The sequence below is a fragment of the Silene latifolia genome, chromosome 6 (genome assembly GCF_048544455.1).
Source record: "Silene latifolia isolate original U9 population chromosome 6, ASM4854445v1, whole genome shotgun sequence".
Taxonomy (NCBI): Eukaryota; Viridiplantae; Streptophyta; class Magnoliopsida; order Caryophyllales; family Caryophyllaceae; genus Silene; species Silene latifolia.
In genome coordinates, this window is record NC_133531.1 from 6,529,687 (window position 1) to 6,590,634 (window position 60,948).

Here is a 60,948-nt window from a genome sequence, read left to right on the forward strand (position 1 = left end):
TAAAATATGGTGAGTTGGCGACTGGTTTAATCAGTATCCAAAGTTACATACCTCAAGTCTTCATGATCATGTAATGGTGACGTAACGGGTACATGACAGAAGTATGCTCCGCAGTAGTTATTGTGTGAGACAATCTTACATTGTGAGACGGCTCTATTACATAAAAAGACAGCTCATTTATTAGCTTTAAATGAATAGTTTTCTTACAAAAGTCGACTAACTCATAATGTGATACCGTCTTGCTCTATAATTTCGACAATATTGGAGTCTACTATACTAACAGCGTTAGATGGAATTATCAAATAAGCACTATAAACAGGCAATCCATGAGTATTTGTCAACTCCCCATCAAGGTGGTTTATGGTCTAGATGTAAATCAACAGTTAATTACTTTATACTCTAATTGGTTATCGCTAGCTAGTATAGATCCCGCGCTAATGCACGGTTTTTAGATAAAAATATTAAAGAAAATAACAATTATACGACTGATATTTAACTCAATTTGAAATTTAATTGTAAAATTTCTTATTATTAATATTTTGTACTAATCGGTTGAAAAGGAAAAGTTGAGTATATTGTATAATCAGCTGTAGATATAATATAATGAAAGCCCAATTACAGATATGATATAATAAAAGCTCAATTATAGATATGATATAATAAAAGTCTAATAATCGTGATATAATATAATTATGATATAATATAATTTGCTCTCCTTTTCTAACAGGCAAGCATTTATGGGACATTCAAGCATGTAATACCAAGGAGACGTCGAAATGAAAAGAAAAATGCCTTGTAAAGCGATCTATGTGCTTCGTTCAATAATCGTGTCTTAATCACTTGTTAGTTCCCTCTGTAGTCATAAAACGCGAATATTCATCGCTGTAACGTAAAGATTTCTGTCAGTAGTGTGTGATTTTGTACAATAGACGGTTCTTTAAGTTTTCACAGTTAGAAATTCAGAATGCAGAGTAAAATTAGTTCAGACATCTCTATCTATTTTTCTCTCTGAGCCGACGATCTGCAGTCGTAATTTACTCTCTTCACCTTGTATGGTTCGTTCTCAACTCTACCGACATCAAACGTTCACACATTACAATTTCATTAACACATTCGATAATCTAACATTAATCATCGGAAATCATCCATTTACGTATTGATTATTTAGTGTGTCTAAGCTCGGATTAACAAATATGCTTTGGCGTCAGCATCATACATTTACAATTTCACGTATTACAATTACAATTCCTGTTGTGCGGAAGCGAGCCAAGCCCTCACGGATTTACTCTTGGACTCCTTCCCAAAAGGCCAATCCAGCCGACACACCATGCTACCACGAGCCATGTCTTGCACCACATGTCACCGCCTGGTCGAGTGAGTACCCTCCACATGCTCCTGAGCCTGCATGTCCATGTGCCCTTTCTTGGGAATTTGCTACACATGCATATCGAACATTCTCTGCATCCAATATGCCCTGGACCGGCATCCAACCTGATAAGGGTCCACCTGATCAACAGTTCTGGAACGGTACCCAACCTGATAAGGGTCCACCTGATCAACAGTTCTAGTACAGAAATGGTCTTTGTCCCACAAGACCTATGACGCCTTTCATCCATTTAACCCTGGACCGGGCTTGCTCAAGGACTCACCCCGAGCTAGGAGTTCCATGCCTTACAGTGTACAACTTCAAGTTTTGGGCCTACTGATGAATCTCTGTGTCTAGCCCAAGTCGAACCTTGGGCTTTGATACCACTTGTTGTGCGGAAGCGTGAATATTCCGTGTTGGGCCTCTGCTGCATCTGTGTCCACAACCCATAATAGTACGATATTGTCCGCTTTGAGCTAAGCCCTCACGGATTTACTCTTGGGCTCCTTCCCAAAAGGCCTGGTACTATTATATTTTGTAGACCTTATAAAGATGAGTTTTCATCTTTATTCTACCGATGTAGAACATGGGTTTGCACCCTAACAATTCCATAAACAAATTCGAGCATCTAGACTTATTCATTGAATTTGAAATACTTATCTTTTCCTCAAAATTCGGTCATCAATTCAGCTAATTAAAATCAATCAATGTACCCTGCCAGGCCCAATGAATCTTCTAAGTCTCAACTGTCGGGGCTTGGGCAACCCCGACACGGTTAATGCCCTGCGCACCCTTGTGCGTAGGGAAGCCCCGACCATGATTTTTCTTTGCGAGACGAAACTTTGTGGTCGTGATATGAGGAGGGTGAGGGAAAAGCTTGATGGGTACCATGGTATTGATGTGGATAGTGCAGGAAGGTCCGGTGGTCTCGCGTTCATGTGGAAAAAAGATATCGACTGCTCCTTTGTGTCGGCATCTATGCACCATATGGATTTTCATGTTCGAGAGGGGGAGAAAGAGTGGAGAGTAACGGGTTTCTATGGGTGGCCAGCTGTGTCTGACAGACATCTTTCATGGGACTTACTCCGTCTGCTTAATGAGCAATCTTCACTTCCTTGGCTTTGTATAGGAGACTTTAATGAAATCTTGTATTCTACTGAGATGAAAGGGGGAAGCCAGGCACAATGGCAGATGAATAATTTCCAAGCCGCTGTTGATTTTTGTGGGCTGAGAGATGTGGCATGGGAAGGGTATGCTTTCACTTATGATAACGGGCAAGCAGGAGAGAACAATAGACAATGTATGCTGGACCGCGCAATGTGCAATGAGGCGTGGCAAGATTTGTTCCCGTATGCGAAGAATTTTCATCTAGATAGGGAATGGTCGGACCATGCCCCGCTAAAGCTTACCTTTGACAGACGGGAAATAGGAGGGAAAACGAGAAGCAGATTCCGTTTTGAGCAAGTGTGGGTGGGGGAAGAAGGTTGTGAGGAAGCCGTGTCTAGAGGTGTGATGAAGGGGCAGGGAGATTTGGTTTTGACTATCAAAGCTTGTGCTAAAGAACTTCAAGCGTGGAAGAAAATTAGTATTGGCAAAATCAATCGAGGCTTAGAAATGAAACGCAACCAGTTGACTCGCCTTAATGAAGGGGATAGATCGGAAGCCGCGGTACAAAAACGAAGGAAGCTTATTGCGGAAATTGCTGCATTATATAAACAAGAAGAGCAATATTGGCGCCAACGATCCCGAGCATTATGGTTGAAAGATGGGGATCGAAATACTAAGTTCTTCCACTCCAAAGCAGGTGAGCGCAGGCGAAAGAATTTTATACCCCTCCTAATTGATGATGAAGGGCGGGAATGTGTAGGGGAGGAGAAGGTTGAGAAAGTGGCGGTGGATTATTTTGAGGAGCTTTTTCAGACAGCTGAGCCAACGAACTTTGACGATGTGCTAATGGGCTTGGAAGGGAGAGTCACGGATAGAATGAATGGTATGCTCAGAATGGACTATTGTGAAGCGGAGATTGTGGAAGCACTTAACCAAATGCATCCCCTAAAAGCACCGGGTCCAGACGGAATGAACGGTCTCTTCTTTCAGACCTATTGGCACGAAATTGGCCCTCAGGTTACTGCTTCGGTTCTGGAGATTCTGCGTGGGAATGCGAGCCCTGAAAGGCTCAATAAGACCAACATTGTTCTTATACCGAAGAAGAAGGCGCCAGACAAAATAAGGGACTTTCGACCGATTAGTCTATGTAATGTGGTCTATAAGCTAGTGTCGAAAGTCTTGGCTAACCGTCTGAAGATGTTCCTTGGTGATGTGGTGTCGGAGAACCAGAGCGCCTTTACCCCGGGTAGGCAGATCACGGACAATATTCTCACAGCTTTTGAAGTGTTTCACTTTATGAAAAATAACAGACAGACGGATGGGTACATGGCTTTGAAACTTGACATGGCCAAGGCTTATGATAGGGTGGAATGGGTCTTTCTTCAGAGGGTCTTGATGACGATGGGATTTGATACGGGCGGGATTCAACGTGTCATGGCTTGTGTTACAACAGTTACCTTCTCGGTACTAATTAATGGGTCCCCTTCGGCTGAGTTTCGACCTAGCAGAGGATTGAGACAAGGTGACCCTTTATCCCCATATTTGTTTCTTATTTGTGCCGAGGCCTTGTCGAATATGTTGCGGAGAGCGGTCGAAAACCAGACGCTGCATGGGATTCGGGTTTCAGCTGCGGCACCAGCCATATCCCATCTTCTCTTTGCTGACGATAGTATATTCTTTGTGAAGGCAACGCTACAGGAAGCTGATGGGGTGAACAATATCTTGAGACGATATGAAGCTGCTTCAGGACAATTGGTTAGTTTGGAGAAAACTACGGTTGTCTTTAGTAGAGGGGTCCCGAGGGGTCAAAGGAGTGCTGTGGCTACTAGATTAGGCGTGATGGAGGTGGAGGAACACGCCCGTTACCTTGGCCTTCCAACGATAGTGGGTCGATCTAAGAAGGTGCTTACTGATATTATTAGAGATAAGCTTAGCAAAAGATTACAAGGTTGGCGCGGAAAAATTTTGTCTAGGGCTGGTAAGGAGGTTCTCATAAAGGCTCTGGCCAATTCACTCCCTACCTATGTGATGAGTGTTTTTAAAATTCCGGCAAACTTTTGTGATGAGCTTAGAGCTATAGTAGCACGCTTCTGGTGGGGCCATAACGAGGATAAGCGAGGTATCCACTGGGTGTCATGGAGGAAGATGGCGCGGCCAAAGGGTGCGGGAGGATGGGGTTCCGTGATTTTCGACAGTTTAATCTTGCTCTCCTTGGGAAACAGGCGTGGCGATTATTAACCAACCCGAACAGCTTATGGACCCGTCTCATGAAAGCGAAATACTTCCCCAATGTCGATTTCATGGAGGCTGAACTAGGCCACAATCCTAGCTATACGTGGCGCGGAATTTTGGAAGCGAGATCGGTGTTAGAACAAGGAATGAGGAGACGTATAGGGGATGGGCTTTTGACGAAAGTGTGGGGGTCATCCGTGGATTACGAATACAAGCTCTGGCCGTATTATCTCGCCTTGTCCACACGGTCTTGAGAATATGACGGTTGGCGAGCTGATGATACCGAACCTAGCTGAGTGGGATGGGAACAAGTTGAATCAAATCTTTCTTCCCTTCGAAGTGCAGCGAATCCATGTGTTCCGGGTGTAATTCCAGAGCAAGTATAGTTACCACCCGTGGCTTGTTGAATGATGTCTTGAGTTGGATTCTCCCTTGGTCTTAATCGTTCCTCTCGGCCTCTCCTGCAACAATGAACGAACTGAGGGCTTGGCCTTGAGCCAAGCGTACCCACTCCGACGCCCAAGTCAGTAAACTTAGATGTATAAGTTGTATGCTAATTGGCTAGGAATATATTGTAGAGAGATAAGGAAGATTATACCAGATGAATAGTGTATTTAGGTCAAGTTGTGTATTTCTGGATTGGATGGGATCCTTTCCTCAATGAAGGTTGAGGAGTATTTATAGACTTCACCTTTTGTCACGTAGTGGCCAAGTGGCTAGCAGGTGGAAAGACTGATCTACCCCTCGGCCGAGGGACCTATGGCTGGCCGGCGGGCCCCGGTGACTCACCGCCGAGGGGTCTTGGATATGAGTACGCGGATATGTGTCCCGGTGGCAGTTGTCATTGCGGGACCAGGTTGGCAGCCGATGGGCCGACGGCTAGGGTTGTCTAAGTCGTTGACTTCTTGTGGACATCTTTGACCTTGCTCAATATGTTGACTTGGTCATCGGTGCGTAATATGCCCCATCAATTTGCCCCCAGCGTAGTCTATGCCGTGGTATGGGCTTCGATGTTCGCCTCGAGCGTATATTCTCGCGCGAGTAGTTTGTAGAAAATTTTCCCGATCGGCTTCTTCTGCGGCGGCTTCTTCCGCTCTGCCTAGTCTTTCTTAGGCCGTACCATATCCCCCCTCCACATGGGTGTGTATTGGGCATCCGATGTGGAAAAGAAAGGGACGCTGGCCGAGACCGGGGTTGAGACTGCCGGTTATTTTTGATTGCCCCTACGGCGGTGTCTAGCTTGGTTGATCATGTGGCCGGCGGAGAATAGGTGCATGGGAATTTGTTGAGGAAGGTGAATAGGCGGAGAGATTTGAATATGCGTGTTGACGACGTTTGGTCACTGTTGCATTGATTGACACAACTGTTGCAACGATTGACATCCCGTGGTTGCATGTCCGACACGTGTCCGCATCTTTGATTGGTTGACGCTTCATGGGTGTTCTCTCGATTGGTCCCTGCTTCATGGGCTTTTCCCTATAAATAGGCGATTTGCTCCGTGAAATTGGTCACCAATTTCATTCTCCAAAATTTTTCTTCTCTAAACTTTCAAGGGCTTCTGTCTTCTAACATTCGGAGTTGTTATTCCGGCGAGTGTTTTTCTTCAAGGTAAACAAACAAACTTCTTCTTTTCATTTTGTTAAATAATTGTTGCTATTATGTCTCCACATCGGCGCCGGGACTAGTACTTCGCACGGAGGATTCCCGTTGCGTCTTGATGGGGAGGAGATACTAGATGTCATTCCGATAAGGTTTGGGGGCCCTAGGTCTCCTTCTCCCGTAGTCGATCCACCACCGGAGGGACGGGAGGATGAGGTGAGGATGTCGATGAGGATGAGGGGACCCCTTCCGATGGTGGGAGGTCGTCTGTCCGGATCATGGCGAGCCCCGTACGACCGGGTCTTGAACGTGGTTGGTTCCATAAGTTCGGCGGTTGTTCCGGCGAGACACTTTTCGGAGGCCATTTCTCATTCGGTGAGGGGTATAAGATCGTTATTCCTAAAGAGGGTCGCGGTTCTGTTGCCCTCCACCGGGTCACACCGGCGTGTACATCGGCATCCGGAGTATGGGCGCGGTTTCCTCCGAATAGATACGTCGTGGCCATTATCGTAGCTATGAACGTCGCGGTGGCCCAACTACATCCGCCGCCATGAGGACGATAGTTGGCTTTGTGTGGCTTTGTCTCTTTAGGGGGAGATCCCGACGGTCAACTTATTCCGCCGACTTCACAGTCTTCGACCGTCAATTGCTGGTAAGGTGGGGTGGTACAGCGTACAGACGGAGCCAGGCTATGTCTCCGTGAACAAGCTTACTTCCTGCAAAGACTGGCAACGGCGGTGGGTTTATGTCCAAGTGCCGGAGGATTACCCATTGCCCCGGTCTTTCCAGAGCCCTGTTTACTTGCGGTGTGAGAACCGGGAAGAGTATGAGGAGTGTACCTCCCGGGGTAAGGTGAAAATGGACGCTTCGAAGGTTCCTCTTACTGAGGATGAGGAGCGGGCGATGCAAAATTGCTCGATCCGAGAAGGGATGGTCGCCCCGACTCAGATTATTCTTCAAGATGAGTCGCTTTCTGTCACGTCGGCCTCATACCGGCCCTCAGCCAGGGTGAGTGGGGTCGGTGTGAGGCCTATTTTTGCCTGTTATGCTCCTGTTTTTTAGAGCTATGTTCTATTCCTGTCGTGTAATTCTTGTTTGGTTTTCTTTTTGCAGACCGGTTTGGCCGGGGATCCGTCCGAGAGTACCTTGAAGCGGTTAGGCCTTGATAAGGACGGGAAGGTCGTTGTGCGGCATCCTACGGCTGAATTGCGCGATCGCAGACCGTCTCCCAACGAGCTCATGGATAAGCAGTTAAAAGGGGTGGATCCGGTGGCGGCTCAGGCAAGGGTTCTCGGAGGCGTACCAAAGAGAACGAAGAGGGTCGCGACAGGGCGACGGCGGCGTCGTGTGCTCCTTCTTCGACCCTGGTTCAGAGGGAACCTGTGGAGGTCGTTGATATTACCGGGGGGTCGGTGACCATTGCTAAGGAGTCGCCGCTTGCTTCTACCGTTGTTGGGGAGAAGAGGAAAGAGCCACCGTCTCCTTCCGTTGTTGCCGGGGAGAAAACCGATCCATCCGGCCCTCGAACAAAAAGGGCCCAAACTGGTACGGATCTAACTTGTGGTTTGGATTTAGCCGGTTCATTTGGACATCCCAGACGACCGCTTTTCGATGTGTCAATGCAAGGTGACATGGATGCTTTGTGCAAATTTTTGCAGATCCTTCCTCGGCGACCGCCGTTCTTATTGAGCGGCAATCGGGAAGCGCCTTGAGAGGGCTATCGAGACGGCGGGTGACGGAAATGTCATTGTTGACTCCTCCGCTCGAAGATCTCTCGCCTCCGAGCTTGTGGCGGAGGGTGTGAAAATGTATAAGAGGCTGGCGAAGTGGACCCAACAAGCCGGCTCCTATATCGCGGAGCAGGAGAAAACCATGGGCCAAGCCGCGCCGCCGATGGCGAAGCTTAGACTTGACCTCTCTCGCCGCAAAGGGGAGGCCGCGAAGTTTAAACCGGATTTCTTTTTCGCCAAGAAGCGCGCGGAGGAGGTTGAGAAGTCGCGGGGGCCGAGAGGGCCAAAGTTGAGGAAGCGATGGCGCCACGCCAAGATGATGGAGGAGCGGGATAGGTACAAGGACGCTCATAACGCCGCGGTTGCCGAGGGGGAAAAGTGGAAGAATCGGTTCCACAACCAAAGTGAGGCGCTTAGGGACGCGCAAGCCGTCATTGCTCAAAAGGAGAAGGATATTGCCATGCTCCAAGATGAACTTCTCCCAAAATGTGCGCCCAATTCCGGGACCAGGCCGAGGAGGCGACCAGGGAGGCAATAAGGAAGCTCGTCCCCGAGGGCTCTTTCCCGTGGGATGAATTTGAGAAGCTTTTGGACGAGATGGCCGAGGTCGCGGACGAAGCGGGCGGGGGAAGACGGAGGCCGTCTCGTGATGCAGAGGTGAGGGAGGGTGGCGTGCTAAAGGCACTTGAAAATGTAGAGCCCTCTTCCGAGCCGGCCACCGGAGAAGCCGCGCTGCTCGATGGAGGACAAAGCAGCAGCATAGGGAGACGGGCGGTCATCACTGACTCACCCGGCGTCTCGGATAGCTTTAGTCTGTTCGGGGGCCAACTATTGAGCCTTCTCTCCCCGCCATCTTTTGGCGCTTCAAATCCTAAGTCTGTAACCTTTTGTTTTCCTTTGTTTCCTTGCTTTTTGTAAAGCTTTGGTAGGTAGAGTTTAAGCTATCCTCATGGGGACTACCGTCGCCCCGTACTCTCCTCGCAATCATTTTTAACAATTTTATCTTTTGGTCCTTGGCTTTGGCCGGGACTTTGATCATCATCCTTCATTTGTCTCTTTGCGTTATTTAATTGAGTGCCTTTGTTTTTACCGTCGGCATGGCCGAGGCAGTTAGTACGCGCATCACAACTGTGTTAACGTCTTTAGCATTTCCTCTAGCGCACGGTCATTGTGTCCCCGTCGCTCTCGGCCAGGGCCGAGGTAATCGGGGTTATGGCTCGATAGCATTCGAATCGTAGGCATATTGACCGCGGACTCGCGTCTCAACTGCACTGAGTATACGTTTCTTCTAGCATATCGGTCGTTGTGTCCCCGTCGCTCTCGGCTTTGGCCGAGGTAATCGGGGTTACGGCTCGATAGCGCTTATCGGTCATTGTTTCCCCGTCGCTCTCGGCTAGGGCCGAGGTAATCGGGGTTATGACTCGATAGCGATTCTTCTAGTGTACCGGTCATTGTGTCCCCGTCGCTTTCGGCTGAGGCCGAGATAATCGGGGTTAATGGCTCGGTAGCGATTCTTCTCTTTGAGTGACAAACACTTCGACGGAAAAGTTGGGTGATTCATTCGTTTGCTATGATCATGCGTTGGGGTGTCCACAATGGGTTTGGACACCTCCGCCGCTATACAAAGTATTTCCTCAAGTTGTCGGTGTTCCAATGGCTCATCAAAGGCACACCTCCCATGTCTGTCAGCCGGTATGTGCCCGGTCTCATCTCTTCAATCACCTTGTAGGGACCCTCCCGAGTTGGGTCGATTTTACCATGAATATTTCCTTTGTTGGTGGCAGCCGACTTCCTTAGGACTAGGTCTCCCACTTTTAAATCCCTCTTGTGGACTCTTCTGTTGTAGGCTCTTTTCATCCGGCTCGATATACCGCAAGTTGAGGCGTGTCGTATCTCGGCTTTCTTCGACCAGTGTCTAAGGAAGCTTTCAGTGCCATCCTCGTTTTCAACCGGGTCAAGGTAGCCGTTCGAATGTTGGCACCGTTGCTTTAATCGGTAGGGATCGCTTCGGAACCGTAGACTAGGTGGAAAGGGGTGTACCCCGTTGCTTCTTTCTCCGTGGTTCGAAGGGACCATAGGACGCCGGGTAGTTCATCGTCCCACCTTCCCTTAAGGTCTTCGATTTGTCTTCTTCGACCGTTGAGGATCGTTTTGTTGGCCGCCTCCGCATGTCCGTTGCTCTGTGGGTGGCAGACGGAGGAGTATGCAAACTTGATACCAAGCTCTTCTAACCAATTCATTATCGGTCACTCCGTAACTCTCGGCCGTGGTCAAATACTATAACTTGGGGTAATCCGAAACGAGTTATAACATTTTCCCTGCATTACCTTTCGACGGCCGCCGTGGTCTTCGCAGATCGCTACGCCTTCAACCCATTTGGTGAAGTAATCAACAGCGACGATCAAGAACTTCCTTCCTCCGGAGGCTGTTGGGAATGGCCCTAGCATGTCCATCCCCCACTGTGCGAAGGAAGAGGGCCGAGCACCGGTTGTAGGTCCCTCGGAGGGAGCGTGTATTACGGGGCATGCATCCGCGTTCGTGCACTTCTTGGTCTTTGCTCGAATCTTGAAGCATGGTGGGCCGAAGTAGCCGGCTCGTAGAGCTTTGTGGGCTAGCGTTCTTGCCCCATGTGGTGTCCTGAGATGCCTTCGTGAATCTCTCGTCAAGATCGCCTCGCGTGGTTTACCGGACCGACACACTTCAAAAGTGGTCTTATTACGGACCTTCGTACGTTCTCCTTCGAACACTAAGTACCGGCGGCGATCCGTTTCATTTTGGCCGAGGGATTGCGGCCCTCCGGTAATTCACCTGTAAGTTTGTATTTCATTATCGGAGTCATCCACGTTGTCTCGGCTTCTACGTTGCCCACCATGCCGTCGGTCTCAGTGATGCTCTTCGCATTCCGGATATCTACCAGCACGGTTCGGCTGACGTTCTTGATGGTTGAGCTGGCAAGTTTGGAGAGAGCGTCGGCCCGGTTGTTCTCGGATCTGGGAACGCATTGGATTTGGAAAGACTTCAATTTCGCTATGTCGGCCTTTACCCTTTCTAGGTACCTTACCATTCCGTCGTCCCGAGCCTCAAACTCCCCTCTGATTTGGTTAGTAACCAACAGTGAGTCCGTCTTCAACACAATGTGCTCTGCTCTGCACCCCTAGCTAGCTCGACCCGGTTATCACCGCCTCGTATTCGGATTCGTTGTTCGAGGCCGAGAAGGTGAATTTCAAGGCGTACTCGAACTCGTCCCCGTTTGGGCTGATGATGAGGATGCCGCTCCGAGCTGTTCGTCGTGGAGGAGCCGTCGGTGTAGACCTCCCATACGCCTGGGTTTGGCTCTTCTTGATACGTGCATTCGGCCAGAAATGCAAGTGCTTGCCCCTTTATCGAAGGTCTTGGTTTGTTGTGACCGAATGCCGAAGCCGAGAGTTCCACCGCCCACTTGATGAGCCTGCCGGATTGCTCGAATTTTTCCAAAGCTTTCTCTAACCGATCGGTTAGGACCGTCACGGGGTGCGCGTCGAAGTAGGGTTTTAACTTCCTCGTGGCAACGACGACTTACGAAGGCTCCTTTTTCGATTATTGGGTAATTTCTCTCGGCGGGCAACAATGTATGGGCCGACAAAGTAGATTGGGTGTTCTTTGTTTGTCTTCTTCCCCGATGATCACCGCACCGACCGTGGCCGAGGTAACTCGCTATGTATAGGTATAGCGTCTCCCCCAAAGATCGGCCTGGACAGAGTTGGGAGAGTCTCGAAGATGAGCTTTCAACCGCTTGAAGGCCGTGCTCGCTCCTCCCCCACCTGAAGTCTTTATTCCCTTTCAAAACTTTGAAGAATGGGGTGCTCTTGTCGGCTGACCGAGAGATGAAACGGGCGAGAACCGCCATTCTTCCGGTCAGCATCATAACCTCTTTTCGATTCTTTGGCTCCGGTAGGTCTAAGATTGCTTGGACTTTGTCTGGATTTGCATCGATGCCTCCGGCACCGACAAGTACACCGAGAAATTTACCCGCCGGACACCGGTTGCATTTCATTGGGTTGAGCTTCATCTTGTACTTCCTTAGTGAACAAAATGTTTCGTGTAAATCGGCCAGTGTTTGTCGGACTTGCTTTTTACAATAGCATCGTCGACGTAGGCCTCAATGTTTCGCCCTTTTTGATTTTGGAACACTTTGTCCACTAGCCTTGTATACGTTGCGCGGCGTTTTCAAACCGAACGGCATCATTTTGTACATGTATGTGCCGTTAGCGGTGATGAATGCGCATTTGGGCATGTCTTCCTCAGCCATGAAAACCTGGTGATATCCCGAGAAGGCGTCTAGCGGGCTCGCATGGTGTAGCTCGCCGTGGCATCGATTAAGTCGTCTATCCGTGACAGAGGGTAACAATCTTTGGGGCATGCTTTATTAAGTTGGGTAAAGTCTACACACATTCTCCATGCCCCCGATGACTTCTTTACCATCACAACATTGGCTAACCACTCCGGGTAGGTGCAAGGCATAATAAAGCCCGCCGTAAGTAGTTTGTCTACCTCGGCTTTGATGGCCTCGTCTTTCTCGGATGAGGAGTTCCTCATTCTTTGCTTGACAGGGCGAGCGGTGGGGAGTACGTTCAGCTTGTGAATAATCACCTCCCGGCTCACACCCGGCATCTCGGCCGCTGAGTAGGCGAAGACGTCTTTGTTTTTCCTTAGCAGGTCCAGGAGTTTGGCTCTGAATTTTGGCTCCAGGTTGGTACCGACGATTACGGTGCGGCCTGGGTCAATCTCCACCTCTTCGGTCTCAGCTCCTTCGACCATGCTAATGGTTCGGTCGTGCTCGGGCCTGGGAGTGTGCTGTATCTGGAAGGATTTTAATTTTGAAGCGCCGGCTCTCACCCTCTCTAGATACCTCGTCGTCTTATAGTCCCGAGCCCCGTATTCTCCTTTGATCTGGTTGGTCAATGAGAGCGAGTCTGTTTTTACCACGACGTGTTCTGCCCCGGCGGTTCTGGCTAGCCTGACTCCGGTTATCATTACCTCGTACTTGCATTCGTTGTCTGAGGTCGAGGAGGTGAGCTCCAAGGCGTGCTCAAACACATCTCCGTTCGGGCTAATGATAACGACGCTGGCTTTCGAGCTATCCGTCGTGGAAGGGCCGTTAGTGTGTATCTCCCATACGCCGGGATCCTTCTCGTTCTTCGAGGTGAGTTTATGAGCCTCCCCCCGGTCCGAGACGTATATTAATGTCAAGGCCCGGACGGATATTACAAACTTGGGTTTCACTCAAAGTGACCCGGCCTATGAGAACGTCGTGGGCAGATGTGCCGTTGATGACTATAAAATCGACATAACGTTCTGGTGCAGTTCCCTCGCCGAACCTTACGGCATCCCGACCGACCCTGGGGTACCAGGCCGACCCCGAGAAAAGCCGTACGCGGGTTGGTGCGGGGGTTCAAATCTTCGACTCTCGACCGAGGCCGAGAAAGCATTCTCTCGTACATAATGTTCGTGTAGGCGCCGTGTCGATTAGGCACCTCTTCACCAAATGGTTGGCTATGTCCAGGTGGACCGTGAGTGGGTCGCTGTGAGGAGCAATGACTCCCTCGTAGTCCGCCTGTCCGATAGTCATATCGGGGATTTTGGGAGCGGGGGGGGGTTGTGTTGGGCACAAAGTTGACGGCCCGACACGGCTCATTCGGTTGCCGTTTGTGTCCATGAGCGGACCCATCGTTCCGTTGCCTCGATGACAACATGGATTACTCCTATCCGTTCAAAGACGGATTTCTTGTTTGACCCGCCGCATTCGGTTTCCGGCCTTTGGCGACATACTTGCCGAGGCTCCCCTTCCGGATCAGCTCTTCAATGGCGTCCTTCGATGTCGGCGATCGTTGGTTAAGTGTCCGGTGTGCGTGGTACTCGCGTGTATTGGCTCGTGTCACCGTCACTCCTCGGCCTAGGGGCCTTTCCCCACTCGGCCTTCGCTCTTGCTCGAGCGAATACCTCGGCGGCCGACACGACTAGGGGTGTGATCGCCGCACCGTTTTTTGTAGTACGCTCCCGAACTCCCCCCGGCGCCCGTCGAGTCCCGTCTCCTGGCAGATTTGTCAGACCGTGACCTATTATTGTCACGGCGTCTTTCATCGGGGTTGCCCTCCCGGCGCTCTTCTTTTCGAGTGCTCGGCCTCGTGGGGCCTAACCACGTCTTGTGATAGTCTTCTACTTTGATGGCCGGGTCGGCCATTTTCCTGGCGGCATCCAAGCCCAGGCCTCCGCACTTGATGAGCTCATTTTTCAAATCTCCCCTTGGGAGGCCCTTCATCGCGCAAGGCCGCCGATTCGGGATTAATCTCTCGAATCGTTGGACCTTTCCGTCGAACCTCTTCATGTAGCTTCGTAGAGACTCGCCCCCCCTCCTGTTTGATAGTTAGGAGGTCCGATGTCTCCACGGCCCTTCTCTTGTTGCAAGAGTACTGGGCTAGAAAGGCGTCCCTTAGGTCGGCGTAGTAGTACACCGAGCCGTCGGGAAGCCCCTTGTACCAACTTTGAGCCATCCCATGCAACGTTGTTGGGAAAACTCGGCACCACACTTCATCGGGTTGCTCCCATACCGACATGTGAGACTCGAAAGCCTCAGCGTGGTCGGCTGGATCGCCTTCCCCTTTGTATGATATGGGCGGCAACTTGAGCTTAGTTGGCACCTGGACTTCTAGGACGTAGGCGCTGAGGGGCTGTCTGATCACATGCCGGATGGCACGTGGCGATCGGCTCCTCGCATTCCTAACCCGGCTCCTCTCCTCGTAGCGGGAGGGGCTCCTTCTTCGACTTGGACTTCTTCTCCAACTCGCCGAGTCGGACTCCTCGGCTCCTTTGGGGTATGCCTCGTTCGTGTTGCGGGGACGCTGTCCTCCCACGAGTACGGGAAGGACTTAGGTCTACCACGCCCACTTTGGGCTCCCCCGGCGACTTTGCTGGGTCAGCTTCTCCTAGTGCTCCGTTCAAATTTCTGAGTCACATTTTGGGCCCCGGTCTTCTGGGACGGTTTCCGCCGCTCTTGTCGGCGTGACAGTGTGAGCAGACGTATTACTAATTAGGTCCAGGACCATTTTCAGCTTTGCTATGTCAACCACATGCCCCATGATGGTGACCTGGTTGGCTGGTATTATCGGCATCCCGAACTCCGGTTGGATTACCCCGCCGGTGGAGGGCTGCACGACTCCATAATTGTTGAAGGTATCATCTTGGTGGAACGCGGTTTCGTCGGTCACGACTGCGTCTTGTTGTTTCGACATCTTCTCAGCTTTTTGGGTGGGTTTTTGTTTGTTGTTTTTTTTTTTGTTTTGGGAATGAATGTGACTAGCTTCTAGTGTCTTCCCCACAGACGGCGCCAATTGTTCCGGGTGTAATTCCAGAGCAAGTATAGTTACCACCCGTGGCTTGTTGAATGATATCTTGAGTTGGATTCTCCCTTGGTCTTAATCGTTCCTCTCGGCCTCTCCTGCAACAATGAACGAACTGAGGGCTTGGCCTTGAGCCAAGCGTACCCACTCCGACGCCCAAGTCAGTAAACTTAGATGTATAAGTTGTATGCTAATTGGCTAGGAATATATTGTAGAGAGATAAGGAAGATTATACCAGATGAATAGTGTATTTAGGTCAAGTTGTGTATTTCTGGATTGGATGGGATCCTTTCCTCAATGAAGGTTGAGGAGTATTTATAGACTTCACCTTTTGTCACGTAGTGGCCAAGTGGCCAAGTGGCTAGCAGGTGGAAAGACTGATCTACCCCTCGGCCGAGGGACCTATGGCTGGCCGGCGGGCCCTGGTGACCCGCCGCCGAGGGGTCTTGGATATGAGTACGCGGATATGTGTCCCGGCTGGCAGGTTGTCATTGCCGGGACCCAGGTTGGCAGGCCGATGGGCCGCATCGGCTAGGCTGTCTAAGTCGTTGACTTGCTGTGGACATCTTTGACCTTGCTCAATATGTTGACTTGGTCATCGGTGCAGAATATGCCCCATCACCATGATATTCGAATTAGCCCAAATAAACCTCCTGACATTTGGTATTGGGGCCTTGAGAAGAATGGGTTGTATTCAGTTCAGAGTGCGTATAAGATGTTGGTCGGGGAGATGGGAGATATGGCGAGTGGGTCTGACTGGGCTAGTGGGAAATGGTTGTGGAATCGGCTCTGGAAACTTTCGGTTTGGCCCCGTGTGAAGCTCTTCTTCTGGCAACTGTGTAGTGAAGCACTCGCAACACGAGCCAACATTGCTGCCCGAGTTGGAGGTGAGTACTCTCTCTGTTCTTTTTGTCATTCAAATATAGAGTCTAGTCTTCATTTGTTCCGGGATTGTGGGGTGGCTAAATGGGTTTGGGATGGCTTAAACTTGGGTGAGGTGACCGCAGGACTGGGTGGGGATGTGAAGGAATGGGTGGAGGGGTGCTGGAGGAATTTGGGGATGGAAGAAGGAGCGATGTTGATGATTGGGTGCTGGGCTATCTGGGAACACCGCAATAAGGTAATTTTTGATAATGCGAGGGTGGCTCCGGAAGATGTTGTGAGAAGGGCAAAGGACGTGGCTATGGAAGGTGTTGGGGATGGGGGTATGCAGTCTGAGGGGGTGGTCTGTAAACGGGGAGGTGCTCGGGGGGAGGAGGAGTCGGGGTGGAGACCAGCGCGTGTGGGTTTCGTCAAAATAAACGTTGACGCAGGAGTGAAGGAGGGAGAGGGAGTGTGTACGGGTATTGTTTGCCGTGACAGTAAGGGTGAGGTGATGTGGGGTGTTTCGATTGGTAGGATTCAAAGCTGGGATGTTAAGTTTGCAGAAGCTACCGCAATCTTGGATGGTCTGGAAGAAGCAGCTGCACGTGGGATTCGCAAGGTGGAAATCGAGAGTGATTGTTTGCCAGTGATCGATGCCATTCGCGATAAGCAGCTGGGACGAAGCATGTTTCATCAATTATTAGAGGATATTATTACTTTTAGTTTTAATTTTGAGTCTGTTATTTGGTCTTATGCAAGTCGAGTCAATAACTGTGTTGCTCATGGTTTAGCTCATTGTGTTACACGAGTCGTAGGAAAAGTTGTATGGGAGGATGAGTTCCCACCTTCTGTTAACGCTGCTGTTACTTTTGATCGTTTATTAATTGAGTAATGCCTTAGGCATTTTTCTTCAAAAAAAAAAAAAAATCAATCAATGTATAAAATACAAGCTTTTCGAGCAATATTAGAGAATTAGTTTTACACCAAGTGACTTTATCTCATCCTTTGGCGTTTGGTGCGTGATTAGAGATATGCTATTAGAATATAGGATATGTGCAAATATTGGAGATAATATCCTGCCACATATCACGTATATTGTTTTCCTTCTTTGGTGTGATATTATTGTATATTGTATATATATTGTTATTGTGTTTTCCTATTTCATAGGATTAGCTTTAGGGAAGTTGTGATCTTTTAGATGTATATAAGATGTATCAGACGCTTGGATGAATCAATGAGAAATATACAATTTATCTCCTTCTCTGTTCTTAGTATAAGATAAAGAATTGGAATGTGAATGATTATGATTGTATTACTTGAATTACAATACAAGGGTTGCATCTATTATATACTAATCTAAAGCCTAAGATATAGCAACTATACATGTGAATGCAATATGTACGTATATACTAAGTCAAGGATAATAACAACTGAATATTATCTTGCTAAGAGTTAGAGATATGGTTAACTACTTGCTTGATATTAGAAGTGTCCTTAATATTCCCCCGCAAGACGGACTGACCATTGAAAAGGCCGATCTTGGAAATAATAGTTTCGAATTGAGAACGGGCAAGGGGCTTAGTTAGCACGTCAGCTAACTGATCACTGCTACTAACATGCGAAACTCGAAGTGTACCATCTTGAACCTGAGCTCGAACAAAGTGAAAAGCTAACGCCACATGCTTCATACGCGAATGGAAAACAGGATTGGCCGAGTAGTTCGTTGCGCTTAAATTATCACAATATATAACCGGCGGAGCACGAAAAACAACACCAAGCTCAGTGAGTAGAGACCGAACCCAAGAGAGCTGTGTCGTCGTCTCGGCAACAGCTCGAAATTCAGCCTCGGTGGTTGATAAAGCAATGGTTTTTTGTTTCTTTGAAGACCAAGCTATCGGATTCTTACCTAGATAGACCAAATAACCAGAGGTAGAGGTATAATTATCCTTATCACCACCCCAATCGGCATCGCTAAAGGCATGTAATTGGAGCGGAGTGTGGCGATGTAGCTGTAGACCGAGGGACATAGTACCATGGAGATAACGGAGGACACGTTTCAGTGCACTCCAGTGAGCTTGCTGTGGACTTTGCATAAATTGTGCAAGTTTATTTATTGCAAAGGAAACATCGGGACGGGTAAGTGATAGATATTGTAAACTGCCGACAATGGAGCGATAAGTGGTGATATCGCATAGAGGAGTGTTGGTATGGACGGCTAAGTGTGGGTAAGACATCATGGGAGTTGTGGAAGGTTTACAATCCACCATATTGTGTCGCTGCAAAATATCGTAAATGTACTTCGATTGGGAGAGGAGAAGACCATGTTTATTTGGGGTGACCTCAACTCCCAAGAAGTAAGACAAGTTGCCAAGATCTTTGAGGGAAAACCGTGAAGCCAATTTTGTGATAAAATCAGTGAGAAAAACAGGGGACGGCCCGGTGACGATGATATCGTCGACATAGACTAGAACAAAAAGTGTGTGAGTGACTGTTTTGTAAATAAAAAGTGACGAATCCGCAAGAGATACCTTAAACCCAAATTGAACAAGGTAGCCTTTGAGTTCAGTATACCATGCCCGCGGAGCTTGCTTCAAGCCATAGATGGCTTTATTGAGCTTACAAACGTGTGAAGAGGACTCGGTGTTGATGAATCCCGGTGGTTGAGACATGTAGACGGTCTCATGTAAGGTGCCTTGAAGAAAGGCATTGTTGATGTCGAGTTGACGAATTGACCAACCGTGACTAAGAGCAAGTGACAAAAGAAGACGGACTGTGACGGGTTTAACGACTGGACTGAATGTGTCCATGTAATTAATCCCATGTTGTTGAGTAAAACCTTTTGCAACTAATCTAGCTTTATATTTTTGAATTGTATTATCGGGATTATATTTGACACGGAAAATCCACTTGCACCCAACGACTTTAATGGAAGAATTATTCGGCACAAGGGTCCATGTCTTGTTTCGAATCAACGCATTGTATTCCTCGAGCATAGCGGCACGCCAATGTGGAGAGGTAAGAGCCTGTTTTGTAGTTTTTGGAAGTGAGTGAGGGGATGTGACGGTAGCAAGTTTTGCATATTTTGGGTTGGGCTTACGAATATTGTTACTCAGGCGGGTTCCATGGTGATGGGGTGGAGGTGGCGGTGGTGGTGGTGGAGGTGGGGATGGCGAGGACAGAGGGGAAGAGGGTGTGGCAGAGGCATCAGAGGAGGGCTGTGCAGCTGGGTTTGGCGGGGAGGGCGAGTTGGGATGGGTGCTGGCAGAAGGTGAGGGCTGAGCAGAGTGAGCAGGAGAGGAGGTGGATGTAGGCGTAGATGGCGAGGGTGGGGTAGAGACAGACGAGGCAGGGGTGGTGGAGGTAGGTAGGAAACCGACTGGTGGAGTAAACCAGTCAGTCGATTCAGGTGGAGAAGAGGATGGAGTGGCAGAGGTGAGACGAGAGTAAGGAAAGACGGTTTCGACAAAAGTGACGTGACGCGAGGTGTAAACCCGTTTTGTGGTAGGATCTAAGCAATGGTAGGCACTTTGGCTAGAGGAGTAACCAAGAAAGACACAGGGAATTGATTTTGGATCAAGTTTATGTGAGTTGTAGGGTCGTAACCAAGGGTAGCAAAGACATCCAAAAGCACGGAGTTTATTGTAGTTGGGAGACGAGTTAAAGAGACGAAGAAACGGAGAGTCATTGTTTAGAGTAGAAGTGGGTAATCTATTTATGAGATAAACAGCAGTAGCCATTGCATTTGGCCAGTAGGTAGTAGGAATTTGAGCATGAGATAGTAAAGAAAGCCCGGTTTCGACAATGTGACGGTGACGCCTTTCGGCGTACCCATTGTGCTCGGGAGTATGAGGCGGAGACGTAAGATGTGTAATGCCATTTTGGAGAAGTGACGGAGTGATTTTAATGTACTCGCCACCGTTATCGGAAAATAATTGGATAATGGGTCGTTTAAAGAATTTTTCAACAAGGAGTTTGAATTGAGTGAATGTATTAAAGGTATCAGATTTTCGTTTTAAGGGATATAACCATGAGTATTTTGTGTAATGATCAACAAACAATACATAATATTTGTAGCCTTGACATGACTCAACTGGAGATGACCATACGTCCGAAAAAATTAATTCAAGAGGAGCATTTGATGTAAGTGTAGAATCGTAAAACGGAAGTTTATGGCATTTATTTATTCGACAAGCATTACAATAATCAAAGCTGGAAGTAGAACTAGATAAATTGAAATTGCGCTTAAGAAGGAAAAAAATATTTGAAGACGGATGCCCAAGACGGTGATGCCATAACACCAAGGAGGGCGAGCTAACAGCAAGGTGCACACTAGGAGAGGACGGATGCCAAGAGTAGATACCACGATCAATTTGGCCTTGGAGTATTATCCGGCCCGTCGAGATATCCTTAAAGAAAAAGGCAGAGGGTGAGAATTCAATAATTGCATTATTATCAACACAAAACTGAGACACTGACAAAATATTTCGTGAGATGAGAGGAACATGTAAGACATTACGAAAGGACAATTTATGAGAATGAAAAGAGTATTCGAATGAACCTATGTTGGCGATAGGAAGCGAAGAACCATCGCCAATGACCACGTCATCGGAGCCTGCATAAGGAGCGTGAAGGGACAAGTTTTGGAGATCATTGGTAAGATGGTGTGTAGCACCACTGTCAACCAACCACGACTCATGAGGGGTCACCGTAGTGGAGGCAGTATGTGCTTGAGGGCGCGAGGTTTGAGGACGATTTGGGCGAGTATAAGGAGTGATGACAACACTAGGATGAGTTTTCGTAAAGTTACGACAGTTGAGAAAGGTATGTCCCTTGTAACCACAATATTGGCAGACCGGTGCCTCTTTGGGTGGGTTACGCGGGTCAGCAGGTGGGTTGAAGGGAGAGGGTGCACGAGGAGGGTAACGGTTCTGGTTTTGGCGGGTTTGGGCAGCAAAGGCAGTAGCGGGTAATGGGGAGGTACTAGTTGTGTCGGGATTTTGGAGTTCATAGTTAATGAGTTTCTCGTGAAGGGCATCAAAGGTGATGGGTTCATCGCGAGCCTCAACAGTTTCTTTAAAGTAACGGTAGCGGTTTTGGTCAAGACCACGGAGAACCTTCGCAGTAATGTCCTCCGGATCCATCGGTTTACCTAGATTGGCGAGTTCTAGGGTGCATGTTTTGATTTGGTGCATGTAGTCAGTGATTGTTTGGGTAGGGGATTTGGTGATGGCCTCAAGACGGTTTTTAATTTGCAATATATGACCGCGAGAGGGATTGGCAAAGGTCGAAGAAAGGATAGCCCAAGCCTCGCGAGTAGACTTGGACTGGGTTACTAACGGTGCAATAGAGGTGTCTAGGGTACCGACGAGGGAGGCAAGAAGAAGACGATCTTGCCGTGTCCAAGTCGAAAAGGCAGGATTGGCAGTGGAGACATTGTTGACAACAACCTTTTCAGCAGGACAAGGGTTTGAGCCGTCTACATAAGAAAACAACTCAAGACCCTCAAGAAACGACCTGATCTGAAAAGCCCATTGCGTGTAGTTGCTAGTGGTTAGTTTGGTGCATTGGGAAAGGTTGACAAAAATGATAGGGGTGTCGGGTTGAGCATTGTTGGGAACGACAAGGGCGTTGTGAGCCATGATCAAGGAATACGATGTGAAGGATCGAAGGCGATTGATACCATATAAGATAAAGAATTGGAATGTGAATGATTATGATTGTATTACTTGAATTACAATACAAGGGTTGCATCTATTATATACTAATCTAAAGCCTAAGATATAGCAACTATACATGTGAATGCAATATGTACGTATATACTAAGTCAAGGATAATAACAACTGAATATTATCTTGCTAAGAGTTAGAGATATGGTTAACTACTTGCTTGATATTAGGAGTGTCCTTAATACTTAGCATTTTCTCATATGCATAAATATTTGTGTAAGACGGCTTTTCCTAAATTTAACATAAAACGAAGTCTTTTAATATCATCATAAGCCGAATTCAAGGTTATTGTATTTTAGGCAGGAAAATTTACCGCTTTTCCTAATCTTTTTTCACTAAAACTTAGGAGAGACAGTCTCTCACCGAGTTATTGAGAGACCAATCTTTCGTACCCTTTTATTTGTATTTCGTACCCATTTTATTGTTGATCGTGACATAGTAATTCCGTACCTATTTACATAATAAATGTACCCATTTTATCATTAATCATGATTTGTACCTATTTTATTGCCTTTAGTACCACATCTTTTTTAGTAAGTCCGAGATGGTTATAACTTATATAAAGATATTTGATAGGATTATGTTTCCTTATTGTTCCAAAATATTCCAAAAAAATCAACTTAAAAAACTATATAAGGCTATATTGCCTACATAAAAACATAGCTCTCAAAAATCAAAAATCAAAAATCAAAAATCTCAATTACTTGAAGAAGTTGAACATGGGTCAGAAACGTAATACCAACGTTGCAGAAGAATTTGTAACAACAAATTTTTCTTTACAAGTGGCTACACATGTAATTCAAGAAAAATTGTCAAATAACGAGAGCGTGGTTTGCTCGCCGGTATCGATCGATGCAATTCTTAGCATCCTAGCCCTCGGAGTCGAGAATTCGACGTTAGACCAGTTACTTACGCTGCTTGGACATAGCGACTTGAGCGAATTAAACACCGCGGCAAGTAAATTACGTGCCGTTCTTAAGGTTACCGATGATGAAGATGCACCGAAGATATCGTTTGTTAATGGGTTGTGGTTGAATCAACGGTTCTCGTTGAAACCGGCGTTTCAGGAAGTCTTGAAGGATGTTCATAATGCTGAAGCTAGGGCTGTGGATTTCGTCAATCAGGTACGATAATATTACATTTGTTTACTTTTTATTTTTATTTTTTATGGACGTTGTTTTAATCAAACGTAATTAAAGGACTCGCCCATAAGTTTTAACACGGGTGTATTCTCAGTTTGAAACTCGAGACCTTTGATTAAGCTAGAACAACAAACCGGTTGATCTAAGTTCTCATGAGTATATATCGCTCTAATTTATTTATTTTTTATTTATTTTTTACACTAACAAGCTTAACTTTTTTGTTTTTAAAGGCGGATCAAGTAGTTAATGAGGTAAACTCATGGGCGGAAAAAGAAACAAAAGGGTTGATCAAACAAGTTCTTTCCAGAAGCAATATTAATTCTGATACTCTTCTATTTTTGGGTAATGCATTGTATTTCAAAGGAAATTGGCTTAATTATTTTGAGTTAGAAGATACAGAAGATGACGACTTTAATCTTCTTAATGGCAAAAAAATCCGGGTTCCCATGATGAACCAATCGTACCAACGCTTTGAGTATCATACGTCTGATAGTTGTCAGGTTCTAAAGATGCCATATGAAATAGGAGCGTATTCCGAGGATGAGGATGAGGAGAATGATGCGGATGACGAGGATGAGGCGAATGATGCGAATGATGAGGATACGGAGAATGATGGGAAGGATGAGGATGAGGCGAAGGAATTCTCAATGTATGTCTTTCTCCCGAGAGAGAAGAATGGGTTACCAAATCTCATGAACGAGATCAAAATTGATGCAGATTTGTTCAACAAACTCAAGCTTGTCAAAATCACCCATCTTTCAATTCCGAAATTCAAATTTGAATGCGATCTTGCTCTTAAAGAGCCTATGAAACAACTAGGCTTGTCATTGCCCTTTGAAAAAACCTGTAAGGATTTTTCAGGAATGACGGATGTCACTGAGCCGATCTATGTAAGTGATATATCTCAGAAGTGCTTTGTTGAAACTAATGAACGTGGGACGGTGGCTGCCGCTGTCACTGAGATGGGGATTTATTGCGGAGCTGCACCACCTCCTAAACGACCGCCTCCTCCGATAAACTTTGTGGCTGATCACCCGTTTATGTTTGTGATCAGGGAAGATGTCTCGGGTGCTATACTTTTTGTTGGGACTGTGCTTGATCCCCGATAGAGTAAAATAAGTCCTAACTTTCTAGTCTACTTAGCTATTTTAGTATTTTGGTTTGCATATTTAAGAAATAATTGATCTTTGATGAGTTTAATTTCTATATCGGTTTTTCTAACCTATGCCCAATAGGCATAGGATAAGAAACTCAAAAAGGAAAGAATTAAATGCATTCTTGTAAAGAAAAGTAAAAAGTTATAGAATATTACAATTTTCCATAAAAATAACATTTAATTATTTCCTTTTTAGGTTTCTTATCCTATGCCTAGTGGGCATAGGTTAGAAAAACCCTTTCTATATTAATCATTGGAAAACATTCAATAAATGTTCGATTTAGTGCGTCTAAGCTCGGATTATCGAATATGCTTTTGCTTTCATTAACATATTCGATAATCTACATTAATCATCGGAAAACATTCCGTATTGATTTAGTGCATCTAAGCTCGGATTATCGTATATGCTTTGGCTCGGCCAGCATCATAATTCATACATTCACATATTACAACTTCATAAACAAATTCGATCGTCTAGGCTTATTCATTGAAGCACTTCTCTATTCCTGAAAATTCGGTCATCGATCAAATTCAGTTAAATAATTCCAATTCATAATCGTAATACTACTATTTAGGTAACATGAATTAAGATCAAATCATTGAAGTTTCAACTAGTTGAACCAATCAATATCAATCAACATAAACTTTTCGAGCGGCAATAGAGAATTGGTCTTTACACGTAATGCAACTTTACCTATATTTATCCGATGCACACCAAAGTTAGCGGTTGTGGGATTCTTTTTAATACCTATAAAGTAAATTCTAGGTTATTGTGTTTTAGGTTGGAAATTTACGGTTTTTCCTAATCTTTTACAGTAGGTAGGATACGATTATGAAGATATTTGATAATATTATTATTTCATTATCATAATAAATACGTAAATTTTTTTGGTGAAATATAATAATAATAAAAATATTCTAAAAATCAACGTGACTTAAAAAAAAACTATATAAGGTTCATATTGCGTACATAAAAACATAGCTATCAAAAATAAAAAATGAAAAATTGCTTTAAGATATTCAGTAAGAGTAAAAAACCTAAACCCGAAGTTACCCAGCAAGCCGTAAAAAAAGATGATGAAGAATTTGTAACAATTTCTTTAAAAATCGCTACACGTGTAATTCAACAAAATTTGTCAAATAACAAGAGCGTGGTTTGCTCGCCGGTGTCAATCGACGCAATCCTTAGCATCCTAGCCCTAGGAGTGCAGAATTCGACGCTAGACCAGTTACTTACGCTGCTCGGACATAGCGACGTGAGTGAATTAAACACCGCGACAAGTAAATTACGAGCCATTCTCAAGGTTACCCATGATGACGATGAAGATGCACCGAAGATATCGTTTGTTAATGGGTTGTGGTTGAATCAACGGTTCTCGTTGAAAGCGGAGTTTGAGAAAGTCTTGAAGGATGTTCATGAGGCTGATGTTAGGGCTGTTGATTTCGAAAACCAGGTACAACAATACTTTACGTTTATTTACTTTTTTTTTTGTTCTTTGTGAAAGCGGACTTTCAGAAAGGTTAGTTATTTTTATGGATTTTCACAAAAAAAAAAATCTCAATGAAGACGGACACTATCTGTCACAAACTGAAGACGGATAATACCCCTCACAATATGCAAGTGACATTATTCATGGGGTGCTCCATTTGTCCCCCACTTACCTTATTGTAAGAGGGACACTATCCATCTTCAGCGCACTATCCATCACAAATAAAAAAATCATTTTTTTTATTAATATACGGATTAGGGAGTAAAGTTTGAGAAAGTAAAAAAGATTTTTTTGTTTTTTTTTTTTCTTATAAGATAGCCATATTGTTTTATTCGGCTTAGAGTCGAGTAGGATAACTAGAACATGTGTTAGATCTGGTATAACTAATCAGACCAAACCAGAAAGTTTATAAATGTAGGTTTATGTTACCCCAAATAAGTTAACAATAGACCACTTGAAAATGACCCTAACACAAAATTACCTGACCTGTCACGAATTCTTACAAATCCGAACAACCCAAATTGTCTTGACTCTAGCTTGACCCAATTGGCCCGTTGGTGTAATTTTTCATGAATATTAACATTGTTAGAAAAGTCGATAATTCTGATTAAAGTAAAAAAAACGCTTACAACTCTATCAAAGTGCTCATGGATCTCTAATAAATTGTTTGATATCAACCTTATATTGCTCTAATTAATTACATTAATTTTTACCCTAATAAATTTAATTTTCTACTTTAATAGGCTGATCAAGTAGTTGATGATGTAAACTTATGGGCTGAACAAAAAACAAATGGTTTGATCAAACAAATTCTTTCCAGAAGGGATATAAATTCGGGCACCCTTCTAATTTTGGGTAATGCATTGTATTTCAAAGGAAATTGGCATAAATATTTCAAGTCGGAAAATACAAAAGATGACGACTTTAATCTTCTCAATGGCGATAAAATTCGAGTTCCTATGATGAACCAATGGCACGAGTGCTTCCAGTATCGAGCATCTGATAGTTGTCAGGTTCTAAAGATGCCATACAAAACAGGGAAATTCTTGGATTTGACGAAGGAATTCTCAATGTATGTATTTCTCCCGATTGAGAAGAACGGGTTACCAAATCTCATGAATGAGATCAAACTTGATGCAAATTTGTTTGAAAATCTCGAGGTCGTTAATATCACTCATCTTTCAATCCCGAAATTCAAATTTGAATGCAACATTGCCCTTAAAGAGCCTATGAAAGAATTGGGCTTGTTATTGCCATTTGAAGAAACCTGTAAGGATTTTACAGGAATAATAGACGTAACTAAGCCGATCTATGTATGTGATATAACTCAGAAGTGCATTGTTGAAACTAATGAACGTGGGACGGTGGCTGCAGCTGTCACTCATAATATATATGTTTCTGGAATACGTGACTACCCGTCTCCTCCAATAAACTTTGTGGCCGATCACCCGTTTATGTTTGTGATCAGGGAAGATGTTTCGGGTGCTGTACTTTTTGTTGGGACGGTGCTTGATCCCCGATAGAATTAAATAAGTCACTGTCCTAATTTTCTATTCTACTTCGCTTTTTTGTTTCGCATTTATAAGAAATAATTGATGATCTTTGTTGATTTTAATGTTTAGTAATGCATACTTCCTCCATTCTCATATGATGTACCCATTTTATTAAAATACTCCACTCATATATTCAACAAATGGGTACATCATATAAAAACGGAGGAAGTACATTGTTTCATTATACACAAATTTGTACGGAGTATCAAATATTTTGATCAGATTTCTGTCGCAATCAGGCTGTATTACTTGTGCTAATAAAACAGAAATGAAAATTGCAAAGGATTAGAAATGCGTCATTTAATTCCATAGAAGGGACATTTAGTGCAGCAACATGCCTAAAACACCCCCATAAAAAACAAACATGAAACTACAATTGTTTAGCAATACTTCCGAAAGGAAAGTGGTATAAGCCTTCAACCGACCATTCCAATTCGCCAATGCACATTTGCCGTGTGTTTTTCAGACTCGTTTAGAAGTATTCGATACGCTACATTTTCAAGTGTCAAACTCTACCATTTTAATGAAAAATATGAATATTTTGACTTAAATTGAGGTGGCCAAAGTGTTATACCTTTGTCCAAGTATGAAGTGTTGGACACGGGTACGTGAGTTAATCAGAAAAATTGGAGTAACATACCAGTTAGCCATATACACCAGCCATCTCCCAAATATCCTCCCACCAACTATAACGCTAACACTTATTGCCATCTTTATTTCGGACACGTGGTAGAAAAATTAGGTGAAATAGAAACATGACCCGATACAGCCTCCCGAATGGCTCAAAATGAAGCATAATAGACGGTTTTCGGGATTTCAGGGTCTCGGAACAAAAATATCCGTAAATCACATGAAGGATTTCTCGGGCTAGACAAAGCTACCTAACAAATTTTACGGAGAAACAGATGGCATTTGAGGTTGCCGATGTGCGATAAACCAGCCTTGGACGAAAATCGGATACTCATTGAAATTTGTTTAATAATTGTTATTTGGTGTTTAAATTGAATAGGATAACTCTTGAAGCGACCATGGACATGTTGTAGAAAAATCAGGAGAGCTAGAAACACGACCCGGTACAGCCTCCCGAACGGCTCAAAATGGAGTATAATACACGGTTTTCAGAATTTCAGGTTCCGGAAAAAAATGTCTGTAAATCCCATGGACGGTTTCTCGGGTCAGACAAAACAATCTCAAAACTTTTGCGGACCAACGGGTGAAATTTGAGACTGTCGGTGTGCGCTAAACCAGTCACGGACGAAAATCGGATAATCGTTGAAATTTGTTTAATACTTGTTATTTGTTGCTGCAATTAAATAGGATAACTCTTGAAGCGACCCTTGGACACGTGGTAGAAAAATCAGGAGAAATAGAAACAGGAGCCGGTACAACCTCTCGAACGACTCAAAATTGAGTGTAATACATGTTTTTCAGGATTTTAGGTTCCCGGAATAAAAAGGTCCATAAATCACACGGAGTGTTTCTCACATCAGACAAAGCAACATCACAAATTTTGTGAAGAAACGGATGACATTTGAGTCTGTCGGTGTGCGATAAACCAGTCTTGGACGAAAAACAGATACTCGTTGAAATTTGTTTAATACTTGTTATTTGGTGCTGAAATTGATTATGTTAACTTCTGAAGCGACCCTGTACACGTGGTAGAAAAATCATGAAAAATAAAAATACGACCCGGTACAGCCTCCCGAACGCCTTAAAATGGAGTGTAATACTCCCTCCATTCAACTCCACTTTACATGTTTGTTTTATCACGTTTGTCAACGCGACTTTTACGCGGTAAATATCTTTAGCTATGTATTTGCAAAAATTATAAAAGTTACATATTTTTAATGTACTCTTAAAGACGAATCAAATAAGATCTCACATGAATATATTTTAACTTATATATCGAGAGAAAATTGAAGTTGAATGTCCGCTTGTGAATAGTGTGCAAATAAGAAACATGTAAAGTGGAGTTGAATGGAGGGAGTACATGGTTTTCGGGATTTCAGGGTCCTGGAACAAAAATGTTTGTAAATCACATGGAGGGTTTCTCACATCAGACAAAGCAACTTCACAAATTTTACGGAAAAACGGATTACATTTGAGGCTGTCGATATGCGACAAACCAGTCTTGGACGAAATTCGGATACTCGTTGAATTTTTTTAATACTTGTTAGTTGGTGCTTAAATTGAATATGATAACTCCTTAAGCGATCCTGAAGACGTGGTAGAAAAATGAGGAAAAATAGAAACACGACCTACTACAGCATCCCGAACGGCTCAAAATGGAGTATAATATATAAATGGTTTTCGAGATTTCAGGTTCCCGAAACAAAAATATACGTAAATCACACGGACGGTTTCTTATGTCAAACAAAGCAACATTAAAAAATTCGCGGAGCAATTGATAAAATTTGAGACTGTCGGTGTGCACTAAACCAGTCACGGACGAAATTCGGATAATCCCGAAACCGTGTATTATAATCATCGTTTGGCATTGTTGATGCGTTATAAGACATAATTAATTACTCGAGGAAGGATTTTTATGCAATAATATTTGTGTAAGACGACTTTACGTAAGTTCACTTTTAAATTCTTTTAATATCTATAGAGTAGGAAGTTGTATGATTTATGAAGATTTGATAAGATTTTATTTCCTATTAAATATCTTAATCCATAATTATAATAATATTATTTAACAAACTATTCGAAAAATCTTCCAAATATTCGAAAATATTCCAAAAAATCATCGTGACTTAACAAACTATATAAGTGTTTATTCCGCTCATAAAAACATAGCTATCAACATAAAAATAAAAAATTCAATTACTTCAATAAATTCAACATGCGTACTAATCTCAATAAACGTAAAACCAAAGTTGTCAAGCAAACCGTAAAAAAAGATCGCAAAAAAGATGTAGAAGAAGAATATGTAACAACAAACTTCTCTTTACAAGTCGCTACTCATGTAATTCAACAAAATTTATCAAATAACAAGTGCATAATTTGTTCGCCGGTGTTGATCGATGCTATTCTTAGCATCCTAGCCCTCGGACTCGAGAATTCGACGCTAGACCAACTACTTACTCTGGTAGGACATGGCGACGTGAACGAATTAAACACCGCGGCAAGTAAATTACGTGCTATTCTTAAGGTTACGCTTGACGACGATGAAGATGCACCGAAGATATCGTTTGTTAATGGGTTGTGGTTGAATCAACGGTTCTCGTTGAAGTCGGACTTTCAGAAAGTCTTGAAGGATGTTCATGAGGCTGATGCTAGGGTTGTTGATTTCGTTAACCAGGTACGATAGTAATTTTACATTTGTTCACTTTTTTATTCGTTGTAAAATATTTTTTAATTTAAATCTAAATAAATCATTAGAACTATATTGATCCTATGTAATGAATGGACGATATCTATATTTTTCATGTTTCTAGTTACTAATTGTATTTTGATTAAAGAAATAAAAATTTAAATCGAATGAAATTTAAATCCATGTATTGCTCTTAATCACATTAATTTTTAGACTTACAAATTTAATTTTTTGTTTTTAAAGGCGGATCAAGTAGTTAATGAGGTAAATTCATGGGCTGAAGAAGAAACAAAAGGATTGATCAAACAAGTTCTTTCCAGAAGCGATATTAAGGATGACACTCTTCTATTTTTGGGTAATGCATTGTATTTCAAAGGAAATTGGGATAAATATTTTAAGTCGGAAAATACAAAAGTTGACGACTTTAATCTTCTCAATGGCGATAAAATTCAAGTTCCCATGATGAACCAATGGCACCAGGGCTTCGAGTATCGAGAATCTGATAGTTGTCAGGTTCTAAAGATGCCATACAAAGTAAGGAAATACACGGACAGCAGTGACGAAGATGATCATGATGAAGATGATGAGACGAAGACATTCTCAATGTATGTCTTTCTCCCGCGTGAGAAGAACGGGTTACCAAATCTCATGAATGAGATCAAAATTGATTCAAATTTGTTCAAGAAGAACAAGTTTGACACAATCACTCATCTTTCAATCCCGAAATTCAAATTTGAATGCGATCTTTCCCTCAAAGAGCCTATGAAACAATTAGGCTTGTTATTGCCCTTTGAAGAAACCTGTAAGGATTTTTCAGGAATGATGGATATCACTGACCCGATCAATATAAGTGATATATCCCAGAAGTGCTTTGTTGAAACTAATGAACGTGGGATGGTGGCTTCCGCTGTCACTCGGATGAGAATTAGTATCCAATGTGCAAGAATTACAAAACCGCCTCCTCCTCCAATAAACTTTGTAGCCGATCACCCATTTATGTTTGTTATCAGGGAAGATGTTTCGGGTGCTATTCTTTTTATTGGGACGGTGCTTGATCCCCGATAGAATAAAATAAGTCCTAATTTTCTATTAATTGTACTTAGCTACAGAGTATTTTGCTTCTTCAACAATGGACATCTTTAGCTTATGCATCTTACTATTGTGCATTGCATGTTTTTTTTTTTTTTTCATGAACCGTTTTAGTGCAGATTCGAGTCAATGCGAGCATAGAGGCGGCAAAACTATTCCTCTGTAAGTTTTAGCGCAACATTTAGTACGTCTAATGTCCGTAAATCCCACGGAGGGTTTCTCACATCAGTTAAAGCAACTTCACAAATTGTACCGAAAAAAGGATGACATTTGAGAGTGTCGATGTGTGACAAATCAGTCTTTGACGAAAATTGGATATTAATTGAAATTTGTTTTATACTTGTTATATGGTGCTTAAATTGAATATGATAACTTCTGAAGCGCCCCTGGACACGTGGTAGAAAAATGAGGAAAAATAGAAACACGACCTAGTAAAACATCCCGAACGGCTCAAAATGAAGTAATATATACACGGTTTTCGGGATTTCAGGGTCCCCTAACAAAAATGTCCGTAAATCACACGGACAGTTTCTAATGTCAGACAAAGCAGCATCAAAAAAATTTGCAGAGCAACGGATGGAATATGAGTCTGTCGGTGTGCACTAAACCAATCACGGACGAAATTCGGATAATCTCGAAAACCGTGTATTATAATCATCGATTGGCATTGATGGTGCATTATAAGAGATAATTAATTACTCGTGGAAGGATTTTTATGCACTAATATTTGTGTAGGGCGACTTTACGTAAGTTCATTAATAAAATAAATTTTTTAATATCTATAGAGTAGAATACTACAAAAACTCTCAATTCTTTTTCTTAAAATTGTAAAATAATCTCTCAATAAGTTTATTGAGAGACCGTCTCTTAGAAGACCTACTCATCTTTCAGGATGAGGTAAACTCCGTTGTAATCAGGGGCGAAACTACGTGGTAGCAAGGGGTAGCAGTTGCTACCCCAAGAATAAAAAAATTGGTTGAAACGACGCAGTTTTGCAACCCCAAATAGATCTGAACATCCGTCAAAAATAAATAAAACAAGCGAAGCATATTGACTAAATAAAGTCTGTGGTTCAGTGGTAAAAATTTTATACCCCACATGGTTGACAGAGGTTCGATTTCTAAAGGAAGCAATTTTTTTTTTATTTTTTCCATTGGTATGTCAACATGCTATAAATAGCCAATAACTTTTATTTTCTTCCATAAATAAGCTCAAATCCATCGTTCTATTGGGGGAAGCAATTCATTTTTTTTTGGGAAGATATCTATTAATTTTGTAATATCCATTAATTTTGGTTATTAGAGATCTAATAGTATTTTTTCATAGTTCTGGGTTTTTTTATAATTGTGCACATCTTTGCAAAATTAAAAAAAAATTAAAAATATATCTAAAATACCAAGGAAATAATTTCGTACTTGATGTGAATTATAATACAAAATCGCATTATTGTTGCTAATTATATAAGAAAAGTACGTTCTTGAAGGGTAATACGTAAAAATAATTCTAATTTGAATTAGAAGCGAAAATTAATTGGTAAATGGTGAATTTGTAAATATAAGTGATAAGTAAAAAAGTATATTGCAAAATTTAATTGTAATTTACTAATTTACCAAATTCTTAGCATTGTTATTGTCTATGTAAAAAAATGCTCGGTATTATCATGCAATTTGCTTCCTTTATAAAAATCCTATTTATAATTTTTAATCTCAATTGTTTTGTAACTTGAATATATATGTTATGTATTGATGTTTACATCTCGTAAAATATTTTGTGATACTCAAATTATTCGACGGTTATTGATATTTTGTTTCCGCTACCCCTTATTTTAAATCCTGGCTTCGCCCCTGGTTGTAATATGGATGTCGAATATTAATTGATTTGATCTTAATTCATGTTAGCTGAATAGTAATATTAAAATCACGAATCGGAATTATTTAGCTGAATTGATGACAACATCGAGAAGTATTTCAATGAATTCCTAGTTTGTTAATTTATGGAATTGTAATATGTGAATGTAGGAGCCGACGAAGCATATTCGTTGTTCCGAGCTTGTGAGACGCACTAAATCAATACGTAAATGAATGTTATGCTATGATTATTGATGATTATCGAATATGTTAATGAAATTGTAATGTGTGATGTTGGAACAGAAGCATATTCGACAATCCGGGATATTTATACATGAAAATAAAGAAATAATAAATATTTTATTATTATGCATGAAAATAAAGAAACTAAAGAAGACTAGAAAATTAGGACTTGTTTTACTCTATCGGGGATCAAGTACCGTCCCAACAAAAAGTACAGCACCCGAAACATCTTCTCTGATCACAAACATAAATGGGTGATCGGCCACAAAGTTTATTGGAGGCGGAGGGGGTTTAGTAATTCGTGCAGCTTGGGTAGCAAGTCCCATCCGAGTGACCGCTACAGCCACCGTCCCACGTTCATTAGTTTCAACAAAGCACTTCTGGGATATATCACTTACATAGATCGGTTCAGTGACATCCGTCATTCCTGAAAAATCCTTACAGGTTTCTTCAAATGGCAACAACAAGCCCAATTGTTTCATAGCCTCTTTAAGGGCAACATTGCATTCAAATTTGAATTTCGGGATTGAAAGATGAGTGATTTTGACAAACTTGATCTTCTTGAACAAATTTGCATCAAGTTTGATCTCATTCATGAGATTTGGTAACCCGTTCTTCTCACGCGGGAGAAAGACATACATTGAGAATTCCTTCGTCTCATTATCTTCTTCTTCATCATCTCCGTCGTCACTGTCTGTGTATTTCCCTACTTTGTATGGCATCTTTAGAACCTGACAACTATCTGATGCTCGATACTCAAAGTACTCGTGCCATTGGTTCATCATGGGAACTTGAATTTTATCGCCATTGAGAAGATTAAAGTCATCATCTTCTGTATTTTTTGACTTAAAATATTTATTCCAATTTCCTTTAAAATACAATGCATTACCCAAAAATAGAAGCGTGTCGGAATTAATATCGCTTCTGGAAAGAACTTGTTTGATCAATCCTTTTGTTTCTTGTTCAGCCCATGAGTTTACCTCATTAACTACTTGATCCGCCTTTAAAAACATAAAATTAAGTTTGTTAGTGTAAAAAGTAATGTGATGAAAGGTGACATATGACTACTTAGATCAACTTGTAAGGGGTTGTTCTAACTTAATGATCAAAGTTCTAGAAGTTCTAGAGAATACAACAGGGTTAAAATTCATGGGAGAGATTCTTGGACCGAATCTGAATAAAACCCGATATAGTATAAAAAAGAACACAATTCATTTTAAAAATATAATCCCGGCCTCCGTCCCAAATCATTTTAGTAGATCATTTTTGGAGCACAACGTGACCATAGATCGAACCTATTTTTTAGTGTGATGGTTGGCGGTTCACGGTCTAGGTATACCTACCGTTCCTTTTTTTGGGGGGTCAATATCCGCAATGTAGGTCATCCAACCATAAACAAACCCAGTTCTAATTATTTATTTTAATTTAATTTTAAAAAATCTTATACAGAGTATAAAAAAGTAAACAAATGTAAAATTACTGTCGTACCTGATTAACGAAATCGACAACCCTAGCATCAGTCTTATGAACATCCTTCAAGACTTTCTGAAAGTCCGCCTTCAACGAGAACCGTTGATTCAACCACAACCCATTAACAAACGATATCTTGGGTGCATCTTCATCGTCATCATGCGTAACCTTAAGAATGGCACGTAATTTACGTGTCGTGGTGTTCAATCCACTCACGTCGCCATGGCCTAGTAGAGTAAGTAATTGGTCTAGCGTCGAATTCTCGACTCCGAGGGCTAGGATGCTAAGAATAGCATCGATCGACACCGGCGAACAAATTATACTCTTGTTATTTGACAAATTTTGTTGAATTACATGTGTAGCGATTTTTAAAGAGAAGTTTGTTGTTACATATTCTTCTTCTTCTACATCTTTTTTGCGATCTTTTTTGATGGTTTGCTTGCCAACTTTGGTTTTACGTTTATTGAGATTAGTACGCATGTTGATGTTGTTGAAGTAATTGAATTTTTGTTCCAAAAAAAAAAAAAAAAGAAGTAATTGAATTTTTATTTTTATTTTTGATAGCTATGTTTTTATGAGCGGAATAAAGACTTATATAGTTTGTTAATTCACGTTGATTTTTTGGAATATTTTCGAATATTTGGAAGATTTTTCGGATAGTTTGTTAAATAATATTATTATAATTATTGAATAAAATATTTAATAGGAAATATAATCTTATCAAATCTTCATAAATCATAACTTCCTAAAATATTACTCGTATAGAAATAAAAAACTGTAAAGTATTCCGCCTAAAACAGATTGATATTAGCAGAAACAGATTGGTCAACCAGATTATAAATGACAGATTGGACTAACAGGTTTGACTAGTATATTTCAATTAACAGATTTAGTAGAAGTGTTTGGTAAATTTTGGTTAATAGATTGTTGTATGTATGTGTAGATTATTGACGGATTCATATTTCACAATCTACTAATGTGAATATGCTGGATAGAGCAGCATATTAGAAAACAGTAGATTGAGTTACAATCTACTATTTCAATATGTCATTTACCAAACACTCAAAATAGTAGATTGGTGAGTCAAACATGTTAAAAGCCTTGAATATGCTGAAAATTTCTCAATCCGCCGTTTACCAAACACCCCCTAACTTTTGGATGTGAGTAGATCCTCTGAGAGATGGTCTCTCAATAAGCTTATTCTACAATTTTAAGAAAAAGCGGTAATAAAGGCTATAAAATAGGTACAAATCACGATTAAAGATAAAATAGGTAAATTTATTAAGTAAATAGGTACGAAATTACTATGTCACAATCCCCTATAGACTAAAAGAATAACACAACTGTGTTATTCCCGCTCAACTTTCCCGCTCACCTTTTCCCTCATACAGAATATTCTATTCTAGAATATAATCTATTCTAGAATATCCCCTTATAATATATTACAATCAAAATATTTTAGTCAACCCAAATTACTCTACACAATCAATGATCAATAATACAGTATTATTTACGGCTATCAATATCTCCATATATGGGATATTTCTTCTAGAATATTCTAAACAATACTATAGCCATCAATCACTATACCCCATATATGAAATTTTCCTTCTACGAAATCCTATACAATAATATTGATGTCAAATAATTGCTATCAATCTTCAATCTATTTTGAACAATAATAAATATATACAAAGAAAATCACAAAAATGAAGAACAATAAAATAAAATGGCAGTTTATAAACACTACAATATTTAAAAATATTCTACCACCATTATTCCGCAATTTATATACCCAATACACAATATTGTAATGAGATTATCTCCCAAATTGCAAATGATATTGCACTGAGATTTGCAAATGATATTGGCACTGATAATAAACTACAAAAATTGCCTCGATGGATGTTGGCACTGATAATTAAGCTGCTTTACAATGGCTGTAATTGCCTTCATATGATTATAATTTATATAAAAAAGTACATGTACATTAAATTAAACCTATATTCAATTTATAAAATTAATATAAATACTCCAAATCTCTAGAATTACCCCTATAAAATTGTCGTGCTGTAGCACGGGTTTCTATACTAGTTAACAACAAAAGGGTAACGAAATACAAATAAAAGAGTATCAAAGACTGGTCTCTCAGTAACTTATTGAAAGATCATCTCTCCTAAGTTTTAGGGCTTGCTTGGATTCAGGATAAAAGGAGGGGAATGAATATGGGAGTAATAGTTAAGGTGCATTTTCTATGTTTGACGTACATTAGGGTAATTATTCACCTCCTGGAGGCTGGAAGGGTAATACATTACTCGCCCTCTCCCCTGGTTAATGATTAAGGGAGTAAAACATTTATTTAGTAATCATTACTTTTATGGCAAACCTATCATCAATGAACTCATTACCCAAATAATTAACTTCTCTCGTAATTATCAACCAATTAAAACTTATCCTCGAATTATTCCATGGATTCCAGGCAAGCCCTTAGTGTGACTGAGTAGGTCTCCTGAAAGACGGTCTCTCAATAAGCTTATTGAGAGATTATTTTACAATTTTAAGAAAAAACGGTAATAAAAGTAATAAAATAGGTACAAATCACGATTAAAGATAAAATAAGTATATTTATTAGGTAAATAGATACGAAATTACTATGTCACAATTAACAACAAAAGGGTAACGAAATACAAATAAAAGGGTATCAAAGACTGGTCTCTCAGTAACTAATTGAAAGACCGTCTCTCCTAAGTTTTAGTGATTAGAGATAACACCTTGAGACCCACCAACACACCCTTCATCGTAGTGGTGATCGCATCTAAGTATCCAACACCCCGGACCATGACGTCCATCTCAACCCTTATTCAGCAACCCCCACAACTAACCATCACCCTACAATTCATATCTTACGTCCTCAAACTACCCTACCCCCTCTTGCCTCCACCATCCCCTACGTCCCGTACCTCCAGTATAACCATCATTCCAACTCCACCCAGGCGTGACCCTCAACCCTTCTTCTAACCTTATGTGATTCCCTAGCACCCCATCATTAACCCCCATCGCGACCTCTCCCTTATCACGACCTCCCACTATCAACACCACCCGTTCTTTCGCCTTTCAAGTCGCCAAATACTAATGTTTTTATTTCTTTTCTTTTGTTTATTGAGTAATGTTGACACTCACCTCTCAAAATTGTTAATCATTTTGTCATGTAGCACAATTAATTTAAGACAATTTAATATGGGAGATTGAACAATAAAATTAAAATGGATAAAGTTTTTTTTTTTTTTCTAACACCATGCAAATAATTATAATAACTATATCCCACAAAAATTCAGGCGAAATCATAGGAGTCACATCATACAAATATAATATATCAAAATTCTAAAATCTCATCCTAAATTTACAAAAATTAACTTAGATTATTATTTTAAAAGTGTGTGTGAAAGTTTTACGAAAATTTTCAACCACTGGCGGAATATTATCCTTTTTTCAATAAGTTTTTATTAAGATCCTTGTAAGTTAAGAAATGTGATATTATAAAATGACGCTGTAACACCCCCGATTTTCGGCTCGATTAAAAATTACGTTTATATACAAAACTCGCCGAAATATACAGGGATATTATAATTAATATACAAAGTCTCCTATTACAAAATGCTTTTTAAAAATATACTCCCTCCAATTTCATTTATTGTTCCTCTTTCCCTTTCTATCCATTTTTCTTATTGTTCTCTCTTTTCTTTTTTGGACAACTTTGTGTGGTCCAAAATCAATTTGATATGGGGTCATGTGTATTGTGTGGTCCAAATTGATTCCCTTATTTCTTATGCCAAAAAAGAAAGGGGAACAATAAATGAAATTGGAGGGAGTAATAGAAAATGAATACAACTTTTACAAAGTCTTTAATAAAAATCTCGACTTCAAATAACCCTTTTGAACAACAGCAAATGACCTGAAAACAAAATATAGTAACTTTCAATAAAATTTATAATCACAATTATTACAAATAACCATCATGAAGTAAACTAATAATCGTCGCTATCAAAATCTCATGGCCAAAATCAAGAGTAATCCTTACAATCACAATTCCAATTTGGCCCAAAACTAATAACAAAGTCTTGTACATAAACCACTTCATTTTCACATGAATAAAGCTATCATCTGTAAGCACTAGTACGTCTTTCTAGCACATCTTTTTCTTTCCCAACTATATTAGTAACTCATTTCTACAACTATGCTCCTCTCCTAAGCCATATACCAATATGACCTCTAATATAATCAATTTATCTATCATTGTAGCCTTACTCCAAACTCTTAATCACTTACAACTCATCCCACAAGGGAAGAGTATAAACAAAATATATAAGGATTACTATTTGCAATATTGAATAACAATCATTATAATGCCCCATTTCTAATTACATTTTATCTCACAATAACAAATAGTTGCACATTATGCAACTCCGAACTTGTATGCTCGGCTCGTCACTATAATCCTCTAAAGGCATTTTTGTGTGCCCGACTCGCCACTGCGGGTTGTGAGCCAAACTATAATCCGCTAAGGGCATTTTTGTGTGCCCGGCTCGCCACTGCGGGTTGTGAGTCAAACTATAATCCGCTAAGGGCATTTTTGTGTGCCCGGCTCGCCACTGCGGGTTGTGAGTCAAACTATAATTCGCTAAAGGCATTTTTGTATGCATGACTCGCCACTGCGGGTTGTGAGCCAAACTATTATCCTCTAATCAGGAGTTTTGATATACAAGCAGCTAATATCTATAGGAACAACTTCATCTAGGAGAACTTATCCATTTGAAACTGTTATGACAGAAGCAAGAAACAACTGATAAAAACAATAAAAGAGACAAACACACAGATTTACGTGGTTCACTAACGGTGTTTTAGCTACGTCCACAAGGCAGAAGGGAGAGAGTTTTATTGATATGTGAGGAGTTTTCAGATTACAGATTCAGACGGTATGACTGCTAGGTAGCGGCGGTTAACAGAATCAAGGCACAAACCCAACAGAAACATTTAGGTTTAAGTTTCAAAGTTCTTTACAAACTTCCTGTAATTTTACACCGATTCTGACCCTTATTCATTACTACAAGCATATCTCTTTAACCACAACTCCCCTATAAACGAGCCTTACCTTTCTGGAAACTACATTCAATTTGTGAGAAATAACTCATTCTGAACATTCCCATAATTAGACTCTTTCCTGTCTAAATCATGCATTCAACCAGACTCTGTTTCTGGTGATTAGTTCAGTAACATTAGTGACCAGCTTTACCAAATTAACCATAACTCGTGATTTACAAATCGTTTGAAGAAGATCCTTACATGCATAGAAAGCTAAGAGTAAGATCTAAACCTATAATATTAATATAAGATGAAAGATTTATAACTACTTACAAGTAATTATGCAAGATGATAATGATTCATGAAGAAATCAAGGTTGGATCATCTTCTTCTTGCAACTAGGCTACGTCCTCCTTTCTACACACTTCTTGGTTTTTTTTTCTTGTTCTGATCTTATGAGATAAGTGTAGAAATAAAAATGAATTGATAAAGTTGGGTTTAGGCATATATATATATAAAATAAGTTAGTTCCAATTGTATATATTCGGAACAGTTTTAACTCAATTTTCAAATCGATATACGATTTTCTTTACTAATCAAATTCAAACTTTGCATTACATTTTCTCTTTTTTTTTCTTTATAAAATTTTATTTTACTGTAAATATTTTTCCACGTATTTCTAAGCTAACTCAAATTTCAGGGTGTTACAGACGCTCATCCATATAGTTTTAAAAGACATGAATACTACAAACTAATTTACATAAGGATCCATCAAAATACTGTGTACTAATCATTGCCCTATGTAAATTCTAATTTTGATTTATTAGGCATATATATGATGTACGAAATATTATTCCCCTCGAAATTAAACTTTATTGAATTCTTGATCTTGAAAATGAATTCACATCCAATGATGAAGACTCTGAGCTCTTGGGGATGTACTACATCTCCTTATTAGCTATATGACTTTCAAATAATGTATGGACCCCTGAAATTACTCCGTAGCTATCACCACAAGCTTCAGCACAAACCTAGACATATGAAAATAAAACACATAAAAAGACATTAGATTTAAGCTTTTTAGGGTGCTAATACGAATAGTACTCGTAATCACCATAAAACTTACCTTGTTGGACTCCTCTCGGTAGCTTGTTTGCATTAATTCAATACGCAGTATCACCACTTTTTTAACGCACTCGGTTAAAACAACTTTTGCACCATGACAATAACATTTGTTGTCCACTTTCCTCAAACATTTATGTATTTGACGTATTATGTGTCTATTGTAATGTCCTTGATGTTGGTAAGTAGGTTGCTCTGGACACTTGAGGCGAATGTTTTGAAGTAAGTAGACGCGGCTGTGAAAGTACAATTTCGACGTAGGTATTTTACAATTTTCACGTACAATTCATATTCACATTCTCTTTTCGATGAAATGTCGTGGAGACCCGAGATTTTGGGAGAGAATATTTTGAAATTTAAATAAAGCTTGAGAATTGTACACGGAAATAATAGGACTTAGGAGACAATTGTTTATGAAAAGGATTTTAGAAGATTTTATATAATAGAAATAACAGAATAATCATAGCAATCAATGTATATATATATAAAAGAGACTTTTTTCAGGCATTCTGAGAGAGTCCAACTTTTTAAAACTACCAAATACAAAATTTAATCCAAAAATAAAAATATCCCAAAAATAAAAAAAAATCTACTTAAAGCTCACGTTTTTACAGCTTTTTAAATCTACCAAATACAAACTTTATCCCCAATAATAAAAAAATCGGTATAATTAAAACATAATCAAAAGATACATATTTTACACAGTCCTAACGCAAGTCAAAAACTAATTATAAAATCTTATCACATAACTATCTTTTCTAATCTTGAGAGATCAATAGATAGATTTCACACAGAGAATATATAAAGAACTTGATGTCAACCGCAAACTTGTGAAAAAACTATTTTGAAACAACATGGCACCATGGTATGTTCCTTACATCCGAAAAAACAATATGATGACATTAAGCGCAGGAAGAGGAGATTGTTTGCAGACCATCAGCTAGAGCTTACCGTTGAAGCCAGGCGATATACATACTACTTGAGATAGACAAGATTCTAATGAGATACGGGAAGAGACTATTAGAGATAAATGGTATTCCCCAGCCAGTGGAGACCAATGTGCACGACATGAATAACACGCCTATTACCATATGTGTTTTTCGTTTATGCCAAATTGCCAATGGAGGAGCAAGCATGACATTCTTATACGGGACTATCTCAGCAAGCTCCGGGCAGAAGAAAAAATCGTACTAAATATAGCTTCGTCAGGTGTAATAGCTAACTTGGACAAATATTATACCAGTTTGACAGCACTTCACATATTAACAATTACAGATGTCGCGACATTATTACTACCAGGAGGGAGGTGGGATGTTATAAGCAAAGGCGGAGGAGCAAGAGGATAAAGAAACGCGGATAACACTTGATATTAAACAAATAGTCGATGAAATATACCCGAATTTCATAAACGAAAGTCAAGATGATAACTATTTGCAGGATAATGAAGGCAATACTCGCTCCTTTGAACGAAACTGCAGACACCGTTTATGACTACATGACCAATCTAATACCTGGAGAATATAACATACTCCGTATATAAAAGTTGCGGTGAAGAATGTGCAGCTTCCATAGATAGTGATGATCAGTTCTCGGGTAATATAGTATACAAAGAGGTTTTCTAGAATTTGCGGATTATGGTTAATGCGTAGATTAATCGTTGTGTTCCCTAGCAATATATTTCTTACTCATTAAATCAGTTTTACGATTGATATTTGAAGTTCACCCAAACACGGTAGACATACAAAATAAAAAAGATAGAAAAGCGAGATGAACCTAATTAAAACGATGACCATATAATCCAACTCAAACAATGAGCAAAATATTTAAAACCGAGATCTTATGATACTATTATATCCCAAGTTTATAATGATCTTAATTCGGTAACAACTCAACAGAAACATGAATTTATACACATGCATGTCAATTAAAGCTCATGATTATGTTACCGGCCTTAAGATGTTGGTCGTAGATTGCTGGTTCATGAGGGCGATTTTATGCGGTCAATAATTGTCGTATCTTCAACAATATACTTCAAAACTATCTTGATCGGGTTTTTTATTTTCATTTCTGCTCTTATGCTTAATTTTTCTGTTGTTATAATCCTTTGTTTTTAATTTTCAATTGAAGTTTGCACTTTAAGCGTTCAATTGTGCGGGATTTAGCCTTGGAATGAACCCATTAACCATGGTACAAGTTCGTGAAAAATTCGCCAATCTTCGACACGAGACTTATTTTTTACACAATTAACAAGAGGTGTTTCTGTGAATAACTAAAACCCACAAATTTCTAACTTCTCACATTAAGATAATATGAAAATTATTGCAAAATTATTGAGATCCTACGGTTTTGTGTATGCTTGGGAATATGACTTCTCACATTAACGAAAATAAACTTTCGATTAAAATTTAAATCATGATAAAAATGTCACATGGAAGTATTTCATGCTAAAAAGTATTGTATTTGAGATAACTATCAATCATAATACGGACTACATGCTTGATTTCACCAAATATTATTACTTATCAATAGGTAAGGCATAATGACCATAATATCTAATGGTAATATGACTCTTTAGATTAAGTTCTACTATATTTTATAATTTTATAGAATTTGATTCTTAATCTCTTTTACCGGTCTTGATATTTTATTCTCATTAATTTTTATCTTTTACTCCATATATGTTTTAAAATTAAGTTCGCTCTAAAAAATGTTCCTTTGTCTCCTAAATAACAATGAGTTACTCTACCTTTGCTGTAAATTGGTTTTCGGGATGATTTTTATTTTTATTTTTTTTATTTTTGCTTTAGAAGCGGCTTTCTCTCTTCCTTGTGGGTATGACTCCGACCACGCGTGAATTAACATGGTATCATATGTAGTGGTTAAAAAGCCTCAAGTGACTAAGCATAATACTCTTAGAATGCTATTTCTCACATAAATCACAAAAGAGATTAAAAACTTAATTAAATTCAATATAGTTTGTGCTGAAAATATTAATGTGAGAATAAGGGGCTCCCATGATTCGAACATTGGACGTAACAGTCATCGAGTTCCAATGGCGGATGAATATTATCCTTACAAAAAATTTAAGTTGTCATGAGTTACTTTACGATAATAAACTTATATTTTTCACGTGGTAGAATAAACATTTTTCATAAGCTCGCTTAAAAGGAAATGACAATTTAGTAACCCGTGCAACGCACGGGCACAAAATCTAGTTGTTTAAAAAAGGAGGATTTAAATTTAAAAATTAATAATTTGGGCAAGAGTTCAGGAGAATAATTTTGAATAATTTGATTTTACCTTATAAGATTCAAATCAATACTATATATTAAATCCAGAAACCAAGGGACTTCAATGTAATTAAAGAAAGTTATACAAATTAATTATACTATATAGTTTTAAATCATCAATACTATATATTAAATCCAGAAACCAAGGGACTTCAATGTAATTAAAGAAAGTTATACAAATTAATTATACTATATAGTTTTAAATCACTAGCACCGTGTGATGGACCCGATTAAGGGTTCTCAATGCAAATATTATATAGTTTGAGTTAAAATTAAATTATATAGAAGCTTGGTAATATTCCTAAACAGGGTCAATTTTCTTAAAATAAAATAATTAATTAAGATGGTCAATTTCAAGGAGACTAAAAGAAAGAAAATGCTTGATAAATTTCCTAAATATTTATAGAATACTAGAGAAAGGTCAATTTCCTTAAAATAAAATAATTAATTAGTATAATCATGCACACTTATGGTATTAATTAATATCATCATAAAATTATATATTAAATTTAAAATCTATGCAATAACTTTATTTATAGTTTATTAGATGTATATAGATATGCTAATTATTTAACATACAACAATATAATAAGTAGGTTATAAATAATTCAAGTTAGATTCCATAATATATAATATTGCATAATTCTTTCGATTTGATTTAATGCATATATCTAATATATTTATATAAATATATAATCCTCTTAAAATTGCATGCCTAAATAGTAAAAGTAAGTTCTTCCGTAAAGAAAAGAATTGTAGTAACATTGGATATAGTTATATGATAGTAATCACTCATTTGAATAGTAAACGTAACAATATTATCAGCGAGATTAGTGAAAGTGGTAGAAACAACGGGAATAGTCAAATAATCAATATTAATGCGGCAATAGTGAAAGTAACAATAATTACGACGGGAGTAGTGAAATTATCAATATTAATGCGGTAGTAGTAACAATAACAATAATTACGGCGGGAGTAGTGAAAGTAACAATGATTACAGACAAGTAGTGAAATGTTATTACTATTGTTTCATTAATAAGAGTAAAATATTATTAATATAAATTTATTTCATTGTAATTTTAGGATATGTTATTGAAAAATATATTATTATAAATTTATGGGTTATGCAACTTGAAGTAATTTTATTTAATTAAAAAAAAAAAATGTTAAGCAGAGGTAGCCCGGGCGAAGCCGGGCACCAATACTAGTATTTAATATGTAAAGAAATATTTATTCAATGATTTCTTGCCTCCTTTATGCCATTAGATGATCTCTGTAGAATATTTTGGACCTAATTTGTGTAGAATATATGATTTGATTATATTTCGGACCTAATTTGATGAAAGATATCTTGATATTAATTGTAAATGTTTTAGTTTATACATAAGTAGGTTTTATTCTCCAATTTATTGACGGTCAAAGTTCGGAAACTTTGAAATCCAGAAGACAAATGGGGTGAAAATAGGAAAATGGAGATAATATTTCCTATTAAAAACTTCAATCATATTCCATAATCACAATAATATTATTTAACAAACTATTCTAAAAATATTCCAAAATATTCTAAAAAATCAACGTGATTTAAGATCTAAACTATATAAGTTCATATTGCGTAAATAAAATAAAAACATACCTATCAAAAAAAAAAAATTCAATTACTTCAAGATGTTGAGCATTGGTGCACGACCAAATTTGGGTGGTGTGAGTTTGGCTGGTAGCATTGGTACACGACCAAATTTGGCAGGTGTGGGTTTGGCTTGTGTGAGTGGTAAGGGCTCTCATTTCTTGCGCTTAAACAAATGGTCAGAGGTTCGATTTCCGACTCTTGTTAATGAAAAAGTCAAACTTGAAAGAGGTCAGCCCATTAAATTATCTTCAGTACCCCTAGTAGATTTGTCCCAATTTTCGGTAGACGATATTCCTGATCAATACTTAAGAAACATGACTAGTATACGTAAAACCGAAATTATCAAGCAAGCCGTAACAACAAACTTTTCTTTACAAGTTGCTACACATGTAATTCAACAAAATTTGTCAAATAACAAGAGCGTGGTTTGCTCGCCGGCGTCAATCGACGCAATTCTTAGCATCCTAGCCCTAGGAGTGGAGAATTCGACGCTAGACCAGTTACTTACGCTGCTTGGATATAGCGACGTAAGCGAATTAAACACCGCGGCAAGTAAATTACGTGCCATTCTCGAGGTAACCCATGATGGCGCCTGTGAAGATGCATCAAAAATATCGTTTGTTAATGGGTTGTGGTTGAATCAACGGTTCTCGTTGAAGGCGGACTTTCAGAACGTCTTGAAGGATGTTCATAAGGCGGATGTTAGGGCTGTTGATTTCGTTAACCAGGTACGACAATATTCATTTATTTAATTTTTTATTCTGTGACAAGTTATTTACAATGCACCTAGGGTTTTAATATGGGTATACGGGGTAAAGCATGAGAAAGTAAAAAGTTTTTTTTTTTTTTTTTTTCTTAAACAGAAAGTAAAAAGATTTTTAATTTTTCTTTTCTTATTCAATCTTGTTTTATAAGGCTTCGATTGGAGTAGGACAACTAGAATAGTAAAACTACTAGATCTGGCATAACTAAAACGATCAAATTGTGAGAATTCGATTCTTACCCGAGATTTGAATTGACTTGACCCTATTCAATACAATCCGAATGTTTATAAACGTAGGCTTACCGTTATCCCCAAATAACTTGGCAACAGACCACCCGAAAAATGGACCCTAACACGAAATGATTCGACAAATTGACTTGACTTTAATCTGACCCAAATGACCTGTTTGCCAGGTCTCTTTCATGAATATTAACATTGTTGTATTCTCAAAAATAGTCAAAATAACTCGAGAAGTCTAGTAACTTACAACTCGATCTAAGTGCTCTAATAAATTGTTTGATACCAACCTTATATCGCTCTAATTACTTTATTTTTGACCCTAACAAGTTTAATTTTCTAATTTTAAAAGGTTGATCAAGTAGTTGATGAGGTAAACTCATGGGCTGAACAAGAAACAAAAGGGTTGATCAAACAGCTTCTTTCCAAAAACAATATTAATTCTGACACACTTCTAATTTTGGGTAATGCATTATATTTCAAAGGAAATTGGCAAAAATATTTCAAGTCGGAAAATACAAAAGATGACGACTTTAATCTTCTCAATGGCGACAAAATTCGAGTTCCCATGATGAACCAATGGCACAAGTACTTTGAGTATCAAACGTCTGATAGTTGTCAGGTTCTAAAGATGCCATACAAAATAGGGAAATACTCGGATGTGGCGAAAGAATTCTCAATGTATGTCTTTCTCCCGCATGAGAAGAACGGGTTACCAAATCTCGTGAATGAGATCAAACTTGACGCAAATTTGTTCAACAAGTTCGAGTTTTCTCCAATCACTCATCTTTCAATCCCGAAATTCAAATTTGAATGCGACCTTTCCCTTAAAGAACCTATGAAAGAATTGGGTTTGTTATTGCCATTTGAAGAAACCTGTAAGGATTTTTCAGGAATGATTGACATCACTAACCCGATCTATGTAAGTGATATATCTCAGAAGTGTTTTGTTGAAACTAATGAACGTGGGACGGAGGTTGCAGCTGTTACTCAGATGCATTTTATCGAAGGTTCAATTCATTACCCGCGGCGGCCTCCAATAAACTTTGTGGCCGATCACCCGTTTATGTTTGTGATCAGGGAAGATGTTTCGGGTGCTGTTCTTTTTATTGGGACGGTGCTTGATCCCCGATAGAATAAAATAAGTCTTAATTTCCTATTATTTTTACTAAGCTACAGAGTATTTTGGTTCTTAAACAATGGACATCTTTAGCTTTTGCATCTTACTATTGTGCTTTGCATGTTTTAATTTTCATGAACCGGTTTAGTGCAGATTCGAGTCAATAAGAGCGCATAGAGGCGGCAAAATTATCCCTCTATAAGTTTTAGCGCAACTGTGTCGTTGGTGCTTGAACATTAAACCTCGAGTTATGATAACGTCGACAAAGCGAATAATGAAACATAGAAGGAAATAGACAAAATGTTCCAACATAAATATCCACATATTTACACCACATTCTTTGTACATACACAAACGGAACCAAAGACCGCCTAATTAAACTTACATTCTGTAACGCGACAACAAAGCAAGACTCGCAATGCAGCTTGTTCAAGAACGTTCAGAATCAGGTGATGACAGGCACAGCCTAAAAAGTGGGCAGCAACCAACCGACTGTCCAACCCAAAATCAATCCCGCACCAACGAGAGTGAAACCCACAGCAAAAACAACAGCAAATTTACCTATATCATTTTCTTGCGAACCTCTCTTGCGCCTCTTTCCTCTAGAGGACTTCTGCCAGTTTTTACGTGATTTTTGAGGTTTCTTGGGAAGTAGTGGGATATGATCAGGGAACACGGTTGAAGGGGACGAGGAGTTGTTACCGGTTTGAGCAAGGATGTTTTCCAATTGTAGTAATTTGTACCACTGCTTATAAGCAAAAAGCTGAGAAGCTTGTTTAAAAAAGAGCTTCAGAATATGTTCTTTCTCGGTGTAGGCTTGCTGTGCAGCCCTCTCTGCTTCCCTGGCTCGAGTTTGAGAATGGCATAGTGCTTCCAGTAGCTTGGCCTTACTTGGATCTTTCTCAGGAAAAATTCCTTTGTCTGGCGTATCATGGTTGCATGATCTAGACAATTTACAATTTTATTCATTAACTTCACATCCAGAAACAAAGATGACCAATTTTATTCATCAACTCTAAACAAATCGGATCAGTGAACTTCTAAATCAGTAACTCGAATGTTATTGTTTAGGGATCCACAAAGGCCGTTTCAAGGATGACCAATTTCAAAGCCCAAGTCATGAATATTGAGTAAATGACGAACTTCCATAACATCTCATAAACACACCATAACGAGTATTTTGAAATCATGCGTAACCTGATAATCTGATATGACGTAATAATCCTACAACAGAACAAAAAAAAAAAAAAAAAAAAAAAAAAAAAAAAAAAACTAATCGCAACAAAAGCATGTTCCTGTTAACTGAAGCACTCACAAGTCACATCAACCTCAATCAATGGCTTTTCGGATTTGTTTAGTGTTCTGACAGGAAAAACAATCGTGTTGACTAGAACTCTCGCGATTTAACATAGGAAGCTCATAAAACAAAATTGGTGTCTGACCCGAATAGCAAAACTGAGAATTTTACGGTTACCTGAGAGTTTCAGTGGCCACATTTACATCTCGTGGAAGTTCTTTGACTGAAGACCAATGTTTTTCCTGTGAACCACCAGAAGATGGACTGTACATCGCTTCACTTTGGGTTTCACACTCGACAGATGCCATAAAAATCTCCTCCTGACCCATAAAACTAGTCCGTTTACATGATTCTCTCCTAACTTTCATCTTTTGAGGCGGAGGAAGATCACAATTCTCAATATGGAGAAGTGATTTATGCGCCACAAACGAAGCCAATTCCTCTCCATCTGTCACACGCCACCAAGGCACCTTCTCTCCACCAACCCAAGAAGAATCGGCACTAGACGAGAAATCAGTAGATTGTTTAAACACTGACCCTCCAACCAACTCCATTTCCATCAGATCATAATAGTCGGTCATGTTCTTTACATCAAGGGAATCCTGGTCAACCTTACTATCACCAAGATTCAGTTCCTCTGATGTCAATTCTGAATGTTTCTTCACATCGAGGAAAGACTCAAGGTCCTCATTTTTTAAACTATGCATACTATCCTCGATAACTACAGCTGCTTCAACTTTAGGAGGGCTTTCCATAGTAAAAGTCGGAGAGGATTCTACATTGATTTTCCTATCACTAAAGTGGTTAGTGTTCAAGCCTCTATGGTGCACATAATTAGGCTCCATTTGAAGCCACCACTTTGCATCAGGGGGTAGATTAGAATACGGAGGAGTCCTGTTGAACGGCATGAAACCTATGGCTAAATGGTCAGTGGAGTCTGTAGAATTAACTGGCCCTGTATCAACCTGTTTTGATGACGTATTGGAAGACTGTCGAGAAGCTAACTTTGGAGCTCTTTTTGCATCTTCTTGAACAAAATAACGGTTAACTCTTTGCCACGCGGCTCTTGCTTCTGCTGCCGCCATCAATCATCTTACTGCAACAGAAGACAACTCATTGTGAATATTTATCTAATTGTACACATAGTCAGAAGGGCAGTTTTTACAGTGACGGTTTCAGACCATGCCATGAATAAGGGCCTCAAAGACACTACCGGAGTATCGGCTAAGCTAATTGACATCTATAAGAAAGCTTATCATGAATAATAACTGCTAAAGCAGAATGCTTCAATACTTTTACTGCTTATCAGACAACGGGAACAGAACATTTGGATGTCCATGACTCCACAAGACCAACAGACGAAGAAATTACAGCAGTCTACCAACTCGCGTGACAAACCTACTCTTGTTATAGCATAAAACATGTGTTCGCATAAAAGCCAGCAGTTCAACCTGAAGAACCTAATTTGAAGCAGAAAACATCCAAAATATACACACAAAGTTCAAGCAGATCAACAGACCAACTCCCTTCAAGCATTAATGTTCTTAGCGAGAAATACTTGCGTCCTCCCAGAGGACGTCCTCCCTACACCCAAAGGAGAATTTTACAATATTTAATTCCCATTTTGGTCCTCCTCCTTTGGGTGTAGGGAGGACGTCCTCCGGGAGGACGCAAGTATACTATCTAACACAAGTACGGCTCAACCACATCGAATGTCCATATTCTGAGTATAACTCGTAAACGAGACCAGTTCCTCCATTACCATAAATCACCCAACAATACTAAATCTAGCAAATTAGCTACAGCTGATAAAAAGTGGTATCTATATTTCCTCATTAAGGGAACAGTCTCACTCAAACTGGTATAATGTCCTACCAAATACCAATCATTCAGGTAATCAAACCCAAAAATTCTTAAATTCCTAAATTTCTTCATTTCTATAATAAACCCGACTTTATATAAACATCATGATAGTACAATAAATCTTACTAAAATTATACAACTAAAAAAGTAACACAATTACCAATACTGTAAGATGGTCTTACACAATAATTACTCATCCGTTTAAAAAAAAAATGGAAATCAGTCATGAGTCATGTCACCTAAATTTTTACCATTTCCATACATACATACAAACAACTCATCACAAACCCTTTTCATCAAAATCAACTTTACAAGAAATAAACCCGGCTGGTATCTAACTGTCGGTCGAGTCGCGATGTATGCAACCTTACCCTGTAATCTAATGAAGTCATGAGAAAATAAATCCATTTTCTTCTGAAATAACAAAAAAAATAGTCAACTATTGAAGGGGATTATACTTCATATGCAAGAAAACAAAACCCAACAAAACAAAATCATACATGCAACAAATCACACACAAATTATGATTATTAATGAAATATTTCATTAGTGCAAAAAACCAATAACACAAATTCTTGTTTACAAATAATTTACAACGAGATAAAAAAACAGCAATTGATCAAATTGAAAAACTAGAATTCAAGATAAAAATAAACAAAATCATTATATTGGGAAGTACTCCTATTACAATTGATCAAAAAAATGGAAAATTGAGATTTATACCGTAATAGTGCAAGAACAACAGAAATTGTTACTCGTAGAACACTTTTTTTTTTTTCCAAATTTGATGAATTAATTAATAATTTGGTGCGGTTTTTTTGCTTGTAGTTGCGGTTATCATTTGGTTACGTATAGTGAATGTGTAAATGAATCTTATGTTGATTAAGGGGAAAAAGGACGCATATAATTGAGAAACGGTGTCGTTTTATGTGGAAATGGGGCCTTGTGTTGGAATCATTGCGGGAAGAGGGGATTAAATATCTTAATGTCGGATATTGGGCCCACTAAAGAAGGGCTTAATGTAGAATTAAAGTCATTGATGGATTATACAACCAGTTGTATATGTTGTACGGTGTAGAATTTTAGCTTTGTGATAAAGTATTGAGCTTTATTAGAAAGTATTGAAGTCATCCATTTACACATTAAAAAACATGAACTTTGAATTAGCTCAGAAAAAATACATATAAGCTCGGATTCTTATACCTTGGTTGTACAATACTTATGGTACAACTGGATGTATAATCCTATTTGTGGAATTAAAGTAAAGAAAAGAAATCACAAATTCTTGATTAAGACTATGTTTTACCGTGAGACGGGTTTTATAATTTTTTATAGAAATTTGTTCATTTAATGTCATTAATGAAGGAGTGTTTTTTTTTATGCAAATAAACTGTCTTATAATGTAAGATCGTCTCACGCAATCATTACCAAAATAAAAGTAACGAGTTGGAACACAAATTCTCATTGAAGACGGACACTATCCGTCACAAGCTGAAGACGGATAGTGTCCCTCTCACAAAATGCAAATGAATAGTGCAAATGGGGTGAAATGAATACCCCCCATTTGCCCTCCCACTTGCATTTTGTGAGAGGGTCAATATCCGTTTTCAGCTTGTGACGAATAGTAGCCGTCTTCAATGAGACGGACGGGAGTTGGAAATGTGGTGATTGGGATGGATATGTGTAAACTTTTGGGTGACCCGACTTGTCTATTACTTACACGTAGCTTTAATCCAACTACTACTACTAATTATAACTATGAAGAAAAAAAATAGAAAAATGTTACCTTTTAACTCTTTTGATCATTTTATTTTTGTTTTGATTGTTCATTTTTAGAAGTCTTTCCAAAATGTATATGATTGGAGTCTTGGAGATGTTAATTGTATGCATAAGAATAATATACATGTTCGGCCTTTTTTAGTCGGATTTCAGATTTATCGAAAGAGAATACAAATTTACTTACTTAGATATTGCAAATTTTGACAATACATTAGAATGAATCACTGATTCGTGTTAGACTTAGACTATCATGTTGCAAGAAGCGCGATAATAGCGACAATTTCACGTAAGAGTCAAATGGTTAGTAATGTCATATTGTCATGGTAAAAATCGGTATAACAAATGACTTGACCTGACCCTACCCGATCTGTGCGAAATTCAAAACATCAACAAAGCTCACATATTATATGGAGTAATGGAGTACATGGGCATGGGAGTGATGGAGCAACTCTTGGGTACACGTAGGGTTAGAGGATGATGATCATTGTTTGTGGGCCCTTGATCATCTTCTTTATTGGGCTAGTTTATTCTATTCGTTTCTGTTGAAATTAGTCAAGCAATGGAACTTTGTTTTAAGATCATGAGAACCATAATCTAAATATTTAAGTTCAGTGGTCTTAGAAGAATCTAATTAGCACTTTATGCTTTCAATTAGTAAGCTAATAAGTATCAACTTGGAAATTATTAATTTTTTTTTTTTTTTTTTGGGAGTTTTTTAATCAATCAAATAAGTAAATAACAAATCAAGAAATAGAAATCATAATGTAATTATTTTTTCTTGGAATTTCAAATACACAAAAACTCAAATAAAATTGTATTCGTATAATTAACTCATTTATTGTTATATACGTACTCAATAAATTACTATGTAATTGATGCAGAGTAACTTTGTTGTACGCCTTCAAGAATCGTACACAAGTGACCTGCATGTAGATATGGCAAAATTGACTCGGCCTATTATATGCCAACCCGAATGTTTATTGTTTCACACTGATTATTATTCATAAACTTTATAATAATGGGCTCGAAAATAACTAATCAAACCTAAAACCAACGCGATTAACCCAATCTGCCATATCTACTTACATGTAAACGTATCAAATTGATTTGGACGCACACACAAAGGGGTCACCAAGTCAGCCTGGGCCATGGCTAGCCAGTTGGAAACAAGCGCCTAGTCACATGTCCTTACACCTTAGTCACATGACCATGGCTTTATACTACGTGCAGATCAAATTGTCGATATATACAACTATACAAGTCAGAATCAGGGTGGTGAATCTATAAAAAACAGCTCTTCAAATACTGAACAGCTCAAATTAAGTCCATACTGATGGGCCCAATTGTTGAAAACTAAGGTTCAGTGGTAATTAGGGAGGCCCATACAAGTATCCAACTAAAAGATAGCCTAATTAATGTCATTTTCTATCAAATAATGGTCCTTTTGTTAAGGGGACCGAGGAATCATGAGTGTTGGATCTCTTGATTGTATTTTATTTTGAAAAGAATCACCAAGGACTAAATTTATACTCCCTCCTATCCACTCTTTTCTTCCCTATTTCCTAAAACGGATTATTCAGGTTTTCTTCCCCTTTCATTTTTGAGAAAGTTTTTATTAATATTATACTTCTACCTCTCTCCACTCATCAAACCCCACCATATCTTTTATTAATATTTAATTCTAATTATTCATACCTCTCTCTCCAATAACCAAACCACACTCATCTCTTTTATTAATATTTAATCCTAATTATTCATACCTCTCTCCAATTATCAAACCCCACTCATATTTTTATCAATATTATACTCACCACCCTTAATCTCCGTGCCCACTTCAAAGAGGAACAAAAGAGTGGATAGGAGGGAGTATTTGCATTGTGCACAATGACGGGACGACTTTACCATCGCGTGATACTGAATTTCAATATCACCATCTTATATTATGAGAATAGTCTTAAACTCTTAGGCTTTAGCCTTCTTTTTCTCGTTTGGGGTATGTATTTCTACAAGACAGAAGTCTTAGCACTTGACACTGGACTCGAAAGATGAAAGCCACTCCATATAAACAAACTTCTTATTGACACGGACAATGTATCTTCGTCCGCTAGTCCATCAAGAAAGAAAATTGGACAATTAAGGTTGATCATGCCTATAAGAAAGCTGTTATAACGGATACGAGAAAAACAAACAAAGAACAACAAAGAAACAAAGCGCACAGATTTACGTGATTCACTAACGGTATGTCAGCTACGTCCACAGGGTAAAAGGGAGGAGAGTTTTATTAATGTGTGAAGAGTTTTTCAGTTTACATATTCAGACGGTATGATAAGTATGACTATTAGGGTGGGCAATATCTGAGGGGAAAGCGAGACTCCCGTCATAGTCGTTCGAAGCTACGACTAACAGATTCATGGTACAGAACCAACAAATCTCCACCTTGACTTGAATCCTCTCACAATCAGACCGATGTACCATGTACCAGAAACTCATCTCCCTTCCCCCTCAAATATTCCTCACAAAGGGGCAATTATAGACTTTGGACATTTAGCAAGTCCAAACAATGTTAGAACTTGCTCTGCGGAACATGCATAGTGAACATATCAGTTGGGTTATCAACAGTAATCACTTTGTTCACCCTAATTCTCTTCTCATTTCTCATATCAGTTGTGATACCCTATCACAGTCATTCGAAGCGGCGATTAACAGATTCAAGACACAAATCCATTAAGCTAATCGAGCTAGTGATTACTTCAATCCTCCATTGAAGTCATTCTTTTAAAAGCTCAACTCCATACACTCCTCCGCGAAAACATCCTTGCAGTTAAACTCGAGTACTACTTCTTTAATCATAGGTAATCAATTGTTCATGTGGCTCATTTGACATTATAAGAGTGTTTGGTTTCGATCATATTGGTGGTACACTACATTTTCCTAATTAAATTGCTTGTATACGACAATTAATTAATTAATTAATTACTTCATACATAGTAAAGGGAGTACTAAAGACTTAAAAGAGTATGTACCCAATGCATTCAATTAATAAATTCTACTAAAACCATTTAGGAATTAATCTCCCGTTAATTTCAAAAACACGTGAATTAGGTAATTCATGTGAATTACTAAAAAAACGTTTGGTTGATATGTAGGAATTGAATTGACACAGGAATTTCAAACTAACTAGGGGGCCTAGGTAATCAAACCCTAGGAAAAAGAAAATCATGGGATTTTGGATAACCAAATATCTTCATTTTTTCCAATTCATGGGATTTTCGAATTCCCGCACATTTCTAGTGGCAACCAAACGATGCCTAATTGTTACGATACCAAAACGCAAACCATTTTACATACGACTAATTGTTACGAGACCAAAACACAAACAAGTGGAGTGCAAGTGTGCAAACCCTAAACAACCCCCACCACTTAATCTCCGCCCTCTTCACCATCCTCGCCGCGGCCATCACCAACATACCCACCACCCAACTCGCAAACCCTCTCCCAAACCTCCTTCCCAACCGACACAACCGACAACCTAGGCTGCCGAAACAACTCAAATCCCCCAACATTAACCCTCTCATCCGCCTTCATCTCCGCCAAATCAACCCACCGCCTCATCTCCCCTACCTCCGCCACATCCACCGCAATTCCACCATCATCATCTTCATACCACTCCTTCACCACCTCCACCACCCCTACAACGCGGCGACACTTCGACCCGGAATGATAAAAGAAACATAAGTCTCCGAGTTTCATTGATTTGAGATGTTTTTGAGCTTGTTTGTTTTTGACGCCGTCCCATTTTGATTTACCGCCGTTTGTTGATTGGTCTTCCCATGACCATTCTCCTGGCTCTGTTTTTAGTAACCAGTAGTGCCGTTTTTGAGTGGTTTCGGTTTCGGCTTCCATTGTTGATTTGTTCCTTGTATTTAGATTTGATTTGTTTGTGTTTGTGTTTAGGTTTTTGATTTTTGAGAGGTGTTCATGAAACTCGTTTAAAAGAGACTGTTTATAGGCGGGGAAATGGGATGTTTTTGGCGCCAACATTTTTTTGGAGTTTTTTGGGACTTGGTATAAATGTATAATTAAGACCCGGTAAACGGGACAGTTGAATCTGGTTCTAATAAGGTCAGTACGGGTTGGGTCTTTTCCGGGTTTTGAAAATTAGGGTCAAATCATTTCGGATTCGTGTCATTTTGGGATGATTATTTTAAAGTTATTTAGGGATAATGGACGGTGTGTCGGTGTGTAACAGAAAACATTCGAGTCGTGATATATTTAATTAATCAGGTCAATCCGTAGCCTCAATTTTTTTACTTCATATCTACTCCCTCTGTCCCGATTATTTGTTATCATTTTCCATATCCTTTCTATTTTAAGAATGCACTTGATAAATAATTTGATCATTCACACTTAATTTGTTCTACAGTTCCTCTTGTCATTTAGTAATTGATCATTCCTCTCCCTCCTTGGTCTTTGTGACAAAATCAAAGGACAACAATTAATCAAAACAGGATATTATTATTTTTACTTTTAATTAGAATATCCTGACAATGAATAAAAAAGTAAACAAATATTTAAGACGATAGAGTACATGATAGCAATACTCCGTTTATCTTCAAGATAAAGAATGGAATAAAAACTTAGATTATATATGTTGATTTTACACCAAAATTGAAAGCATACCCACTTCTTAAAACATACAATTTGTCATGATATTTTGCATTATATTAATCCCGATTTTATGCCGAAATTCAAATCTAATTCAATATTTTCAATACATAGTCTAAATGTCGTTTCTACGGAGTATGTTTTAGAATCGGAGAGAGAAGAATTGCATAAAAATAATTATCGTATTATTGATAATGGTTCGTTGTGGTAACAATTACAACAATAGATGATTTATATAGCATTTGACAGAACCTAAATCTTGACCTAGAATCTCCTAAAGTAGATAACTCAAGATATTCGTCATATTATTACTATATTATTACGATTAAGATTATAAATCAATTGATGAACGAGACTTACATAAAGCAAAATGTCACACTAAATCATTGTAAAATCATTAACAAAAGCCACACATACCGTTTCTAAAATCTTAATATTATTAAACCGGCTTACACAAGTATTATTCGGATAATTATTTCAACAAGTCCGTAAAACCTAGAGTAATTTCCGTCAACTCCATAAAATCACTATTCTGTTTAGTCAAAGGAGATAATTCATTTCCTTCACTAAATCCATCTTCACATGTATCTGCCGCATTTATTACTGCACTTACTTCAACATTTGCCGTATTAAAATCTCTTTTTTTTAAAGCCTTTAGACCCGAATCCATATCTGCCGGAACATCCGCATAAAGTTCTTGGCACGCCTCCAAAGCATTCTTTTGAAACGGGTCAAATTTCGGGTTTTTCAAAAGATTGCCAATTAATTTTGAAATGGATTTTGCTCTGGATATAGTCAATTGGAAGGATATCTCTGCCAATTCTTCGAGGCTAGCGGTGGAGCTTCGAGGATCCGAACCAAGTGCCGCGACACAAAAGTCATACTTGACATTTGGATCGGATTTGGCTATTTTTGAACATGTTTGTGGGACTAGGTTGACCGCATTTGTTACAGTAGACGAGAATAAAAATAAAAGTGTAAGGGATATAATGTAACGCATCATTTTGTTGTGGTGTTGCATTATTATTTACTTTACGCTGCCTTTATAATGAGGGTAAATAGCATAAATATTTGAAAACAATATATTCTTTTTCACAAAAGACGATACAAAATTTATGAAAAAGATACTCGAAAATTCAATATATTATACAGAAAATTATGATGGATCTTTTTATTTGGGGAATTATATAACAATAATACTCCGTAATGGTTTTGTTAGATTCATAATATTGGAAGAATATATATAATTGTAATATTATTCAAATGGAAAAGCTGTTTATTGGAGTACAAAGAAGGGAATACTATATTTACGGAAACAAATAACTAAATATTCTAATTGCTATATAAAGAGAGAATTGTGCTCCATGATTTTATGCGTGAGATATGGAGCAACGGCTAGTTTGAGCTAGCAAACAGGTTTGAAACATTTTTTCTACAATACTATATTTGAATGATTTGGAGGACGAGAACAAGATGGGAAATTGATCCGAATTATGATTTTTTTAAAATACCGTGTTAAGAACAATTTGGATTATTAAGAAGTCAGACGAACAAGACGGTTTTTTATTAAGGCCCAATGGCCCAAAAAATATATGGGGAAGCTCGGTAAAGGGATTGAACCGGGGGGACATATTGTGATGGATCGATTTTCTATAAGTAAGACGAACCAAATTCGGGTTTAATATTTGTCGCCCTACAATTCTCTTACTTACGAAATTGTACTATTTACAATCATGTGGAGTCTATGTACAATTATACCGAGAATTACTCTATCGATCTTTTTAATGCGTGCTTTGAGAATGAGGACACACAATAAAAGTTAATTAAAAAAAGATTTACAAGATTTAATGACTTATATTTGAGTATTTGACCAATTTTCATGACCCAAATAAATGGCGGATTAAATATTTTGCTTAAGAGAATGCAAAAAAAGAAAGGTTTTCTGTTTTCTTTCGACTCTACGATGACGAAACTTGTTCCTTAAGGTTTCTTTGTTCTTTCTCCAAGGCTTCATAGCTAGGAAGTCTTTCACCCATATTATCAGCCATGCTTATTACATTGTACGTATCTTTTGTCTCGATTTTATCAAACCCGTATAGCGGAGCTCCCACGTAACAATACTTCAATTTATCACCGAAACACCTAGTCATAGGCTTGTATTGATCATTCGGGTTGACGTCTTTAAAATCCTCCGGTCGAGATAACATTTTGTACAAGCTATCACCCAAATACTCGGCCATGCTTAGGTGGTAGGGATATTCTTGCTTATAATCATCGGAAATAGCCATTGTCAAATCGAATGTTTGTTGACGACGATTGTTTATGAATTATGAGATAGATGAATGTGTAACAACGAGCTAATGATATTGTATGGACCGTCTTCATTATTTATATATAGGTGAATTTAATCTCTTAATTATAAGGGAAGTAGGATTAACTGTAGGAAACTTTAATTAATCCTAATTAGAGAATTATTGGAGAAAATTAATTCAAGCCCTAATCCAACTAAAATAAGGATTAAGGGATACTTGTAACTTTTCTTTTGAGTAGAATAAATTTTGCAATTGAATCAATAATTAAACCATCAGTCCAACTTATATTGATAAATGATAATGATACGAACCCTAAAATACCACTTCTCCATATTACTGTACTAAAAGAAATGTACTCCCTTCATCTCATAAAATTCTTTCTAGCTTGACTTGCACGCGGTCTCTAAGACATTAAATTAACTCGGTTTTTCCATTTGTAAGTATTTCTTCAAAAATTATATTTATGAAAGTTTTTTTTTTTTTTTTTT

General features: G+C 39.3%; 8 protein-coding genes across 8 annotated transcripts; 5 read left to right on the forward strand and 3 right to left on the reverse strand.

Moving 5' to 3' along the window:
* The first annotated feature begins 2,221 nt into the window (after positions 1 to 2,221).
* Positions 2,222 to 8,016, forward strand: LOC141587449 (uncharacterized). The gene is made up of 3 exons (XM_074408935.1): positions 2,222 to 4,654; positions 7,418 to 7,585; positions 7,678 to 8,016. Exons 1-3 carry the CDS (start codon positions 2,222 to 2,224, stop codon positions 8,014 to 8,016), a joined length of 2,940 nt encoding a protein of 979 aa, XP_074265036.1.
* Positions 8,017 to 22,589: 14,573 nt separating this feature from the next.
* Positions 22,590 to 24,319, forward strand: LOC141658508 (serpin-Z2B-like). Its single transcript, XM_074465444.1, has 2 exons — positions 22,590 to 23,124; positions 23,373 to 24,319. The coding sequence occupies exons 1-2, from the start codon at positions 22,720 to 22,722 to the stop codon at positions 24,249 to 24,251; spliced, it is 1,284 nt and encodes a 427-aa protein (XP_074321545.1). The 5' UTR covers positions 22,590 to 22,719; the 3' UTR covers positions 24,252 to 24,319.
* A 971-nt stretch (positions 24,320 to 25,290) lies between these two features.
* LOC141658509 (serpin-Z10-like) lies at positions 25,291 to 27,504 on the forward strand. The gene is made up of 2 exons (XM_074465445.1): positions 25,291 to 25,752; positions 26,532 to 27,504. Exons 1-2 carry the CDS (start codon positions 25,297 to 25,299, stop codon positions 27,309 to 27,311), a joined length of 1,236 nt encoding a protein of 411 aa, XP_074321546.1. The 5' UTR covers positions 25,291 to 25,296; the 3' UTR covers positions 27,312 to 27,504.
* Positions 27,505 to 30,142: 2,638 nt separating this feature from the next.
* On the forward strand, positions 30,143 to 31,809 carry LOC141586185 (serpin-Z2A-like). The gene is made up of 2 exons (XM_074407332.1): positions 30,143 to 30,645; positions 30,901 to 31,809. The coding sequence occupies exons 1-2, from the start codon at positions 30,187 to 30,189 to the stop codon at positions 31,720 to 31,722; spliced, it is 1,281 nt and encodes a 426-aa protein (XP_074263433.1). The 5' UTR covers positions 30,143 to 30,186; the 3' UTR covers positions 31,723 to 31,809.
* A 2,125-nt stretch (positions 31,810 to 33,934) lies between these two features.
* LOC141658510 (serpin-Z2B-like) lies at positions 33,935 to 35,868 on the reverse strand. The gene is made up of 2 exons (XM_074465446.1): positions 35,325 to 35,868; positions 33,935 to 34,837 (listed from the first exon to the last, which is right to left on the reverse strand). Exons 1-2 carry the CDS (start codon positions 35,784 to 35,786, stop codon positions 34,016 to 34,018), a joined length of 1,284 nt encoding a protein of 427 aa, XP_074321547.1. The 5' UTR covers positions 35,787 to 35,868; the 3' UTR covers positions 33,935 to 34,015.
* A 10,826-nt stretch (positions 35,869 to 46,694) lies between these two features.
* LOC141586171 (serpin-ZX-like) lies at positions 46,695 to 48,648 on the forward strand. Its single transcript, XM_074407308.1, has 2 exons — positions 46,695 to 47,152; positions 47,777 to 48,648. The coding sequence occupies exons 1-2, from the start codon at positions 46,739 to 46,741 to the stop codon at positions 48,557 to 48,559; spliced, it is 1,197 nt and encodes a 398-aa protein (XP_074263409.1). The 5' UTR covers positions 46,695 to 46,738; the 3' UTR covers positions 48,560 to 48,648.
* Positions 48,649 to 48,792: 144 nt separating this feature from the next.
* LOC141586170 (uncharacterized) lies at positions 48,793 to 52,651 on the reverse strand. The gene is made up of 3 exons (XM_074407307.1): positions 52,428 to 52,651; positions 50,019 to 50,937; positions 48,793 to 49,488 (listed from the first exon to the last, which is right to left on the reverse strand). The coding sequence occupies exons 2-3, from the start codon at positions 50,924 to 50,926 to the stop codon at positions 49,011 to 49,013; spliced, it is 1,386 nt and encodes a 461-aa protein (XP_074263408.1). The 5' UTR covers positions 50,927 to 50,937; positions 52,428 to 52,651; the 3' UTR covers positions 48,793 to 49,010.
* Positions 52,652 to 56,504: 3,853 nt separating this feature from the next.
* On the reverse strand, positions 56,505 to 57,546 carry LOC141658511 (uncharacterized). The gene has a single exon (XM_074465447.1). It carries the CDS (start codon positions 57,522 to 57,524, stop codon positions 56,904 to 56,906), a length of 621 nt encoding a protein of 206 aa, XP_074321548.1. The 5' UTR covers positions 57,525 to 57,546; the 3' UTR covers positions 56,505 to 56,903.
* Positions 57,547 to 60,948: the final 3,402 nt, after the last annotated feature.

What these genes read in the sequence shown, in the direction of transcription:
- LOC141587449 (XM_074408935.1), top strand. Translation starts at nt 2,222, where the DNA reads ATGAGGAGGGTGAGGGAAAAGCTTGATGGGTACCATGGTATTGATGTG. An exon ending in GTGCGGGAGGATGGGGTTCC is followed by an intron (nt 4,655 to 7,417) that starts GTGATTTTCGAC and finishes TTCTTTTTGCAG; the next exon opens with ACCGGTTTGGCCGGGGATCC. An exon ending in TGGATCCGGTGGCGGCTCAG is followed by an intron (nt 7,586 to 7,677) that starts GCAAGGGTTCTC and finishes ACCCTGGTTCAG; the next exon opens with AGGGAACCTGTGGAGGTCGT.
- LOC141658508 (XM_074465444.1), top strand. Translation starts at nt 22,720, where the DNA reads ATGGGTCAGAAACGTAATACCAACGTTGCAGAAGAATTTGTAACAACA. An exon ending in CTGTGGATTTCGTCAATCAG is followed by an intron (nt 23,125 to 23,372) that starts GTACGATAATAT and finishes TTGTTTTTAAAG; the next exon opens with GCGGATCAAGTAGTTAATGA.
- LOC141658509 (XM_074465445.1), top strand. Translation starts at nt 25,297, where the DNA reads ATGAAAAATTGCTTTAAGATATTCAGTAAGAGTAAAAAACCTAAACCC. An exon ending in CTGTTGATTTCGAAAACCAG is followed by an intron (nt 25,753 to 26,531) that starts GTACAACAATAC and finishes CTACTTTAATAG; the next exon opens with GCTGATCAAGTAGTTGATGA.
- LOC141586185 (XM_074407332.1), top strand. Translation starts at nt 30,187, where the DNA reads ATGCGTACTAATCTCAATAAACGTAAAACCAAAGTTGTCAAGCAAACC. An exon ending in TTGTTGATTTCGTTAACCAG is followed by an intron (nt 30,646 to 30,900) that starts GTACGATAGTAA and finishes TTGTTTTTAAAG; the next exon opens with GCGGATCAAGTAGTTAATGA.
- LOC141658510 (XM_074465446.1), bottom strand. Translation starts at nt 35,786, where the DNA reads ATGCGTACTAATCTCAATAAACGTAAAACCAAAGTTGGCAAGCAAACC. An exon ending in TTGTCGATTTCGTTAATCAG is followed by an intron (nt 34,838 to 35,324) that starts GTACGACAGTAA and finishes ATGTTTTTAAAG; the next exon opens with GCGGATCAAGTAGTTAATGA.
- LOC141586171 (XM_074407308.1), top strand. Translation starts at nt 46,739, where the DNA reads ATGACTAGTATACGTAAAACCGAAATTATCAAGCAAGCCGTAACAACA. An exon ending in CTGTTGATTTCGTTAACCAG is followed by an intron (nt 47,153 to 47,776) that starts GTACGACAATAT and finishes TAATTTTAAAAG; the next exon opens with GTTGATCAAGTAGTTGATGA.
- LOC141586170 (XM_074407307.1), bottom strand. Translation starts at nt 50,926, where the DNA reads ATGGCGGCAGCAGAAGCAAGAGCCGCGTGGCAAAGAGTTAACCGTTAT. An exon ending in GTGGCCACTGAAACTCTCAG is followed by an intron (nt 49,489 to 50,018) that starts GTAACCGTAAAA and finishes TAAATTGTCTAG; the next exon opens with ATCATGCAACCATGATACGC.
- LOC141658511 (XM_074465447.1), bottom strand. Translation starts at nt 57,524, where the DNA reads ATGTTGGCGCCAAAAACATCCCATTTCCCCGCCTATAAACAGTCTCTT.